General features: G+C 45.7%; 1 protein-coding gene across 2 annotated transcripts; it reads left to right on the forward strand.

Annotated features, from left to right (window-relative positions):
* The first annotated feature begins 20,573 nt into the window (after positions 1-20,573).
* On the forward strand, positions 20,574-49,472 carry LOC141106254 (DPY30 domain-containing protein 1-like). 2 transcript variants are annotated; one of them, XM_073596876.1, is made up of 5 exons: positions 20,574-20,693; positions 34,949-35,114; positions 45,199-45,318; positions 45,973-46,080; positions 48,857-49,365. In XM_073596876.1, exons 2-5 carry the CDS (start codon positions 34,968-34,970, stop codon positions 49,127-49,129), a joined length of 648 nt encoding a protein of 215 aa, XP_073452977.1. In that variant the 5' UTR covers positions 20,574-20,693; positions 34,949-34,967; the 3' UTR covers positions 49,130-49,365. The 2 variants fall into 2 exon arrangements, with proteins under 2 accessions (XP_073452977.1, XP_073452978.1); XM_073596877.1 differs by having other exon boundaries at positions 20,626-20,711; positions 48,857-49,472.
* The last annotated feature ends 22,617 nt before the right edge of the window (positions 49,473-72,089 follow it).

Here is a 72,089-nt window from a genome sequence, read left to right on the forward strand (position 1 = left end):
ATGGAATGGGGTAAGCGTCCCACCTCCCTCACGTCCTCAAAAACCCTTTTAAATGCGGTATCGGTAAGTTAGAATAACGCTTGTACACCTCTGCCAGCAAGCCATCCGAACCCGGAGACTTGCCAGGAGAGGAGAGCGCCAATGCTTCCAGTAATTCATCAGCCGTGAGGGTAGCATTTAACTGCTCCACATCCAGAGCCGAAAGTTGTGGAATATTACATTGGTCTAAAAAAGAGTAAATTTCTCCTGGCGTAGGTGAAACCTTAGAGGAGTATACATCTGCTTAGAACTCCCTGAAAGTGGATAAAATATCAGTATGAAAAGAGACTAAAGTCCCGGTGGGATTGGTTATTGCCTCTATATGAGATGATCCCTTTTGTGACCTCACCATCATGGCAAGCATATGGCCTGTGCTTTCTCCCTCCTCAAAATATTTCTGTTGGAGGAAAAACCGTTTATTTTCCGCTTTCGTCAAGGTCAGATGCCTGACTAAATTCTGGGCTTCATGACAACTTCTTTCAGTGTGTTCAGAGGGGGAGTCAACAAAAGCGGACTCAGCCCTCTCAACCTCCTGCAGCACAGAGTGCTCCCAAGCCTTAGTCCTGGTTTTAATAGCATTGATGGATGTAATGAATTGTCCCCTTAACCACTTGACATCCGTGCTATGGCCGAATGATGGCCACAGCGCGGACCTGAATTCCCAGGAGGCCGTCATATGACGGCCTCCCCTGTGCACGCGCCCTGCGCGTGCCCCGCAGGGCGCGCGCCGAGCGTGCTGTGAACACCGAGTCACTGAGACTCAGCTGATCACCGATCCAAGTAAGGGGGCGGTCCTGGCCCCTTACCATGTGATCAGCTGTCAGCCAATGACAGCTGATCACATGATGTAAACAAAAGATCGTTAATCATTTTTTTTTCTACTCACGCTGATAGCTGGTAGCGTGAGTAGAAAAAAAAGCCAATCACCGGCTCAGAGGAGAGGGACAAAGGTCCTGAAGTGGAAGAGGCACATCTGCCTTATCTTTGCCAGCTAACAGTGCCACCTAACAGTGCCCACAGTGCCACCTAACAGTGCCCACAAGTGCCACCTATCAATGCCCACAAGTGCCACCTATCAATGCCCACTAGTAGTGCCAATCAGTGCCACCTAGCAGTGCTGGCTATCAGTGTAACTGATCAGTGCCCATCACTGCCACCCATCAATGCCCATCACTGCCGCCTCATCGCGTACATCAATGAAGGAGAAAAATTTCTGTTTTAATTTTTTTTATAACAAAATCTAAAAAAAATTTTTTTTTTTTTTTTAAATTCAGTCTTTTTTTACATTTTTTAACAAAAGGAGCACACTAAGAATACATATCCACCATTAGGGTCAACCAGCGAAGTAGTACATACACAAGAAACATTCTTATGAATTAAAACACTGACCCCTTGGCATATGACGAGAAGGCAGAGTGAAACTGGGTACTAAATAATTTTGCACAGAACGGTGAATCTTGACAAGGCAACATATGGGTGTCCTGTAGACACACCACTGAGGAACCCAAACGTTTAATCGCATTCAGTACTGCCAATCATTTCACCCTGTCTCCCAGACCCCTGACATTCCAGCTCGTTATAACTGCTTGCTTAACCATAAGACACTAAAACATAAGCATTGAAACACTGGTCTTGTATGTCACCCCTTGGGTGGGCTTCTAGAAGGTTTGAACTAAGAAAAATCAAGATAGGCAGTTTCTGATGATGAAAATGCATCTTGCAAGAGAGATGGTTAAGCACGCTTAGGGCAATTGGACCAACCGGGTCACAGTCAACACGAAAAAAAAGAAAAAAAAGGCAAAAGAACTCTGCTATCCACGAAGGACTCTCCACTGGGGTGCTCAGTTCAATAGCCGGCTTTAAAGAGCCAGTAGGCAACAGGCCTTGTCTAGTATACATCAACACGGGTGGTGCCGATACACCTAGTGATAGCAGTCTTCCGCCTTGGAAGGAGTTTGGAAATAGCGTCTGATCAGTTCCAGTGTAACAGACATATTAATCCGTGTTCAGGTAGCTCTACGCCGTCTGTCCGCATCAGCCCTCAGGGAGCGCTCCTCCCTATCGAGCCATTGCATTACCAACTTGGGTTTTTCAAAGAAATGAACTTCATCCCTGGCCAATACGCGTAGGCAAGCTGGGTAAAGCATGGAATATTGAAACTCCAAAGATCGAAGTCTCTTCTTTACATCATTAAATTGGGCACGCTGTTTTTGTAACTTCAGCGGAGAAATCAGGAAACAGAGAGATTTTGGAGTTATCCATCACCAGTGCCTCCCCCATTGTGCGAGCTTTGGACAATATGACATCTCTATCTCTGTAATGGCGTAGTTTAAACAGGAAGGCTCTGGGGGGATTGCCCGGTGGCAAGGGCCTGGAAGGGACCCGGTGCGCCCGCTCCACTGCAAACAAAGGGGAGAGCGACTCTCTCCCAAACTTCTCCATTAGCCATTGCTCTATAAATTGAACCGGGTTTTTCCCCTCCATTTTTTCTGGGATACCAAGAGCTCTGATATTATTTCTCCTGAGTCTATTTTCAAGATCATCAAGTTTTGCAGCATGTTTAGCCACTCTTATTTGTTGTGCGTGCGCCTCTCTCTGCATGGGGGCCCAATCGTCCTCCATAGTGCTGATGCACCCTTCTATGGCAGCCGTGCGTTCCCTCAATTTCTGCAGACTTCAGAAAAGACACCTCAGACTTCATCCCCTTGACCTCTTTAGCCAGAGCATTGATGGAGATATTGCAGGATGTGACCGCAGAGAGAATATCTCGCAGCGTGGGCTCAAACCCAGCCTGGCCCAACTCTGTAGCGGTGTGTGGGGTGTGAGATACAGGGGTGACACTCACCATGTCCCATGGCAGTACCGGTGCAGTTGGATCCTCCAGGGGGGCGGTGTTGTCTGCATCTGACTGCGATCCACTATCATTATCCCTGCCGCCAGCTGGCTGATGGAGAAGAGCAGACCGCTGGGAGGGACTATAAGAGAACAGGATTGGGGCCTGGTGCCAGTCTCTTCTGTTCCAATGTGTTGAGCGGGTGATAGCCCAGTCTGATAGACACTGTGTAAAGACATCATTGTTTCCTGTACCCATTACCATCTTTAGTCTAAAGATCTGTTCCAGCATATCATACACTATAAATATACATTTATGCCATCCATTGTTCTGCTGTTGCTTGTAGTTCCACAGTGTTTAACATCTTTAAGTTAGTGATCACTGTGAATTAAATTACTGTTCTGATTTGCACATGAATATTGTCTCCTGGTTATACACTATCTATTGGATTAGCTATTCTGCTTTATCTTTCAAGATTCTTTGCATGCAATTAAACACCTGAGAGCTAGCTGGAGATTAACCGGATTGCTAAACAACAACACTGGAATACTTTCACTTCCCTCCCCACTTTAGGGAATTGTTTGCTGAAGCTGTTAAAGCTGCATTTTACCAATAACTGTAAGAGCAGGTTGAATTGTGCTACAGTTACTGTTTGCTGAAGTTGTATTTGTTTATCTGTCATTTTCCTTCTATGTGAGGAAGCAGCAGAGAGGGGTCTGACACTCATATAAGTAATTCCACTGCTCTCCTGTAGCCCACTCACATAGACATTATATGCACTGCACAATGTTTACATATATAATGGGGACGGAAAGTATTCAGACCCCCTTACATTTTTCACTCTTTGTTATATTGCAGCCATTTGCTAAAATCATTTAAGTTCATTCTTTCCTCATTAATGTACATACAGCACCCCATATTGACAGAAAACCACAGAATTGTTGACATTTTTGCAGATTTATTAAAAGAGAAAAACTGAAATATCACATGGTCCTAAGTATTCCGACCCTTTGCTGTGACACTCATATATTTAACTCAGGTCCTGTCCATTTCTTCTGATCATCCTTGAGATGGTTCTACACCTTCATTTGAGTCCAGCTGTGTTTGATTATACTGATTGGACTTGATTATGAAAGCCACACTCCTGTCTATATAAGACCTTACAGCTCACAGTGCATGTCAGAGCAAATGAGAATCATAAGGGTCAAAGGAACTTCCTGAAGAGCTCAGAGACAGCATTGTGGCAAGGCACAGATCTGGCCAAGGTTACAAAAAAATTTCTGCTGCACTTAAGGTTCCCAAGAGCACAGTGGCCTCCATAATCCTTAAATGGAAGACGTTTGGGACGACCAGAACCCTTCCTAGAGCTGGCCGTCCGGCCAAACTGAGCTATCGGGGCAGAAGAGCCTTGATGAGAGAGGTAAAGAAGAACCCAAAGATCACTGTGGCTGAGCTCCAGAGATGCAGTCGGGAGATGGGAGAAAGTTGTAGAAAGTCAACCATCACTGCAGCCCTCCACCAGTCGGGGCTTTATGGCAGAGTGGCCCGACGGAAGCCTCTCCTCAGTGCAAGACATATGAAAGCCCGCATGGAGTTTGCTAAAAAACACCTGAATGACTCCAAGATGGTGAGAAATAATATTCTCTGGTCTGATGAGACCAAGATAGAACGTTTTGGCCTTAATTCTAAGCGGTATGTGTGGAGAAAACCAGGCACTGCTCATCACCTGTCCAATACAGTCCCAACAGTGAAGCATGGTGGTGGCAGCATCATGCTGTGTGGGTGTTTTTCAGCTGCAGGGACAGGACGACTAGTTGCAATTGAGGGAAAGATGAATGCGGCCAAGTACAGGGATATCCTGGACAAAAACCTTCTCCAGAGTGCTCAGGACCTCAGACTGGGCCGAAGGTTTACCTTCCAACAAGACAATTACCCTAAGCACACAGCTAAAATAACAAAGGAGTGGCTTCACAACAATTCCGTGACTGTTCTTGAATGGCCCAGCCAGAGCCCTGACTTAAACCCAATTGAGCATCTCTGGAGAGACCTAAAAATGGCTGTCCACCAACGTTTACCATCCAACCTGACAGAACTGGAGAGGATCTGCAAGGAGGAATGGCAGAGGATCCCCAAATCTAGGTGTGAAAAACTTGTTGCATCTTTCCCAAAAAGACTCATGGCTGTATTAGATCAAAAGGGTGCTTCTACTAAATACTGAGCAAAGGGTCTGAATACTCAGGACCATGTGATGTTTCAGTTTTTCTTTTTTAATAAATCTGCAAAAATGTCAACAATTCTGTGTTTTTCTGTCAATATGGGGTGCTGTGTGTACATTAATGAGGAAAAATAACGAACTTAAATGATTTTAGCAAATGGCTGCAATATAACAAAGAGTGAAAAAATTAAGGGGGTCTGAATACTTTCTGTCCCCACTATATATGTAAACATTGTGTGTTCCCAATACATTCCCTTGAACCCTAAATATAAAAGACTAAAAATAAAATGAGAGCTAGCTTACTTCTAGTGAAATGAATGTCAAATAGCTTTAATTCTAAAAACTGAGACATATTATGAATGGACTTACTGTACGGAAACACAATAATATGAATCTAGGCAGGGTCAATAAGGTGCACTGTTTTGGTGACTTACAATTAACTCTTTTACAACTAAATAGTGTAGGTATGAATGTATTTGTATAGAAACAAATTCCAAAAAGTTAAAATCCTGATAAAAATGAAAAAAAAAATTATTACGTCCATGTATCCTTCTGCAGTTCAGGCAAGGGATCCTTTTCAGGTAAGAGGAATCAAAGTGAGCAACCACTCACTTCATACTAAACAAAGACTGCATAAAAACAGGTAATGAATAACAAAGATGTAGTAAATGTGAACACAAAGCAACCTGCTGGCATGGCACACTAGGTAGCAAAGGAATTCACACAAGGGCAACATTTAGACGATAAAACAAATACTAAACTAGGCTTCTTACAGGCTAAGGACAGAAGTCTAATGGAGGCCAACTTGGCAAGATACAACATATGTAATAGTAGGGCAGGATGTTAGAAGAAACTAGATAGTAAAGAACTTAAAGATACTAACCATGTCAAGATGTAGACTGGAAATAAGGGTGCACTCACACTGGCACTTTGAACTGGCCCTGGAAGTGGTTATGCCCCTTGGGCCCGTTCGTTTGTGTAGCACCCTGGTATTAGGCAGGGTTGCTAACAAATTTAGTTATGATAGGCGGTAATTAGGCTGGCTAATTGGTAGTTGCATCCTCTGACTTTTTGCCTTAAGCCTGAATCTGGTGCATTTCTCTCTTCTGTCAATAGGTGGCACTGCTGCCTTTGGCATTAGAATGACAAGACCACAGTGAGTTCAGGTTGTGAATAGACATAGTTTCTCAGCTATTCATATTTGGGGCTAAGCATGCTGGGAGAGTCTATTTAAGGGGAATGAGTCAGATGATCAGTGTTATTTTAGCCCCAGGCTGAGGCCTGGGGGCTGTATGTGAAGCAGCAGCTGAAGGTTAGGCCTAAGCCTGAGGCCTAGCAACGTGTATAGAGGCTCAGCCTGAGGGGAGCCTGATTGTTGCAGAGGTTCAGCCGGACGGTGAACTAAGTGTTGCCAGAGGTGAAGGAGAAGCAGTTGCCACATGGGACGACCACTCCTGTTACCAGAGGCAAGTGAGAACCAGGGGTCAAAGATAAAGGGGACACTGTCGCCAGTAAGGGACAACAACTCCTGTTATCAGAGGTCAGGTTTGCGAAGTCTGAAGAAGTACCAGAGCAGCCTTTTTCACTAGCCGTGGACGGTGAACAAGTTGGGAAAGCTTCAGCGTTCAAGTCGGGGACCCAGCGGGTGAGCGTGGGTGACATTTGAAGAGGATTCAGCAGGTTAGCTGAGAGCCAAGCCAGGGACCCAGCAGGTAGCGTGGGTGAAGCTTGGAGTGTACAGTAAGTTAGCTGTGGAAGAGCTCAGGGGAGCTCAGGAGATCCAGTGGGTGGCTGGGATCTGAAGGTCTGGTGAGAAGACTGGGAGCTCAGTGAGAAAAGCTACAGCGGGAGGCTTGGAGATGGAGGCCAGGTCCTAAAGAACGGGGATACCAAGTCTGGTATGTGTACAGATCTGTGTTGAAGTCAACCTACAAGTTCAGTTGCCATAGGAGACAGCACTTCTACAAATACAGTGCTGCAACCAGCTTAAAGGCCCTCAACCTGTATAGTTGTCTTCCTATAGAAATCTCGGAGTTGGCCAATTACTTAAGGGTGTCCTGGCCCTAACCCTCTCTCCCACAGTTCTGTTCAAGAGACAGTAAATCTCTTTATATTCAAAAAGTGTCTGGTGCCCACCATTTCATCTTGCAGCACACCCACCATGCCTTGTAACCCACTCTACACAGAAGGATGTCAGCTGTCCTTAATTTTGGAAGTCACCATTAGTCCTCAAGGGACTCTGGAACTTTGCTACATTTGTTTAGTGTAAGGGCTCCGAACCACCGGAAAATGGTGCATAGGGGGAGCTTGAGAGGTATTAACGGCAGAAAGTGGGGTGGGGCTTTAACAGTGTCAGGAGAAACTGTGGGAAGAACATCACATTCCTGGGGCTTGGTTTTTTCCCTCTCTGCATGTTATCATGAGTGAGTTGGAGCGCCTGTTATCCCAGCTTAGAGCTGCAGCTGATGTCCATCTAGCAGCGTGGGTGCAGAGCCAAGTCGTGGCTTCCCTGCAGGGGGTCCAGCAGAGTCCCCTCAGCCGGGACCTGCGCCACCGCGTGCTCGGAGGTCTAGACCCCCGGAGCGCTTCAGCCCCGATAGGACCCCTCGGGCTCAGCACCGCATCGGGAGCCCGCCATCGTACCCTTCAGGCCCTCCTGCTAAGCACACGCCTGCTTCAACCAGGTGTGTGCCTGGAAGGAATCCCCATCTCAGGTGGAGCCCACGGGGGATGGGGTCTCCTCGGCGAGTCGCGCCGGCCCCACCCTCCGTCGTCAGGATTTGGGAGCGAGCATCTGGCATGTCTGGCAATGTTCCGGTCGAGCAGCGGGCGCTGGCCTGTCTCACGGCATGGCCGGCAGCCCTTCACAACAGCTGGGGGAGCGGCATGTGAGGATGGACACGTCTGCCCACGGAGGATCCGAGCTGGCACCTCCAGGTCACGGGTGGTGCCTGGGAGTCCGGGCCAGGCTGGGGCGCACCTCGATGACGTCAGCGGCAGCAGGAGGATGAGACCGGTGCGGCGGAGGTCGGCCAGCATGTCGGCTGATCGGAGCTCGCCTGCCGCAGATGGGAGGAGGAGACGGACTGCTGAGCGGTGGTACCCGTGGTGCCAATGAACCGGTCAGAAGCAGAGGACAGCAGCACGGAGGAAGGGGAGCTGGAAGAGGATTTCGGGGACGCAGCGAGGGATGTCGGTCCAGCAGCTGGGGGGGTTCCTGGCCCCACACAATCTGGTGAGTGTGACTCAGTTTTACTGCCTTTCATTCCTCCCAGCGGAAGGAAGTGCGGACGGCTATTCGCTGGGACCACAAGGACATCGGGCTCTGGATGAAACTGATGACCCCGGCCAGAAGTGGGAGCCAGTCTTTTCCAGGGGGGGGGCTGGCGGTACCTCCACCTCAGGTTCATCGACCGCCATAAAAAAGGGGGTTTGCTGGCAATTTAACGACAACTCTTGCCGATTTGATGGGTCCTGTCGTTTCAAGCATGAGTGCTTTGGGTGTGGGGGTGGACATGCCTTCGTCAGATGTTTCAAGGCAGGAAAAAGTCAGGCAGGGGATGCGTCTGGAAAAAGGGAAGACTCCGGAGAGGGTGGGAAGGATGTTTCCTTTCCTAAATGGGTATCCAGATCGGGAGTCGGCAAGATTCCTTGGGGAGGGGTTTACGTTGGGTTTTCGCATCCCGTGCTCGTTACCGGGGGTTCCTCCGGTGTCCCAAAGTTTACAGTCATCTCTCCATTTCTCGGAGGTGGTGTCGGAGAAACTTTCAAAAGAAGTTTCCCTGGGTAGGATGAGTGGACAGTTTTCCTCTCCTCCGCTTCCGGGACTGGTCGTTTCTTCATTGGGGGTGGTGCCCAAAAAGGAACATGGCAAGTATCGTCTGATTCATTATCTTTCCCACCCGAAAGGGGCCTCGGTTAACAATGGTATTGACCCGCAGGCCTGTGCGGTTACCTATACATCGTTTGACGCCGCAGTGACCAGGGTGCTTAGGTACGACCGGGGGTCACTGTTGGCCAAGATGGATGTGGAGGCGGCGTTTCGCCTGCTCCCGGTCCATCCGGACAGTGTGCACCTTTTTGGCTGTCAGTGAAAAGGTTCATATTTTGTCGATCGTTGTCTGCCGATGGGGTGATCCATTTCTTGTGCACTCTTCGAGGACTTTAGTTCCTTTGTTGAGTGGGTAATGTCTGATGTATCCGGCTTGAATTCCATCATCCATTACCTGGATGATTTCCTGTGTATTGGGCCACCGGATTCTAACACTTGCGCGGTCTCGTTGGGGACGCTGCAGCACATATCAGAATGTTTCAAGATTCCTTTGGCACCAGAAAAAACGGAAGGCCCAAAGACAGAGCTAGTTTTTCTGGGCATAACAACTGATTCGTTGGCCATGGAATGACATTTGCCCGTGGAAAAACTGGTGGCTTTGCTGCAGGAAGTTAGGGACATTGGGGGCAGGCGCAAGATACGGGTAAGGGAGTTGCAGTCACTGCTGGGCAAATTGAATTTTGCCTGCAGGATAATTCCAATGGGCAGGATTTTTTGCCACCAACTTTCTTTAGCCATGGCGGGCGTCAGCACCCCACGGCATTACATTCGCTTAACCCAGGATCACAGGGCTGACCTTAGGATTTGGGACAAATTTCTGGCATCTTACAAACGGGAGATCCCTGTGGATGTCGGGACTGGTGAGCAATGCAGACCTGGTTTTGTTTACGGATGCGGCTGGGTCTGGGGGCTATGGAGCATTCTTTCAGGGTAAGTGGAGCGCTGGGAATTGGCCTGAGGCATGGAGAGCGGCTGGTTGGTTGAAGAACCTTGCACTCTTGGAATTGTTTCCAATTGTGTTGGCGGTGGAAATTTGGGGTAGTGCATTTCGAAACAACAAGGTGCGTTTCCACTGTGACAACATGGGGGTGGTAATGGCTATCAACAACCTCTCAGCCTCCTCTCCACCGGTGGTGCACCTGTTGTGCCATTTGGTTCTGCTATGCCTTCGTCTGAATGTTTTCATTTACGCTGTCCACATTCCAGGTATTTGTAACAAAATTGTGGATGCCTTGTCTCCTTCGCAGTGGAAGGAGTTTCGCATGTTGGCACCAGAAGCGGAGCGGCATGGAATGCCTTGTCCACCACAATTATGGACAATCGCATCGGAGTCGCCGCTGGATTGATTCGGGCTTCCTTGAGCGTGGCGACGTGGGGAGCGTATGCCAGAGTGTGGAGAGAATGGAATTCATTGCTGCCGGAGCTATGGGGGCTTGAGCCTGGGGCGGATGGGTCTTCCTTGGTTCTTTATTTCATTGTGAGAAATTTTGTTCGAGGGGCGTCGGCGGTGGACCGTAAGTTGGCGGGACTGGCTTTCTGGTTTAAGTGGCAGGGTAGTGTGGATGCCACAAAATCTTTTATGAAGGGTTATCGCTGGGGCCACAGATCTAGGGATTCCAGGCGCCCTGTGTCAGTCGCCATTTTGCTTGTCGCCATTTTGATAGTTTTGGAGCTCCTGCAGACGGTCTGTTCGGTGGTCTACGAACGTATTTTGTTTCAGGCTGCATTCTTGCTGGCCTTTTTCCGGGGCCCTACGCATAGGGGAATTGGTCAGTCTTTCCAAACAGATTGCCAGGGGAGTCTTGTGGGAGGATGTGGAGTTCTCGGGGGTTCAGTACGGATTGGGATACGTCGGTCAAAAACAGGTCAGGATGGTAAGGGGGTATGCTTGGAATTATTCCGGGGAAAGGTGGTAGGGCTTTGCCCAGTTGTTGCCTTATCACAGCTGGCAGCGGTGAAACCAAAAACTGTGGGTCCGTTATTGGTGCATGCGGATGGTTCATGTTTATCACGGTTTCAGTTCATAGCCATTTTCCATAAATGTCTTGGGGAGGCTGGCTTGGGTCTCATTCTTCTCATTCTCGGTGGGGGCTTAACGACTCTGCGGTCAAGCAGATCGGCAGGTGGGAGTCCAATAGGTTTCGGCTTTACGTCAGGCCTCATTTGCTTTAGGGCATGGGGGTTTTTCAGTTTTCTTGCGTTATACTTTCCTTTTCTTTCCATCCCTTTGTTTCCTGTGCTGTTGTTTATGTTCTATGTATATGTGAGTTGGTTGGTGGGTGGCACCATGTTTCTTTGCTTGCTTACAGATCAGAGATGCCTAGTGTGGATCCTGGGTATTCCTTCGTATATTGGGGAGCCAGACAGGCGAAGGTTAGGCCCGAAGCCAGGCAGTTGGGTTTACCCAGGGAGTTGAGCAGTGTACGCTGGATTGGGGTACGGAGCATGATGTGGAATGGGGTGGTCCCTGAGGTTATACGAGACATTCGTTGTGATTTTCCAGGCACCATTTTGGTTTGGTCAAAGATCGTGGCACGTACTGTGTGGCGAGAGGCCAGATCCGTGGAGAGGATCAACAAAGTCTGAGTCAAGGTCAATAAGGAGGTGGGGAGGTTTTTAGCCAGGAATGGGGGATTGGTGGTCAGGCACTTAGACTTGGAATCCGAGACGTGGCGGTTCCTTAGGGGTGATGGAGTGCACCTCAATGCTGTGGCCATGGACACGTGGTTTCTGGGATTTGAGGATGGAGTGCAGAGGGCTTTTCGGGTGTGGCGGGGCACGCAGGTATAAGGAGTTACACCTGCGGCTCTGTGGCATTTTGGGGTCCTTAGCAGTGGCATAATTTGGTTTATTTGGGTAAGTGGTGGGGAACCATCTCAGGTGTGGTATTCTCGAGTGGGAGCGGTTTATTGTGTAGTGACCAGGTAGCGTTAAGGACCCTGGGTGGCTGAAGTTAGCTGGGTTTAGGCCCTGAGTCTATAAGTCACAGCTGGTGTGGCAACTCAGCTAGCTGGTGCCTCTGACACAATAAAAGGGGGTATTGGATATATTGGTACCGTCAAGGATCTCAAGATCATTACATCTGGTTTTGGTTAGTAAAGATTATGTTTAAGGTGAATAAAGTTGGCTTGTTAATAAAAGGTTGTTTTCGACCATTTACCCCACCTCAGGTGTTGTGTGGCTATTTATGTTAGGGTAAAGGCGTTATGGAGGTGTAAATAAAGGTAATATGTAAATTGCATGGTCAGCTCTTAGCTACCCTAGTCACGAGCACACAAGGGTATACATGGAAACAAACAGAATGATAAAACCTTTGCTGTGACTGAGGCAGGGTTATAAAAACTCCAACAAGGTGAAGCTGCTGAATAATACAGGGATCCTGGATCAAAAGATTTAGGTAGAAACCAAGGCAGAATAACACTAGCAGGTGAATCACATCAATTGCCAGGACCTTACATTACACTCACTTCTAAGTAGTAAACTTTACTAGAAGTCCTCACAAAAAAGGTTGCTTTATTCAGTAAACATTCTTAACAACAATTTTCATTAAAATACATAGTGGAATCTTGTATACATATCCCAATTTACCTTCAAAGAAGGTGCAATCAAGTTGAATGAACACATTGGAAACTGAGATGTTGCAAATATTTATGCCGTGTATACACGGGCGGACTTTTCGACCGGACTAGTCTGACTGACCAAATCCGGCGGACAATCCGACCGTGTGTGGGCTCCATCGGACCTGCAGCTGACTTTTTCGGTCAAAAATCTGACGGACTTTAGATTTGGAACATGTTTCAAATTTGTCCGACGGACTCCAGTCCGGTTGAAAAATCCGCTCGTCTGTATGCTAGTCCGACGGACGAAAACCCACGCTAGGGCAGTTATTGGCTACCGGCTATCATCTTCCTTATTTTAGTCCGGTCGTACGTCATCACGTACGAATCCGCCAGACTTTGGTGTGTTCATGTGTAGGCAAGTCCGTTCATTCAAAAGTCCGTCGGAAGTCCGTCAAAAGTCCGTCGAAAGTCCGTCGGACCAGTCCGGTCGAAAAGTCCGGCCGTGTGTACGCGGAATTAGAAGACACAATTACTGGGTGAGTCGCTACAGTCAGCTGCAGAACTGGAAACCCCAGCCTCGCATTCCTAGTGCTGGTGCCTGAGACCACACAAGCAACTTACAGGTTTGGATAGAAAACTAGCTAAAAGACTGAATTCAGAGAGTAGTGGTTAATAATTGATACTCTGAATGGTCCAAGGTAATCAGTGGTGTACCCCAAGGTTCAGTGTTGGGACCCTTACTTTTTAATGTATTTATAAATGATATAGGGTCTGGGATTAAAAGTACCATTTCAGTGTTTGCTGATGACACCAGGCTATGCAGTGTTTACGTCATTACAGGATGTTTACAACTTACAAGCCGACCTCAATGCACTCTTTCATTGGACAACTATGTGGAAAATGAGGTTTAATGTTGTTTAATGTAAAATTGTATGCACTTGGGTCCTAAGAATATGCATGCATCATACATACTAGGTGGAGAACAGCTGGGGGAGTCAATGGTGGAGAAGGATCTGGGTGTTCTGGTAGATTATAAGCTTAATAATGGCATGCAATACCAAGCTGCAGTTTCCAAAGCGAGTAAAATCCTTTCTTATAGTGAGAGAATTTATTGGTTGAACTAAATGGTCCTGGGAGTTGTAATTCTACAAGCAAGATTTGTACTAGAGGTAGATGAGGAGTGTATATACTGTACGGACTGTATATAGTTGTGTCCCTGAAGAGTTCTACTGCTTTGATCAACTGGACATCCCATAATACCCATATCCCTATCCAAGTTTATTCCCCTCAATAAAACATAAAATAAAGCACTGGACTGTTCTTCTGACTCAAGAGTGCTGTGAAGATGAGGTGTGCCTGGCTGTGCAGGGTGGGGGATCCCTTTCACCAGCGGCTCTTGCAGGGGGAAGCACTACATATATATTTATATATACACACACAGTATCTCACAAAAGTGTGTACACCCCTCACATTTTTGTAAATATTTTATTATATCTTTTCATGTGACAACACTGAAGAAATTACACTTTGTGACAAAGTAAAGTAGTGAGTGTACAGCTTGTATAACAGTGTAAATTTGCTGTCCCCTCAAAATAACGCAACACACAGCCATTAATGTCTAAACCACTGGCAACAAAAGTGAGTACAGCCCTAAGTGAAAATGTACAAATTGAGCCCATTAGCCATTTTCCCTCCCCGGTGTCATGTGACTCGTTAGTGTTACAAGGTCTCGGGTGTGAATGTGTGTTAAATTTGGTGTTATCGCTCTCACTCTCTCATACTGGTCACTGGAAGTTCAACATGGCACCCCATGGCAAAGAACCCTCCAAAGGATTTGAAGAAAAGAATTGTTGCTCTACATAAAGATGGCCTAGGCTATACGAATATTGCCAAGACCCTGAAAGTTGCAGCACGGTGGCCAAGACCATACGGCGGTTTAACAGGACAGTTTCCTCTCAAAACAGGCCTCGCCGGGTTGTCTTTGGGAAATAGACATATGAGTGCTGCCGGCATTGCTGCAGAGGTTGAACGGGTGGGGGGTCAGTCTGTCAGTGCTCAGACCATACGCCGCACACTGCATCAAATTGGTCTGCATGGCTGTCGTCCCAGAAGGCAGCCTCTTCTAAAGATGATGCACAAGAAAGTCCTCAAACAGTTTGCTGAAGACAAGCAGACTAAGGACATGGATTACTGGAACCATGTCCTGTGGTCTGATGAGACCAAGATAAACTTATTTGGTTCAGATGGTGTCAAGCTTGTGTAGCTGAGGAGTACAAAAACAAGCGTGTCTTGCCTACAGTCAAGCATGGTGGTAAGAGTGTCATGGTCTGTGGCTGCATGAGTGCTACCTGCACTAGGGAGCCGCAGTTCATTGAGGAAACCATGAATTCCAACATGTACTGTGACATACTGAAGCAGCGCATGGTCCCCTCCCTTCAGAGACTGGGATACAGGGCAGTATTCTAACATGATAACGACCCCAAACACACCTCCAAGATGACCACTGCCTTGCTAAAGAAGATGAGGGTAAAGGTGATGGACTGGCCAAGCATGTCGCCAGGCCTAAACCCTAAGGTAGCACCCGCTACCTTAGGTAGGTAGGTGCTAGTATAGGTTTTGTGTAAGCTGCCAGCGCAGGTAAATTTAGGCAGGCCTATGCTGTAAGCTAGGCCTGTTTGTTTTCATCTGGGGGCAGGGGAGTGGTTTAGTATAGCAGTAGGTGACTGACATGTGCCTCAGCTCTTGGGTGCCTCCTCTGTTTCCAGGAAGAAGTTTCTTGAAAAGGGGCAGGGCAGAGAGCTGTAGTGACATGGGGTGCATGTGGGAGCCCTGACCAATCCCCAACTAGGATTGGCAGGGGCAGGCCTTCTACATATACACATGGTCAGCCTGCTGGGGGAGGAGTTGTCGGCTGGGTGAACTGGATGATGGAGTGGTAGACTGTTGTGTCTGAGGGAACCCCCTTTTTTGGGGGGGGTGTGCCTCAGGCGGGGAGCTAGGGAGCCTCTCCTTACATGGTCATGGAGGGGTGTCCTGGAACAGGAGCTGGAAGAGACAGTTGGTCAGCACGTCCGGAGTAAAGTCATTCAGGAAGGATCCATGACAGGTTTCGGTGAGTGGAAATCACAGTGGAAAGCTCTAGAAGAGACATGCCAGGGGAGCTGTATGTAGAGCCAGAGGGAGAGACTGTGGGAGTTTTGTGTCAAGTCGCTGCAGCCAGGAGTGCGGGCGGGATTTGCAAGTGGACTTGCTGGGATCAGTAGTCCATCTACATTTATTCTTCTCAATTAAATCGGTTGCTACCACAGAGGGGTACTGCAGGCCCCGGCCTACAAAGGGCTCTCAAGTAAAGACACTGGGACTTATTCAGAGTGAGGCCTAGTCATGTGCTGATGGTGTGACAGGAGTACTAAAGTTGGACAGTGAAGTAAGAGCTCCTAAGTAGTGTGCTGGAGGAAGTGTTCTGAGGTAAAGGACTGTCAAGTTTAGAGTCAACCATCTTGTTCTGCTGAGAAGTGTGACACAGTTACTTTTATTCTGCCAAACAATATTCATCCTATGGGAATCCCATGTCCCTTTTCCCCAACCAAGATCAATCCCCTAATAAAAAACAACAAAAACAAGCAAGAGACTGTTCATTGACTGATAAGTGTGTCTAATGGAGGTCTGGCAGCAGGGTGAAATGTGTGGATGCTGTAACACGTAGCAACCCCGCAGGACCATCGCTACATGAGCATCTGAGAGGCATCCTCAAACGGAAGGACTCCAGTTTCCTTCTATCGGTTGAATTAGAGGGACTTATGTCTTTTTTTCGCCAGACTAACTATGTAACTATGTAACTTCAAAAATATAATCTGAGGCTAAATCTAAGGCCGTGTGACAATACTAAGGCTTTATGACTTTAAGGCTAAGACTAAGACTAAGGCTTTATGAAAAGCATCTCATGTGCCAGGGTCAGAGGCTCATTGCTTGTGTGCCCTTGGTGGGGCTCTGAGACTGCATCAAGAACTCTTTCAAAATAGTGTCTATTCATATTCTAAAGTCCCCAAAGGAAGAAAACATAGATTGTGTTTCAAGACAAGACTGATGCTTATGAGCACATGGACTTCCTGCTGCAAGGGTCAAACACAGGGCTGAGATACGTGAGGACGTGGAATTTCCATAATAAGGATCATATACACCAGGATTGGTGTGTGGCCTTTTTTTAACCTTCTGTCTATTGATTTGCTTCTGCTAGCCTGGATGAACTTGTTTGAACACATGTTGTGCTTTGGACTGCAGGGAGAGGCTTTATAATGCTTTGAGCAGTGGAAACCCTCCCCCCCCCCCAAGGCAGTTACAAAAAAAAAAAATGGGCCCTTTAAAAACAATAAATAATAATAATAAAGGTCCTTTAAGTGCTCTGTGTGTGGGCGCCAGACACAGTGCACCATGAGAAGCGTGACGTCTGTGCAATCCCGTGATTGCAGATGAGATACTTCATTTGCCCTGTTTAGATCTGCCTTGTGGCGCAATCCATTGCACCGTATTTTTCCCATCCATAGTGTTGTTATGGATGCCTGGTTTTTGATTGGTACTGCCCTAGGACATGGGCGGTGCTTTCCCTCTGAGTTACGACGTCGCTTCCGGTTTATCTATGCCAGTAATAAACCGGAAGTGGTGTCAGTGGAACGCATGGCCCGAGCTGAGGTTTTTTTTCCCCAGAATCGGCATTGGTAAGTCCCTCCTCTGAGTCCTCTCCTTATAGAGATTTCCATTTTCCACCATCACAAAATTCTGATCCAGAATAGCTCCATCTTCACAGGATATTTTAGTTTTGGAACAAAAAAAATCAAGCTAGCTCATACTTTCTATCAGTCCTAAGATTTATAAGAATATATTGCAATTACAGAAGTTGAATGCCATATGGCTGCTGGGCAATTCAACGTACTTATTTAGATCGACTTTAGCCTGTTCATTGTAACTGAGTACTGGGTAGCAGTGGAGAATATTAGACCCATTACAAGCCATGCATGGATTTGTAAGGCACAGTGGCAGCATTTGATGGGCACAGTGGCAGTGTTTGATGGCACAGTGGCAGCGTTTGATGGGGACAGTGGCAGCGTTTGATGACACAGTGAGACTGCAATTGATGGGTTTTTTCAGTATTTTTCAGTTTGTTTGCGCCACCCCAAAAATTTTGAGCACCAGCCACCACTGGCTTTAAACGATGCATATGGGTCACATATAGTTGGACTGTTAATAAGGACATACCTGGTCTCTGTGACCAGACAGATTTGCTTATCAGGGGGTCCAAGATTATAATTAGGGTTCAAGACCAGCCTTGCACCCCAAACTCCTATAGCCTCAAACTACATAATCAACCCCCAAAATGGATTATGAGAATACTTTACAGGTTTCCATACTGCTGGAGTCTCAAACTACATTGATAGCATCTATATTGGTCTATATAGCATCTATATAGGTAATATAGTAACCCATAGTTTGGGTGTAACATGTTCCAGCTCATTTCCAACTTACCCCCCTTTACCGATTCCCTGTGACAGAAGCTGGGGGATTTCTTTTTTATTGCAGCCACTATCGGTATGGCATGGTGAATGAATAAACTATAAGTCCCATCTTCCACCATGGCAGACTTAGTAGTTCTCAATGGACTGCGAGGGAGGTGATGAGCATCCTCTTAACTCACTGACACTTTGGGCTTTACAGGCAAGAAAGGTGGAGGAAATGTCTGTAGGAACCTGACATTGCACCTAGAAGCCACTGATTGACGGTCGATACAATGCTTTGCAGGTTCCTGTAGGTAAAAATTTTAAATGCACATTTTTTTTTTGCAAAAAATATGCACATGTATTATTTTTCCCTAAAAACTGAACTTAGCATTTGAATTTGCTACCCATATAAACCATACAGGTTTATCCCCAAAAGAACCCAAAGATCCTCTATATATTTGTGTTCTTATTTCAACCCTAGCAAAAAATAAAATAAAAATGTGCTAATTGAAAGAAAAAAAAATTCTCAGATTAAAAGAATTTAAAAAAGACTGTAAATGGAGGCTAGGAGCTAGCAATCAAGTATACTTAGAATATAGTGAAAACAGACACAAGTCCATTTAGTAATACATTAACCCCTTGCCGACCATCCGCTGTCATTGTACTGCCGCAGGTTGGCTCCCCTGTGCAAATCGCCGTAGGAGTACGTCGGCCCACTTTAAGATCGATAGGGGGCGCGCCGGAGCCGATGCACGTGGCCGGCGGCTGCGATACCCTCCTGCCACCCGTGATCGCTCATCAGAGAGCCAGAACGGGGATCTGTCAATGTAAATAGACAGATCCCTGTTCTGACAAGGGAGTAGAGAGTTGCTGCTGTTCCTAGTGATCCCCCTAGTGTTAACCCCTTCCCTGCCAGTGACCTTTATACAGTAATCAGTGGCTATTTTTAGCTCTGATCGCTGTATAAATGTCACTGTTCCCAAAAAAGTGTCAAAGGTGTCCAATATGTCTGCCGCAATGTCGCAGTCCCACTAAAAATTGCAGATCGTCGCCATTACTAGTAAAAAATAAATAAATAATAAAAATGCCATAAATATATCCCCTATTTTGTAGACGCCATAACTTTTGCGCAAACCAATCAATATACACTTATTGCGATTTTTTTTTACCAAAAATATGTAGAAGAATACATATTGGCCTAAACTGAAGACATTTTTTTTTGGATATTCATTATAGCAAAAAGTAAAAAATATTTTTTTATTCCAAAATTGCCGGTCTTTTTTTGTTTTTAGCGCAAAAAATTAAAAGGTGATCAAATACCACCAAAGAAAGCTCTATTTGTGGGAAAAAAAGGATATACATTTTGTTTGGGTACAGCGTCGCACGACCGCGCAATTGTCAGTTAAAGCGACGCAGTGCCGTATCTCAAAAAAGGGCTTGGTCATTAAGGGGGCAAATCCTTCCGGTCCTTAAGTGGTTAAATAAGCAGTCACAAGGCCTCATTTGCACATCCGAATAGGGCTCAATAGTGCACTCCAGCAGCTGGAATCCCAGGTATGTGTGTGAGTGAAGAGCTGCGTCTGCTAAGCCGGTACAGAGTAATAACAGTCTAAGAGAGGCCATGGCTGTCTGTCACTGTTTACATGCATCCTCACATTCAGCAGGTACATGTGAATAGGGGCAGATGAAAGCTTTGGGTGGGGCTTTGGTGAGGCTTCGGTGGGGCTTCAAGCGAGCTTTGCTGAGATTTCTATGGAGGCTTTGAAGACGCTTTGAAGCACCACTAAAGCTACATGGGGTATAATTTTTGAAGCAAAGTGTAGCAAAGAAAAGCAAAAGCAAGGTGTAAACAGGACTGTAAGCTAACCATTTTATTTAATGACGGGGCTTTGACTAGCATTCAGAGAGCTTTAACAAAGCCTTTCCGAAGCCTTGTTTTGAAGCAAGTGTAAACTAGCCGTTAATGTGTGTTGAAGCCGAAGCAAGTGTAAATGAGTCCTTAGTAGTGCATTATGGTTTGTTCCTGATGTCTGGCTTGCAAATCTATTAGTCAGTATTTTGCAATTCAGCCCTAATGCAAGGCCAAGGGATCCACCGCAAACCCAGGGTTTGGATGGACTCAAACCTCATCCATACTTGGAGGCAGACTGCAGCACATACAGGTGGAGTGGAGGAAAAACAAAACAAAGGCGGAATCCACTTATAATTTAATAATAAAATAAAAACTTGATCATTTAAAAAAAAAGTTTTCTAATATAAACTTTTATTATATAATATAGAACAGGTGACTGGATGGTGTAGATTAGAATGTGATAAGAAAAATTGTAGCAGTGATGCATGTGCTTCACAATTTCTCCCTCAAGGGGGCAGCAGTACACACACTACACACACACAGCTAAGTGCAGCAAGGAAGCCAGTAAGAATTGGTCTCCGAAAAAATGTCCGCCAAATAGCCCCTCCTATATCTAAACACATGGCTTCAGGGTAAGAATAAACACTCAAATTGTTCATATATTAAACATTAGAATAGAATTCTAACAGAATTAAGTCTTTCGTTTATATTACTCTGTTTCCGTCCCGAGTCTGTGCCTTGGAAACTTGCATGCCCTAAACAAGTATGGCCGCTTGAGGTCGCTGAGCATTTACGTATTTTCGGCGCTTTGTTTGGGTTGCTTGGAGACGGGACGCGTTGTGGCTGCTTGTGGGGCAGGAGAGTAGAGAGGTAGGTTTATACCGTGCGGTAAGTGCTGGTGGTATCATAACGATCAGTGGTAGAAATCTATGGATTGTGTGTAGTGAGATCAGAGCTTCCATATCTCTGCTAGACTTCTCCTACAAGAATTATGTTGTATGCAGCTCGCTCAGTATCTCTTCGTATTCTGAATATGATTGCAATTGTATTATTGATCTTTTTAGTTTTTATTATTGATTTATTATCTTTTTATTAATAATTTAGATTCTTTTTATTCTGATATATATATATATATATTTAATAATGTATAATCGTTTTATTCTGTTCCTTTTTATTATTAATTTGTTATTAATTTATGAGCTGTTATATTTTGTATTATTAATTTATAATATTTTTATTTATTTATTATTGATTTATGATTTTTTTACTATACTCCATATTGTATATCTAATTAATAGTTGCAATGGACATACTATACAGAGTATAGAGAATCATATTGGGGGGTGGGGGGTGCAGATATCTCCCTGAGATGACAGGTGGCGACAGGTCTTCTCCTCTGTGATTGTCACATAGATCTTCTATCACCATCAGTTATTATTTTTTCCCAGCACTTTACATATTGTACATTCACATCAGTCCTGTCCTCAGGAGCTTACAATCTAAGGTCCCTGCATACACGTACAGTGTGGGAGGAAACCGGAGTACCCAAAAAAGATAGGGACAAAGGTCCCAAAAAGTATTCTTCAGAAAGGATACACAAAGTATAAAGGACTAATTTAACTTTATTTAATTGTACAAAAACAAATAAATACTTGCAAAAATACTTGTCTAAAATAATAAAAAAGTTCCCAAATCCCTCCTCCAAACACATTTAATTAAAATTAAGACAAGAAGGTCTTAATGGAACACCGGTGTCCATAGCAGATCCAGCCATACACATCAGTCACCCATCTCACACACACGGTTCAATCTGATTGTTGTATATTCACCGCAGATTGGCCTGGTAACTCAATAGAGACAAAAGTCACTGTAATATAGATGAGATTAGCCAGCGGTGATTATGTATAGAGAGTTTGTGTGTTCCGCTCAGCAAGTAACTTCCACTCAGACTTGTAAAGCAACAATGCATATGGATTTCAAAATCGCACAGTTTGAAAAACGCAGGTCATTGGTTTCTATGTAAGTATGGATCCCAATTGATTAATCAGGGATAACATCAGTCAAAGGATGTTCAGCAAGTAACTTCCACTCAAACTTGTAAAGCAGCAAAGCATATGTATTTCAAAATCGCATAGTTGAAAGGCGCAGGTCATAGGTTGCTATGTAGGTATGGATCACAGTTGATTAATGAGGGATAACATTGGTCAAAGGAAACATTAACGGTATTAAGGCAGTGGGTTAACCCAGTACAGCTCACCGTTCTGACGTCTTGATCCGTATGTCTGTATCCCCTATATTCATACAAATGGACCAGCCGCTCAGCGATAGAGACTCATAAGTCACCGGATATACTCAGTCATTGGAGATATTAGGTGGATCTTCCTTCCATTTGAAAAGACATAAATGGGTAATAGTCCTTCATAAACCTTCCTTAGAGTTGCTCCCTGTTGAGTAGTCCCGGTTCATCTTTCAAAGAATCCTATATATGATGCAGATGCTTGCCAAGTTGTCCTAATCACACCAACAAGTGGCTTAAGAAAAGGTTGCTGAGTGCTGGATGGTTAGTGCTGAGCCGAGATTCGGATGGGTGATCTGGGTTCGCCAGGTGGATGGACAGGTCGGTACCCAGAGGAAACCCGCACAAGGAGAACATTCAGACTCCATGCAGATCGTGTCCTGCTTGGGTTTTGAATGGAGGATATCAAAGCCGCATTTCAGTGTGACTTCGGGTGCGACTTGAAAGACATCTGTGCGGCTTCATGCAAAGATGTCTATTGAAGTCGCACTCAAAATCGGCAAAAGTAGTGCACTAACTACTTTTGAAAATCGGTACGGCGCCACAAAGTCGGCGTTGCACCGATTAGAATGGTGCCATTGCCAACAATAGGCTGAGACTTGTCATGCAATTTAAACCTGTCAAATCGCATGATAAATCGCTTCAATGTGAACGAGGGCTAAGCCCTGGTTCACACCAGTGAGACTTGACAATTCAAAGTGGCATGACAAGATGCACCCCATTCGCGGCAATGGAAATGTTCAAATTGCTGCGACTCAAGTCACAGCAACTTTGAAAAAGGTTCCTGTACTATTTCTGTGCGATTTCAGTACGATTTGCATTGACACCTGTTAACCTCCCTGCTGGTATCATTATGTCAGATCTTTGCGACTCAAATCGGTACGTTGTTTTGCATATAAATTTGGCGTTTTTTATTGTAGGCCTGTAATTCTTAGTAATAAGACACTTAAATCTGTCCAAACAAGAGTCTAGTAGACATCCCGGGTATGATAAAGTCTGAAACACAAAATCATAAATTCTAATATAATAAATAACTATAAAAAATAATAATATAATAATAATAAAATGAATTTCCCCACGATTCACTATCGCTCAATTCTGCAAGTGTTCTAATTTACGATCGCTGTTTTCTAGCTGGTCTAAAACCACTATTGACGTAAAGGGACACTTTTTGGTTGCTATGGACAATCTCAAGTTTCCAGGCAGAAAGAACAGTATATATAATATAAAACTGCATGCAGGGCATTGGACAAAGCATTGGGGACAAAAGGGATGTGAAATGATTTCATACAGTAATGTAATCTGTAAGATTATAGTGTACTGTATGTGTTATGAATTTAGTACTTTTTGAATTTACCGCCAGGCTCCGCCCCCGTGCGCCATGACGCTCGCGGGGAACAGAGCCCGGCACACAGAGAATCGGGAGGAGGACAGAGCCTGCAGACACAGCGGGGGGGCATCGCAGGATCCTGGGGACAAGGTAAGTAACGCCGCACCAGGATCCTGAGATGTAATCCCGAGTGTGGCTCGGGGTTACCACTAATGGTACTGAAATTTAACCCCGAGCCACACATGGGAATACCGTCAGGGAGGGTAAATGAAGTCTCACAGATATCAGCAAGCTGCACATGAAATCGCACTGCTTGGAAGTATCGCTGAAGTAGCGCAACTTCAAAACCTCACTGGTGTGAACCCGGGCTTATTGCTAAAGCTTGATTGAACAGGTTAGAAGCTGATTGGCTACCATGCACAGCTGTACCATATCCAGAATGCTCCAGTTTTAGTAAATCTCCCGCAAAGGGTCATATGACTTTTTTCACCCCTTTTTTACTCACATTACATTTACAGTATCTCACAAAAGTGAGTACACCCCTCACATTTTTGTAAATACTTTATTATATCTTTTCATGTGACAACACTGAAGAAATTACACTTTGCTACAATGTAAAGTAGTGAGTGTACAGCTTGTATAACAGTGTAAATTTGCTGTCCCCTCAAAATAACTCAACACAGACACAGCCATTAATGTCTAAACCGCTGGCAACAAAAGTGAGTACAGCCCTAAGTGAAAATGTCCAAATCGGGCCCAATTAGCCATTTTCCCTCCCTGGTGTCATGTGACTCATTAATGTTACAAGGTCTCAGGTGTGAATGGGGAGCAGGGGTGTTAAATTTGGTGTTATCACTCTCACTCTCTCATACTGGTCACTGGAAGTTCAACATGGCACCTCATGGCAAAGAACTCTCTAAGGATCTAAAAAAAAGAATGGTTGCTCTACATAAAGATGACCTAGGCTATAAAAAGATTGCCAAGACCCTGAAACTGAGCTGCAGCATGGTGGCCAAGACCATACAGCTGTTTACCAGGACAAGTTCCCCTCAGAACAGGCCTCGCCATGGTGGACCAAAGAAGTTGAGTACACATGCTCAGCGTCATCAACATCACTCCAGTGGTAACCTGTGAAGCTCTGGTGAACTCCATGCCCAAGAGGATTAAGGCAGTGCTGGAAAATAATGGTGGCCACACAAAATATTGACACTTTGGACCCAATTTGGACATTTTCACTTAGGGGTGTATTTACTTTGTTGCCAGCGGTTTAGACATTAATGGCTGTGTGTTGAGTTATTTTGAGGGGACAGCAATTTTACACTGTTATACAAACTGTACACTCACTACTTTACATTGAAGCAAAGTGTCATTTCTTCAGTGTCACATGAAAAGATAGAATAAAATATTTACAAAAATGTGAGGGGTGTACTCACTCTTGTCAGATACTGTATGTAAAAACAGAGTCGGATTTAACTGCCATCTTGAAATGAGTTGTCAGGAGCGTATGGCATTGGTATATTAGGTCTTGTGTACAGAGGTGTTTTGTCATTCAAAAAGATGGGAGGAATTACTCCCTCCATATGGTGAATAGGACTTTTAAGGATAAGAAATTGGCACTGAGGTGAGTACAAAGACACCTTTTTTTTTTGCGGATTGTCACTTGCCAAGCCACCTGCCACCAGATGTGGATTGTCAACCACCACGTCACCTGCCACACGTTGCAGATTGTCACTTGCCACGTCACCTGCCACACGTTGCGGATTGTCACTTGCCACGTCACCTGCCACACGTTGCGGATTGTCACTTGCCACGTCACCTGCCACATGTTGCGGATTGTCACTTGCCATGTCGCCTGCCACAAGTTGCGGACTGTCACTTGCCACGTCACCTGTCATTTGTTGCCAATTGTCACTTGCTGTGTCACTTACCTGCTATCAGGGGCAGAGGCCTGCAGTCAGTGTGAGTGACTGTTTGGAGTGTGGACAAGATGGAGGGAGGAGGTGCTGCAGCCGGGAGGGGCCAACACACTCAGGGGCAGCCGCCTAGAAGGATGATTGCTGGCGCTCTGCCTCTGCCACACGGCGCCACTACTCACTACTGCAGTCTGATACCGCAGCAACAACTGTTCCCCTAGGCTCCTCCAGGCAGCTCCTGCCACCGTCACGTCGTCTCTGAGTCTGAGACTCCAAGTCCGACATGAGTCATGTGACTGACTCAATGACGCCACACGCTGCTAGACGCCTGGCGGCAACAAGTGCAGGGTTGCCAAGCCAACGGCTCACCTCCACCCACCTCCAGGCTCCTCCTGATCCAGGCACAGTGTAACACACTAGAGTCTCTCTCTCTGCGCCGCTGATCAGCTGATGAGACAGAGAGACTCGAGCATAGCAGCGCTGCAGTCTGCAAGTGACTGACAACCAAATCATGTCAGTCAGTGTGATATTTTCGGGGGGAGGGGCAATTGTCCTGTTTCCCCCCCTGGATCTGCCCCTGCTCAGGGTGTGGATATGTTATTTGCCCCTAGAACTGGCTAAACTTAAATTGAGATGTGTTTGTCATTCACTTACTATAGGGACCATGTATAAAAAAATGTGCCGTGCAAATGCGTCAGCCATTCACGCCAGCGCTACAAATCTTTGCTCTCCTATAATCTTCAGCGCAATCTAATGGAAACAGTGCTGTATTTTTTGTGATTGAGGCATGAAAAATACAGCATTACTGGCACTAGATGGTGCTGACAATCCCCACTTTAATGCCAGGCCTTTCTGACCTGTTTTGTTTACATGTAAAAATCTGTATTGTTTGCCAGAAAATTACGTAGAACCCCCCCCCCCCCCAAAAAAAAAAAAAAAACGTTATCTATTTTTCAAGCAGAGGCCCTAGAGAATAAAATGGTAAGTTTTTCACTTTATGTCATACGGTATTTGTGCAGGGGTTTTTCACACACAATTGTTTTTGGAATAAATACACTTTAGGCTAGGTTCACACTGATGCAAATTAGATGTGGGTTTCTCCGCATCCAATTCGCATGACAGGAGGTTGTGACCGGCTCTCAATGGAGCTGGTTCACACATCTCCGGGGGCACTGCACAGGGTCCTGTGTGTCTTTGGCGGGGTGTTGGGGTGCATTTGTGAATGCATTCCCGACACATGGTAACAAAAAAAACGAATGGACTATGAACCAATGAAACAAGGTAAAAAATGCAACGCATGTAAAAAACACACCAATGCATTACAGCATGTTACAAAAAATGCAACACCCATGCATTAATACATGTGCTTTCGTGTGAATGAAGAATTTGCGTGTGGTTCATGTTCTTTATCAATGCATTCCCGTGTCACTGGATTTGATTGACAGCAGCGGGAGCCAATGGCTCCTGCTGTTTTCTATCTGTCCAATGACGAGAGAGACAGCGGCTGGAGCCGCAGGGCTCGTGCTCATTGCTGGAACAATTGAGCTCAGGTAAGGAAAGGGGGGGTCTGGGGGGGGGGGGGGGGGGGCTGTAACACAGAAGGTTTTTTTATCTTAATGCATAGAATGCAATAAGGTGAAAAACCTTGAGACTTTATGACCACTTTAACCTACTTTAAAAGAAAAAGTGATCTGGGAGGCATAAAAGTTATTTGTACTTCCCAGAGAACATTTCCTGCATTTAGAAAAGCTAAATACAGGAGTGCAGCTGTGAATGAGTCCTTGAAGGTTTAAAGTGTTACTAAACCCGTAACAGTAAAATCAGTCTGTATATGCAGTAAAGCATGCTTGTTATACTCACTGTGGAACCAAGGGGTGTTAATGCTCCTCATTGTGTAAGAAAGACTGTTTGATCCTGTATGCACAGATTCTCCCCTCCTTCCACTGTCCCCTGATAATTTCCCGATAGCACAGAGTCCAGACAGAGGGTCAGGGGTCCTGCAGTCTAATAAGACAGTCAGAAAACTCCTCCTTCGAGCTTTAGCCAGTGCTTGGCTGGACACTGATAGAAGTGACAAGACTGCTATATACTGCTGATGAGAAAAGTATTTAGCAGTTTATATTTACTAAAATAATTGCCATGTTCTGTGTACTGTGGGAGACCAGATATACTGAATGCAGGGTCCTGGGTTTAGTAACACTTTAAAATGCCCAACGAGTTGGGGGGCGTGGCCAAGCGATGGCAGAGTGAGGACGCACACCTCGGAGCTCTGTGCGGGGAAGCCCTGAGAACGGACAGTAATCCTGCCCTGAGAGAGCCTGAATTCATGCCAGGGGACCGCAAACACCCGCTGGACTCAGGGGTGCGGAAGGGACCCGAAATAACTCACTATTTCCTTAGGCAACACGCTGCCTCTTCCCCGGCCACCTCGGCCAAGATGGCGCCGCCTCGAGTACCTCCGTCGAATGCTGCCGCCACAGCTAAGAAAAGCACTCACCCGGGAACGAATACAGGAGGAGACCGCACGGCCCAAGATGACAGGTCAGCATCTCCTATTTTATCCCCCGTGATCCCCATCACTGACACTCAACTTAGCTCCAGCCACACAAGGGAGACAAGGGGTAACATGGAGGAATCCCTCAGAGACATAGTGTCTGGCTTACCCTCCAGACAAGATCTACAGGAAATGGCTGCATCCATTGTTAATGCACTCTCAAGGGAATTACATGACCTGCGCCAGCAGGTGAATACAGTAGATGAAAGGGTCACGGTACTGGAAACCTCTGCATCCACATCGGACGCCCGGATTACCGCCATGGAACAGGAACAACGTGGCTTCCGCCGCCATCTTGTGGACATACAATTAAAGCTGGACGACGGCGAAAACAGAAGCAGACGTAATAACCTACGCCTCCGCGGCATTCCTGAAGCCACCATGGGAACAGATCTCCGTGCAACGGTGGCGGCTATCCTGAACCAAGTTCTTGGAAAACCACCAGCGGCAGAACTAGAGCTGGACAGGGTTCACCGTATCCCGGGCCCCAGGATTCCACCCGCAACATCTCAAGATCCTGATGCCACGGACCTCCCACGGGATGTTTTATGCCGGGTACATTTTTTCACCATAAAGGAAGAAATCATGCGGATGGCCTGGGAGCGCGGTCCCATAGACTTTGATGGCGCACTGATCCGGATCTACCCGGATGTCTCCAGGCAAACGAGAGCAATGCGAGGTCTCATGAGACCACTGCTGGAGGTTGTCCGGGCAGCAGAGGCGACGTACCGCTGGGGTCATCCCTTCCACCTTATTGTACGGAAACAGGGGGCAGAATTTTATCTACGCTCCCCAGACCAACTTCCAGATCTATTCTGCTTCCTAGCCAAACCCCCTGTGAGTGTCCCCAACTGGTTTGAATACCTGCTGTCACCGGAGGCCTTGGGCCCACCTCTGCCCAGGCCTCAACGCTCCCGTAGGCCGCGCTCACGGGCCACCAGCCGAGAGACTGCTAGACCTCACCCGAGGTCCGCCGAAGCGTGACACCATACTTTCTCCAAGGTCCTGGAATGACCAGACGACCGCCTTTGCTACAAAACCCCACTAGGCCTTCGAAGACTTTGGACCTACCTCCCAGGGGTCCCACTAAACTGGGTTGCAGGATGCCTCTCTTGGGCTTGCTTGAACTGCCCTACTCTGTGCAATCCCCGGGAAATACGACTCCTGGCCATACTTGCATCTCCCGCTCTGGACCTATGGGACATCAGCCATCACCCACAAGCCTTACCATTGAAGGACTGAACTGCCATGGTCGTGTGCTAAACCTTGTCTGGTATGACACCCCCTTTACAGGGGTTTTCCATCGGAGGCGGATGGGGGGATTGTTGCAAATGGAGAGATCAACGACTGGGACATCAGCTTTGACACCTAAAGATGGCTCTCCAGAACTCTGACACCACCGGGAGAACTGGTCCTCCATTCCCAGATAAGTGTCCTGAGGATCTGATCTATATGGTTGTCCCCCCTCCATCTGCTCCCTTATGTTTCAGTTATGTTTCCCCCCCCTTACCTTAACTGGCACAGTAGCCATACAGGACACCCCTGGGACCCCTTGCCCTCCCCAACCTCACTATAAAGGATGAGCAGATGGTCATGCAATGGGAGGGGGAAGGTGACACTGGGCCTTAGTGGATAATACTCCCGGGGTCATGTCAATAGTTGGCGATATACTCTCTTTATCATTTGTTATGTTTTGGTGTTTAATTTCTTACAGCCTTTACTACATTATTATTGTATTATTATATTGGGTTCTATCTACGCTTTTGGTGGCGACCTCTTCCTGCGTGGTCCCCCTGGTCACCCCCGGATGGGGGGGCACGGGACTCTTGATACTGAGGATCGAGCCTTGCCTTGTGGCGTCGGAGCGGTCCCCGCTGGTAATGTCTATTGCCTGTGTTGGCAGGGGGGATCGGTCTGACATCCATGAGTTTCTTATGGGGTCACCTGCACCTAACAGAAGGTGTCTACCAGCTACGATGCAGATACCAATTACTAATGGGTATTGTTGTTTGATATGGTTCTCATGTTTAGACATTATATAATTCTCAGTGGCACTACTCCCCACACATCTCCATAAATTTTGACCAATTTGAATTACTGCCTAAACTCTACTCATTCGTAGAGTAGATTACAACGCTCCTACCACCCCCACATTAGGGCGGACTCCTGTGTGGACACTTTTAGTGTGTACCAGGGGCCCATAGTTAGTCTAAGACAGAAACCGTTCACCTCCCCTACCCCACCCTTCCTCCCCTCCTCCCTCCCTCCCTCTCTCTCCATTCTTCCCCTTCTGGTATACCTTTCTCTCTAAACTCTGCCCTCTGCCTGTGAGGGTGCCTGTCTTTGTGTCTTATACACACGTATACTGATTTCCACTTTCACGCCAGAAGTCATGATGGGTCACTTAAAGATTACCTCTCTGAACGTGCGGGGCCTTAATGTACCAGAGAAGCGCTCGCAGCTATTGGCTGACCTACGCAGGGGCAAAACACATGTCGCTTTTCTACAGGAAACGCACTTTCGTGCAGACTCCATACCCAGGCTAGCCAACGGGACCTTTCCGTTGGCATACCATAGTGTCTCTCCGGTCTCCAAATCAAAGGGGGTTAGCATTATATTGGCAAGGTCAGTTCCCTGGGTGTTCGAGGCACAGCGAGCGGACGAGCAGGGTCGCTTTCTACTCCTAAAGGGAAGGGTGTCCGGCCTGCAGGTCACTTTCGCAAATGTATATTTCCCCAACGTGGGCCACTCCCAATTCCTCCGTAAACTTCTCTCGGAGCTCCTGGAGTTCTCGGAGGGGATGCTTGTTTTTGGCGGAGACCTAAACTTTGCCATGGATCCAACCATGGACGTATCGCGGGGTGCCTCACATCTGTCCTACTCCTGCCTGAGGCGTCTCAAGGCAGATCTACATACCCTACATCTTGTTGACCCTTGGCGACTACTCCACAACCAAGATAGAGACTACTCATTTTACTCCCAAGTGCACCACACTTACTCGCGGTTAGACTACATACTGCTGTCACATAAAGATCTTGCCAAGGTAGTCTCGACGTCTATTGATGTCATTTCTTTCTCCGACCATGCCCCAATTCACTTGACCCTCCGGCTGGGGCCGGTGACTCGGTCTCCTCCCTCGTGGCGACTGAATGAGGCACTACTCCAATCGGAGGAAACACGTGCGGAGCTACTGAGAGCGCTCCGGGAGTATTTCTCCATCAACGAGGGATCAGTTCCCAACCCCCTTGTGACATGGGAGGCTCACAAGACGGTTGTGAGAGGGATATTGATCAAAATAGGGGCCCGACTTAAACGGGACAGACTGAAACGCACAGAGGAACTTCTTGCACAGATTCGTAAGTTAGAAAGTGTACATAAGGCTAGCCTTGCTCGTTCAACCTTCCGGGATTTACAGAGAGCACGGGAGGAGCTTTGCACACTCCTTTTCCAGAAAACCAAACAGAAGCTAGCATGGGCACGGCGTACTATGTTTGAGTATTCAAACAAACCGGGGTCACTCCTTGCCAGAGCTCTTCAGGGCCCTCGTACGAAAACACACATCCCACACATACAATCATCGACAGGACAGAGGCTGAATACCTCCCCAGATATGGCGGAGGAGTTCCGCGCTTTCTACACAGGCCTCTACAACCTGGACACAGGCTCACCTAGGGTGGGCGGACATACCCCACAATCCTATGTGGCTGCCTCAGGCATGCCATCTTTGCCGGATGAGATAAGGGAAGAACTAGAAGAACCCCTGACTGTAGAAGAACTAGGAGCTGCGTTGGCCTCTTCGAAGCCGAAAAAGGCCCCTGGCCCGGATGGCCTGACCCCAGTGTACTATAAAACCTTCTTTGACATACTTGCGGAACCCCTAGTCTCTGCCCTTAACACCCTCACCGAAGGGAACACATTCCCTGTAGACACCCTTAGGGCCTATATCTCCCTCATCCCGAAGGAAGGTAAGGACCCACAACTTTGTGGGAGTTATCGCCCGATTGCCCTTCTGAATTCGGATCTCAAGCTCTTCGCAAAAATCATAGCTAATAGACTGCTCCCCCATATACCAAACCTGATTCATAGAGATCAGGCTGGTTTTGTACCGCTACGAGAACCAAGGGACAACACCATAAGAGTCGTTAACCTGATTCACTCGGCAAGGACCACCAAACGAGCCCTTCTCCTGCTGTCAACTGACGCGGAGAAGGCCTTTGATCGCGTTGATTGGTCTTTCATCCGGGCAACCCTAGAGCACATTGGCCTCCGTTCCTCCATGCTTCAGTGGATCCTCTCCCTCTACACGCACCCCACCGCATCGGTTAGGGTAAATGAGACAAGATCGGACTTCTTCGATATTCGAAATGGCACGCGTCAGGGATGCCCCCTCTCCCCCCTGATCTTTATCTTATCCCTAGAACCCTTTCTATGCACAATAAGGGCAAACCCAGCCATATCGGGCTACCCGAAGCCATCGGAATCTCACAAGGTAGCTGCCTTCGCAGATGACCTTATCTTTTTCCTAACAGAACCCCTTACTTCTCTCCCCAACCTTCTGGAATCCCTCCAAGAATATGGTAAGCTCTCATCATTTCAGATCAACCTGACAAAATCCTCCGTTCTTAACATAACGGTAGATAAAGGGAATGTTCAACGCCTACGCTCAATTTTTCCATTGAAATGGGCAACCAAACATATTCGGTATCTGGGAGTAGACATCACCACAGACCCGGCTGAACTGTATTCGGCCAATTTTGCCCCATTACTCCTGCGCCTTAAAACTGACCTCTTGCACTGGCACTCTCTGACGCTGACCTGGTTCGGCAGATGCAGCGCCCTCAAAATGACCCTGCTTCCAAGGGTGCTATACCTGCTGCAGGCGCTCCCCATCCGACTTCCCTCAACGTTTTTTAAACAAATCGATTCCATGTTCCGGGCTTTCGTCTGGTCTCACCGAAAACCCCGTGTGAAACTCCAACTCCTTTACCTGGCTAAGAACAGGGGTGGGGTCGGCCTACCGGACATAAAGGCCTACTACAGAGCAGCTCACTTAACCAGGCTGGTGGACTGGCACTGCCACACAGAGGCAAAGCACTGGGTCGCTATGGAGGAGGAGGACTCCGGGGGGTCAGCCAAGAGTTGGCCCTGGATCACCTCACCACTCCCTAAAGACCTTGTGGAACATCCCACCTTGGGCAGCACCCTAGTGGTGGTTAGAGAAGTTTTCCGGCGCTCCTCGGTATCCCCACAGCCATCTCCCATGGTTCCGATTCTGGGCAACCCGGAGTTCCCCCCTGGTACACAGAATCCACAACTTAAACGACTGGCAATGGGCACGAAATGGCGCCTGTACGACTTTCTGGGACCCAATGGTCAGCTCTCTTTGGAAGCTGGAGTATTGGTGACAGACCCCCCCTTAGACTTTTGGAGTGGATTGCAGCTTCGGAACTTCCTTCGAAGCTGTCTACGGAAATCAGGCATCACCCGTAAACTCACTGAACTGGAACTCATTTGCCACCGTGGGGAACCGATCCGACACTGTCTCTCACTAATGTACTCATCCTTAACCCAACCAGAGGAGGGGTACATCCCTCAGTTCATCTCCAGGTGGGAGGAAGAGCTTGGAATCCAATTCACTGGGGTACAGAGCAAGAAAATTCTTTACTTCGCTCAGAAGTCCTCAATTGCCACTAGAGTACAGGAAACCTGTTATAAAATTATGACACGTTGGTACAGAGTCCCCACCATCCTGCATCGTTTCTTTCCCCAGGTGTCCAGCCTTTGCTGGCGCTGCGGCTCCGAGGAGGGGACGATGCTACACATCTTCTGGTCCTGCTCCAAGCTAGCCCCATTCTGGCTCGGGGTGGCACGCACGGTCGGACATCTCACTGGTGTTTCCCTGGAGGGTGATCCTGCGGCTTGCCTGCTCCACCTGTCAAAACGACCCATAAAGAAATATAAGACCTCCCTCACCATTCAGCTGCTGAATGCCGCAAAGGCCTGTATTCCTCTCTGCTGGAGATCGGAGAGACCACCGACACTATCCCTGTGGTTTGCTAAAGTAAACGAATTAAGGGACATGGAGGATCTCACTGCCACCCTGCACAATAGAGAGGAGACCTTTCGAGAGACCTGGAGACCCTGGCAGCATTTTGTATTCACAGAAGTCTATCTTCAAGAAATGGCTCAGTCAATCTAATTTCAGCGGATTGGCGCCTGTCACAGGCAGAGGGCTCCACCCCTTGCCCTGTCATACTGCACCTACTCATTCTGTCTCTACCCTTTCTCTGTAGCTAATTACCTTATATCCTTTCTACTTCTTCCCCTGTTCCCCCCCCTCCCCCCCTCCTGAACCGTCCCTAATTCCTTTTTTCCCTTTACATTTTTCCTCTTACCCCGGGGGACCCCCGTTCCTGTATAATGCATCCTCATGCCTGGGTTCCTTACTGGCACAGATATAAAGAAAATCTTGTCAACCATTACTTGCTCATTGTGTCCCATGTATGGGTTCTACAGTTCTTTAGTCCCCACCTTACCAAATACATAGAAAACATTATATCTCACTGAGTGACAACTACTCACAGACAAGGAAGTTAGTTAGCAACCAAACAACTCAGAACCTAGAGTGCCTTTCAGGCCTCTTTTATGGACAGTATTGATATCTCGGGGAACCCTCCCCACAAATTTTGACTGTAACGTTTGTTTTAATAACCTGAAATGTCGAATCAGTTGTTCTTTTTGTCATAATTGTTTGCAACCACTTACCTGTATCACATTTACCTGTCTATTACATTGTACTATAACAGATTATGTAATTGTCTGCATTTGCTCAGTGTCACAATAAAGAATTAAAAAAAAAAAAATGCCCAACGAGTTCACTTTACAGTGGGAAATGACAAAAATCTAACAATGGGTTCCCCCAGACCACACTCTGGTAACCCTTTGATTGCTCATGATAACATGCCGGACTGCAAAAATCCCAAATTCTTTTGTAAACGCACAATGCGTTGTGTCTCTTTTCTTTCGTTGCAGTGGGCTACAAACAACATAAATGGATTCTGAATACCTGAAGAGATGTGTAGGAAAATGTCTTGCAGAGGGACTGGCGGAAGTAGCGGAGAAAAGACCAGTGGACCCTATTTATTATCTGGCACACTGGATATACAAATATAGGAGCAACTTAGATGAATACGAAAAGGTAAGTTTAAAGCTGGACTAAACTCTCCTCCCCTTCAGCTATGCCATGTTCACAAGATCCTGCGCCAACTTGGAGTCTTCTTCCAGGTTCGGAGTATTCCACCATCTTGATTGGCTATGCCAGGATGACGTACATCCTGTACATGCCAAGGAGTTCATTCATCCTGACAGATGCTAAAATTGTATATTTGTTTGCACCAACATGTGCGCAGTGCTCCTGCAGGAAACCTCTGTTTATTACGGTAGGTACATATTACGGTGACAGTGCGCCTCCGGAACACTGTCACTGTGCAGGGAACGATACGGCCACCTATAGCAGCTCATTGTAATACTTCTTCTCCTCTCTCTCCTGTTATCAGGAAGTGATTGCTGGGGGGAGACAGGAGTGCAGACAGCAGAACAGCACAGAGCTCCCCCATGTCTTCTCCGTCTGTGATAAGGGCCTATCCAGACCCTCATCAGAGGAAGCCGGTCAGCTGCCTCCTCCCCTTTGCTCAGTTAAAGTGGTTGTAAACCTCAGACATGTTAACAAAATACTGCCCAATGCAGTGATGACTAAACCTCTCCAATATGGATCATACACATTAAGAACATGTCAAAATAAGACATATACGTAGATGTATACTGGATAATAACATAAATTGCTAGCTCTACATGTTTCGCGAGAACGCTTCTTCAGGAGATGAGTAATTTCTAAGAAAGGAAAAAGAAGCAGTCAATAATAATTTTAATGGCATACAATCTTCATAAAATATTTGTCTCAAGGAACCAATAGGGCCACCATGGCAACAGTCCAAGACCAGATATAGGGCGTGCATGTGGTACAATGGACAACACGTGGGGGCGTGCCTAATGAGAATAGTAGGAAAGTATAATGAGATATGTCATGTAACAATATACAGTGCAATCAAGCACTATATATACGGTAGGTATATCCAAGATACCTGTGAATGGTTTCGACAGCCAGTACCCCTATGTATCAAAAAGACCCGTGCTGATATATCCAAAAACAGTATGCAAAAAATGAGTCACTAGTAGTACCTTTTATATGCAGTATAGATGGCTAAACTTCAGTTGATAATGGTAGTAAAAGACGTATAGCAGCCTAGAGAGTGTTAGGCGGCAGACAGGCTACCTATAAGAATAATGATTATACAATCACTATAGAAGAAAATTAGTTTAAATCCAATAGTATGAAAGATATGTAAATATGTAAAGAATAGAGAGCAAACCATATTTGAAGGCATAATAGTCTCACCTAGAACTTGGATAGTGAGCCGTATGACACAGACCAGGTGGTTGGGCAACACAGATATTGAATCCAAGTTTTTTTAAAAGAGGGGATGTAACAAGATGCTAAGGGTTTGTACTCAAACCACAACCAAAGCCAGCAGGCTTGGTATGTGTAACATCTAAAACAAAGCAATGAAATTTGTAAAGTCATCACTGCATTGGGCAGTATTTTTTAACATGTTTTATGCAATATATATGTAATAAAATTTACTTTATTTTTTCTATAATTGGTGCCTTTAAAGTCCATTTTTTTATGAGCTTTCAAACCTCAGACACGAAATAGGAACACAGCATATCCTTCTATATTGTGTACTTGTCTCAAGAGCACTAAGAGTCATTTCTGCCTGCTGCTTCATTCCTCTGCTATCAGCATGAATCACTTCTAACAAGTTTTCCCGATACCAAGAGAAAAAAGGTGACAGGGGAGGGATCTCCAGCACACAGCCTGTGATTGACAGCCTCAGCTCTGTTCCTGTGTGCTGTCTGAAGTGGGGGGGGGTCCTACCCTCCAATCAGCTCTCCTCACTGAACTCTGCAGAGTGTAACTTCAGTCCCCCCCTTTTCTGACAACTTGGAGAAGCCATATACATTCTGGACTGTGAATGGCTGCAGAGAGGAGAAGCCTGCAAATAAACAGGTGCAATTTATGTAGGAGGATTTGTTTTGGTTTTTGTTTCATCTCTGTGTATCACTTAGGGCCAATCACTTTATTGGGTATAGGTAAAGGTTTACAACCACTTTAAGCCCAGGTCACACTGTAATATTTTTTTTTTTTGTTCAACTCAGCAGGTTGAATGAAAAAAAAAGCTGACAGGTTGCCAACACAAGCAATGATGTCACACACTGTGCTGTTGTATTTTGACAGGGGTCTCTTTGAAAAAATCTGGTCGTCTGCCAGAAAGACTGCTGTGCAGATTGACCAAAATTTGTCCGGTTGCTGCTGAACTGGCTGATTTTCAGGTGTACCCAGCATTAGGCAAAGCTGGAGGTAGCACCCCCTGGCTCAGTTTACTTCTGATATACATCTATCCTGTCAGACAGAGTCACCCTGATGTGCAGATCTGCGGCTAATATCTGTGCCACGTTGTAACGCAGATATTAGTTCACATGGGGCAGAAACTGTAAAACTGTGAAAAATCACAATATGTATATTGTAAGTAAAGTTCTCTTTAAATGCACAATGAAATGTTAAAGAGGATCCGTCACAACTGGTTCTCTTATTGAATACTGTTCTGCACAGTCAGGAGCTTGGAGGCAGTGTGTGAGGTCAGGCAGTTGAGAATGTCTGCAGCTTTCATTAGCCCCGGACCACTGACTTTCAGCTAGGAAAGGGTTAACATAAGTATTCGATGACTATGCCTCAGCAATTATTATAATTTAGGATTGCATAAGCTCATCATGACGAGTTCCCACAAAGGTGAACCTGTTATGTCAACCAAAGTGTGCATAGTAACATTGTTAGTAAATTACAGGCACCTACTGGCTTGTTTTAACAGACGCTGACAGCTCCCTTAGGCCTCTCTAACATGAAGAATCCGATCAGGGACTGATTGGACAGTCCATTCACCCCTGTGGACCGGCGGGTGTAACTAGTGTCTTAACAGTGTCCGCCTACCTCCAGTCTGATCCAGTCTGCTAAAAAAAAAAAACAGTAGGTAATCTGTCCTCCGTGTAGGCCAGTGATGGTCCCCATCCTTTTTGGTATCAGGGACCAGTTTTGTGGAAGCACATCTTACCAGGGAGCGGGGGAGACTGGGAGTTGGGTCACTGGACATTCACAAAGTCTATTCTTAGCCCCCCTTCACACCACAACCCACCTTTACAGTGTCCACAGTCCCCCTTTACATCCAAGTTCCCCCTTTAAAGCAGTCCCACAGTATCCTCCATTTCACATCACAGCCCCCTTTTACATTACAGTGCCCCATTACAGTTCAGCCCCCTTTACATTAGTGAAACGGGGGCTGCACTGTAAAGGAGCACAGTGATGTTATGGGGGCTGCACTGTAAAGGGGCACGGTAATGTAATGGGGCTGCACTGTAAAGGAGCACAGTGATGTAACGGGGCTGCACTGTAAAGGGGCACGGTGATGTAACGGGGGCTGCACTGTAAAGGGGCACAGTGATGTAATGGGGCTGCACTGTAATGGGGCATGGTGATGTAACGGGGGCTGCACTGTAAAGGAGCTTGGTGATGTGACGGGGCCACACTGTAAAGGGGCACGGTAATGTAACGGGGCTGCACTGTAAAGGGGCACGGTAATGTAACGGGGCTGCACTGTAAAGGAGCATGGTATTGTAACGGGGCTGCACTGTAAAGGGGCACGGTAATGTAACGGGGCTGCACTGTAAGGGGGCACGGTAATGTAACGGGGCTGCACTGTAAAGGGGCACGGTGATGTAACGGGGGCTGCACTGTAAAGGGGCACGGTGATGTAACAGGGCTGCACTGTAATGGGGCACGGTGATGTAACGGGGGCTGCACTGTAAAGGAGCATGGTGATGTAACGGGGGCTGCACTGTAAAGGGGCACGGTAATGTAATGGGGGCTGCACTGTAAAGGAGCACAGTGATGTAACGGGGGCTGCACTGTAAAGGAGCACGGTGACATAATGGGCTTGCACTATAAAGGGGCACGGTGATGTAACGGGTCTGCACTGTAAAGGGGCACGGAAATGTAATGGGGCTGCACTGTAAAGGAGCACAGTGATGTAACGGGGCTGCACTGTAAAGGGGCACGGTAATGTAACGGGGCTGCACTGTAAAGGGGCACGGTGATGTAACAGGGCTGCACTGTAAAGGGGCACGGTAATGTAACGGGGCTGCACTGTAAAGGGGCACGGTGATGTAACGGGGCTGTACTGTAAAGGGGCACGGTAATGTAATGGGGCTGCACTGTAAAGGGGCACGGTGATGTAACGGGGCTGCACTGTAAAGGGGCACGGTGATGTAACGGGGCTCTACTGTAATGGGGCACGGTGATGTAAGGGGGGCTACACTGTAAAGGAGCATGGTGATGTAACGGGGCTGCACTGTAAAGGGGCACGGTGATGTAACGGGGCTCTACTGTAATGGGGCACGGTGATGTAACGGGGGCTGCACTGTAAAGGAGCATGGTGATGTAACAGGGCTGCACTGTAAAGGGGCACGGTAATGTAACGGGGCTGCACTGTAAGGGGGCACGGTAATGTAACGGGGCTGCACTGTAAAGGGGCACGGTGATGTAACGGGGGCTGCACTGTAAAGGGGCACGGTGATGTAACAGGGCTGCACTGTAATGGGGCACAGTGATGTAACGGGGGCTGCACTGTAAAGGAGCATGGTGATGTAACGGGGGCTGCACTGTAAAGGGGCACGGTAATGTAATGGGGGCTGCACTGTAAAGGAGCACAGTGATGTAACGGGGGCTGCACTGTAAAGGAGCACATGGATGTAATGGGGCTGCACTGTAAAGGGGCACGGTGATGTAACGGGGCTGCACTGTAAAGGGGCACGGTGATGTAACGGGGCTCTACTGTAATGGGGCACGGTGATGTAAGGGGGGCTACACTGTAAAGGAGCATGGTGATGTAACGGGGCTGCACTGTAAAGGGGCACGGTGATGTAACGGGGGCTGCACTGTAAAGGAGCATGGTGATGTAACAGGGCTGCACTGTAAAGGGGCACGGTAAAGGAGCATGGTGATGTAATGGAACTGCACTGTAAAGGGGCATGGTAATGTAACGGGGGCTGCACTGTAAAGGGGCATGGTAATGTAACGGGGGCTGCACTGTAAAGGGGCATGGTAATGTAACGGGGGCTGCACTGTAAAGGGGCACGGTAATGTAACGGGGCTGCACTGTAAAGGGGCACGGTGATGTAACAGGGCTGCACTGTAAAGGGGCACGGTGATGTAACGGGGCTGTACTGTAAAGGGGCTGCACTGTAAAGGGGCACGGCAATGTAACGGGGCTGCACTGTAAAGGGGCACGGTGATGTAACGGGGCTGCACTGTAAAGGGGCACGGTGATGTAACGGGGCTCTACTGTAATGGGCCACGGTGATGTAACGGGGGCTACACTGTATAGGAGCATGGTGATGTAACGGGGCTGCACTGTAAAGGGGCACGGTGATGTAACGGGGCTCTACTGTAATGGGGCACGGTGATGTAACGGGGGCTGCACTGTAAAGGAGCATGGTGATGTAACAGGGCTGCACTGTAAAGGGGCACGGTAAAGGAGCATGGTGATGTAATGGAGCTGCACTGTAAAGGGGCATGGTAATGTAATGGGGGCTGCACTGTAAAGGGGCATGGTAATGTAACGGGGGCTGCACTGTAAAGGGGCATGGTAATGTAACGGGGGCTGCACTGTAAAGGGGCATGGTAATGTAACGGGGCTGCACTGTAAAGGGGCATGGTAATGTAACGGGGGCTGCACTGTAAGGGGGCACGTGGATGTAACAGGGCTGCACTGTAAAGGAGCACGGTGATGTAACGGGGGCTGCACTGTAAAGGGGCATGGTAATGTAACGGGGCTGTACTGTAAAGGGGCACGGTAATGTAACTGGGCTGCACTGTAAAGGGGCACGGTAATGTAACAGGGACTGCACAGTAAAGTGGGACTGTACTGTAAAGGGGGTACTGTGATATAAAGGGAACTTCACTGTAAAGAGACACTCTAATGATTGCAGTGTCCCTTTACAGTGCAGTCCTCTTTATATCACAGTGCCCCTTGCAACCACAGCCCCCCTGTCACAGTACCCCTTGCAGTCATCCCCCCCTTTCCTCTCTCACTGCCCTATTCCAGTGTCTGCCTCCCCTGCACAGTCCTACCTGTTGCAGGGTAGAGGCAGTTTTCAGCTGTGTTCCCTCTCCCGGGTCTCCTTCCGCCTCCAATGCCAACCTGTCAGCAGGGCAGGGGGACTTCGGCACGGAGGACGGGAGCTGCCAAACTTTATGTTAAGAAGTGAGCGATTACCCGCTTGTTAATATGAAAGTCTCCCGCTCTGCAGCTCTTCCCCCCCCTGCCCAGCTGATAGGATGACATCAGCGGCAGGGTGGGAGACCCGGTAGAAGATGCACGGCTCAGTGACACAGCTAAACAGCGGAAGGTGAGCGTCAACCACGGCCTGTGATGTTCCAGTCGGTACTGCGGTTGTCGCTCACCTCCCACTGCGTGGCCTGGCCATCGCCAGGCCACGGACCAGATCCATGGTTGGGGACCCCTGGTGTAGATAGATCAGATCGGAGGGAGTCAGGTTTAAATGGACAGCAGAGCCTGTTTATTCCCCACTGCCAATAGAGCACAGTGAGCTCCGTCCGTGTCCACTCTACAGAAACTGACACAGATGGCTCATCCTCCCGCTTTGCTCTGATCAGCAGACAGATTCCCTGCTGGTCATAACGGAGTCCGCCCCATGTGAAGGGGGTCTTAGAGATGAGCCTATTGAGCTTCTCTACACTAAATGTGTTTCTGAAAAATTCACATTGCTGTCACGTTTTTTTATTATGCTTTATGACTGTATATATTAGGGATGCACTGAGTTTGTATCGGCGAGTAGGAGTGCCGATACCAATTACTGCAGTGCAATTTGAGCCCATACACAATGAATGCGGTGCGATTCCTGTCCGAATCACATGCAGTTTCCCACACCACTCTTGTGTAAAGTCAGGCTCAGAGTAGAAGTGTCATTCAAACAGAATGCTCAACAGCTCACAGCAAATCGGGATAAGGCAGTGTTGTGTTTTAAATCCAGTAAAGTGGTTTATGCAGACAGTGGCTGGATTCCACAAAGTTCATCTGTGGGATGTCTCGCTGGCCTGACAAGAGCACAACTTATAGAGAGGGAATGTATTGTCAGACTGGCAGGCTCAGCCTGGGTTCACACAGGAGCAGCCGGGAAACCGCATGTAATTGGGACAGGAATCACACCGTCACATTTTAATTCATGTGCAATTCTTTGCAGTGCAATTTGAGTCTGTTCATTTTATATAGGCTCAAATCGCACCACAAAGGTATCGGTTTTAACCACTTGAGATCCGCTCTATAGTAGAATGACGGCTACAGCGCGGATCTGCTTTGCTGGGACTACGTCCATTAACGTCGTCCTGTGCACGAGCGGCCTGTGAGTCTATGAGACTCGCCTGATCACAGATCAGAGTAATGCCCCGTACACACGGTCGGACTTTGTTCGGACATTCCGACAACAAAATCCATGGATTTTTTCCGATGGATGTTGGCTCAAACTTGTCTTGCATACACACGGTCACACAAAGTTGTCGGAAAATCCGATCATTCTGAACGCGGTGACGTAAAACACGTACGTCGGGACTATAAACGGGGCAGTGGCCAATAGCTTTCATCTCTTTATTTATTTTGAGCATGCGTGGCACTTTGTCCGTCGGATTTGTGTACACACGATCGGAATTTCCGACAACGGATTTTGTTGTCGGAAAATTTTATCTCCTGCTCTCCAACTTTGTGTGTCGGAAAATCCGATGGAAAATGTCCGATGGAGCCCACACACGGTCGGAATTTCCGACAACACGCTCCGATCGGACATTTTCCATCGGAAAATCCGACCGTGTATACGGGGCATAGGGGGTCGATCCCGACCCCTTAATATGTGATCAGCTGTCAGCCAATGACAGCTGATCATGTGATGTCAACAGAGCCGGTAATCGGCTATTTTTTCTCCTCGCGCTGACAGCGTGAGGAGGGAAAAAAAATGCGATCACCAGTGGCTGTGAGAGGGACATCAGTCCCGATCATGGCAAGCTGCTAAAGATCCTCAGTGCCCACCTGTGCCCCCTGCCAGTGTCACCTAGCAATAGGCAGCAGTGCCGCCTACCAGTGCCCACCAGCGCCACCCATCAGTGCCCACAGTGCCACCCATCAGTGTCCACAATCAGTGCCTCAACAACAGTGCCACCTATCAGTGCCCATCAGTGTCACCTACCAGTGCCCATAAGTGAACATCAGTGCCGCTCATCAGTGCCACCTATCAGTGGTACCTATCAGTGCCCACCAGTGCCACCCATCAGGGCCCATCAGTGGCCATCAGTGCTGCCTTATCTGTCCCCATCAGTGCCGCCTTATCTGTGCCTATCAGTGCCACCTTAACTGTGCCTATCCATGCTTATCAGTGCAGCCTATCAGTGCCCACCAGTGCCGCCTCATCAGCCCATATCAATGAAGGAGAAAAATTACCTGTTTGCAAAATTTTACAACAAACTATGAAACATGATTTTTTTTCCCAAAATTTTCCATCTTTTTTTGTTTGTTTAGCAACAAATAAAAATCCCAGCTGTGATTAAATACCACCAAAAGAAAACTCTATTTGTGGGAAAAAAATGATAAAAATTTCATTTGGGTACAGTGTTGTATGACCGGGCAATTGTCATTCAAAGTGCGTCAGCGCTGAAAGCTGAAAATTGGTCTGGGCAGAAGGGGGGTTTAAGTGCCCAGTAAGCAAGTGGTTAAATATTGGTGCAACCCTAACATATATGTATATAAATACACTGTGCTATACACTGTGTTTAATGTATACATGTGAGGCTAGTACACATAGTGGACCAGAGAAGCTGCATTTTACACATCAAAAAGGGTAGAATAATGACCCTTTACTATGTTAACAATGACACAATTCCTATGCCCTCTATGGGTGGTGCAGTTACAAACCATGGTATGGTCAACATTATGGCAGTTGTGTTTGGGCTATATCTATTTGTTGTGTAGTCAACGTGAAAATTGGTAATGTGTGGCTGGCTCAAGATGAACTATATATGAGGTCCCTAACACCTGGCAGGGTATCCACCATTGGCATATACTGTAGTGCGCTTTCATTTTGATTCTTTTTGTTTAAATTTTTTTTTAACAAGAGTTACAAATGAGTACATTGAGTGACAGAGTACAAACGTTCACAATCGTGAGTACATAAAGGTGTAGCAAGGTAAGGGAGGCAGCCCAGCATTTCTGGAGGTGTCAGAGAAGAGATGAATTTGACTTTGCGGTAGCCTTAATGTGGTTGTAAACATCTAACATGAAGTATGAACAAAGCATATCCCTCTAGTGTGTAGTTGTCTCAACTTAGCGCACTAAGGGGGAGATTTACTAAAACTGGTGCACACAGAATCTGGTGCAGATGTGCATAGTAAGCAATCAACTTCTAACTTCAGCTTGTTCAATTTAGCTTTGACAATAAAACCTGGAAGTTGATTGGTTACTATGCACAGCTGCACCAGATTTTGTGTGCTCCAGGTTTAGTAAATCCCCCCCCAGTGTCATTTCTGTCTGCTGCTTTGTTCCCCTGCTATCAGCATGAGTCACTTCTGACAAGTTTTCCTGACACCAAAATAATAAAAGGTGACAGGGAGGGAGCTCCAGCACACAGTTAGTGATTGACAGCCTCTTTCAGCAGCTCCTTTCTGCTTTCTGAAAGATCTGACATTATTAAATTCTGCACTTTGAACGGATGTAGAGAAGAGAAAACTGCAGATAAACAGGTACAGCTTATGTAGGAGGATTTGTTCCATCTCTGTGTATCACCTGAGGCCAGCCACTTCAGTGGATATATGTAAAGGTTTACAATCACTTTTAGGATTTAGTTTATTTCAGTGTTTGTGTTACAGTGTGAAAAGTAAGCTAAAGTCACCCAATCCCCCCAGATTTCATTCACACCAGGACTTCCAGGAGGAGTTAGTACAGGGGAGGGACTATGTAGAGTGAAGGCGAGAGTCTGCTAGGAGGGGTCCAGGTACTGAACTTTGTTTCTTTTTGAATTACACTACAATTTTTTTTTATTTTTTTTTAAAGAGAAAACTGGAAAGGGAGGAGCTGGAAAAAGAAAAGGAAGAAGCACGAAAAGAGCTTGAGATGATTGAAAGACTGAAGGAAGAAGAAATTTTGATTCAACAGAGGAATGAAGAACAGAAGGTAAGATTTGGTCTTTGAATAGAGTAGAGAAGGGTTAGAATGTCTGTGTCCCCACTGACATTTCCCTTCACTTCCTGTTGTGGTGACAGGGTGTGGTGAGAAATCTTTGGAATAGAGATAAAAATAGCATTAAAATGCCCTAAAAGCTGAGCTCCAGGATCAGCAAATATTGCCTAAATACATTCAACATTTGTATTCTCCCTTGAATCTTGGTGTGCTTTGAGCATTTCTTTCAGATCTGTTCAGTAACCCAAGCTTGCCTCTGTGCAGGAACTTCCTGTAATAAAGACCAGTCACTGCTGTTCTTTAATCATGTGCGGGGTGACTGGTCTTGTCTCCACCCCTCCCGTGGTTTTCTGATGGCAGCCTGTAGTAGGTGGGGCCTTTTGGGCCCCTTCCACAGCTCTGCTCTCTGCACCAATTATGTACAACACAGTGGTGATGTCACTGATACTTTTACATGGTAATACCTGAGTAAGAAAAGGGTATTTGGCACACAGTGTGGATTGATATCCCTTGGGGCTATTGAGGAAAACACAGGTATCCCTATTTTCGGCCGATACTTTTCAGGGGCTGATATATCAATGCATCCCTAATTTTTCTTGTTAATGTCTTAACATATACAAATGACTACCAAGTGGATTTATTTTGCAGAAAATGGCTTCTGAAGAGCATCCCCAAAAAACCATAGCTGAACTTACCGAGAAATTTGGTGCACCAAAATTACCTACCGTAGAAGAGACAGATGAAAGTCTGGCAACAGTAAGTACTCTCCAGGAAAAAAAAAAAAACATTTGTTTATCAAGTATTGCTTTGTTGAATTTAGATTGTATAGTGTTAATCAGCTTGGCTGGTTACCTATGGGTTGATTGTAGCTTCTCAGATTCCGGAGTACCCAGCTACTTTGGAGATAATCTGAGCATGCATGCTGGCACCTGGAATTGCCTGCTCTGTGGACCCAGGGCCTCCATATAAGTTAGCCTCAGATAAATACACAGAGATGAAAAAAATCCTCCTACATAATTTGTACCTGTTTAAATACGTCGCTTTGTTCTCTTCAATCGTTCAAAGTTCTGAATTTTAAAGCTCATCTGAGAGTTCAGAAAACCAGCTGGCAGAGAGCTGAAGTTACACTCTGCAGAGCTCAGTGAGGAGAGGTCTGAGAGCTGATTAGAGGGAAAGGACACCCCCCCCCCTTCACACAGCACATGGGAACAAAGCTTAGGCTGTCAATCAGCTGGAGCTCCCTCCCGTGTCACCTTTTTTCTCGGTGTCAGGGAAAACTTGTCAGAAGTGACTCATGCTGATAGCAGAGCAACGAGGCAGCAGACAGAAATGATACTTAAATCTCTTAATTGAGACACGTACACAATAGAGGGATACGCTTTGTTCATATATCATGTCTGAGGTTTACAACCACTTTAAAGTGGAACATCAGTCATTTCTTTTTAACTTTCCATCTATTAAATCCTCTGCCCTTGTTGTTTTAACTTTGGATAGTAAAACGTTTTTTTTCTGCCAGTAAATACCTTATATAGCCCACTTCCTGTTTCTTGTCCAGGGTTTATGACATAATGCACAGCTCTCTCTCTCACTCTTGTGAGAGATTGGCAGGAACGGAGGGGGATGAGTCATAAGAGGGCCAATGAGAGCTGGAGGTGTGCCTCTGTGTAAATCCAGGAAGTGAACAGGCAACAGCTTCAGCTGCCCACAGTTAAAATGGTTGCAACCAGACTCAGTGGAGGGAGATATTTGGCAAGTACAGAATCACAGTATATATAAAATAATATGCAAAGTGGTTGGAGGGAACCCTCAGAATGGCAAAGATGTTTTTATTACAAATTATGTTAGCAGACTGCAGTTCCTCTTTAAGGTGAACTCACTAATTTACTTCAAGAACATTGCATATGAGCCCGTGACGATTTAAAAAAAATGCTTTGTAAGCAGGAGTTGAAACAACTTAGCTAGTACATGGCAATATATGTTTTCATTGTAAATCTGCTACCCAGACTATTAAGCTATTTATATTTATGATGAAACATGCCATAGTTTCAGGTAAGCCAAATGTTTGGACTGACTTTTGTAGTACATAGTTTGTAAATTACATTGATTTTAATTTTGAGTAAAGAACAAATAAAATCCCTAAAAACATTTTGCTTGTTCATTATGCATAATGCATAACTAAAAAAAAAAAAACAAAAGGTATCTTTTGTACTCCTTGTTCCCCTGTACATACCAGTTCAGAACCAACTTATTCAGGATTATTCAACAAAAACACAAAGTTCTGAGTGGTTAATATGGGTTATTCTGCTTTATTTCTCAATGCTCTGCAAATGAATGAGCATCAATGACCTAAATTACCAGGTCTGCATGTGGATCTTGCTCTGTTTCTATACTGTATCTGTACAATTTGTAGAATTTTTGCTAAAGGTGTTAACCTTTTTGACATGTAAAAAACAAAAGTGGCCACAGCCAAACATCAATATGAGCATATATCATTTAATAAAAGCATAAAAGCACACTTACATGTGGGTAAGTGAAGGGCTGAAAAACTGTGAAGATGGTGAAGAGCAGCATAGCCAGCCAGCACAAATAACTGCCATGCACTGATCCCCCTCCCATGCCAGTTGTTTGGCCCATTTTAATCTGTCATAATCAATTTACTCTCCCACCTGCATTACCAGCTTCAAGCTACTGGTATAAAAGACATCCCTGTCCCATGATTTGGCATACTTATAAAATGAGGCAGGTCCTCTGAAACGCGTTGTACACGCCCCCTTTTCACCCTCTATGGTTGCTACTTTGATCCAGTTAGCCTGAAGACCCTGCCTGCCCCTTCTGGCAGTCCTGGAGTCCATGCATGGCAGCTATTTGTGCTGGCTGGCTGTTCTGTTCTTCACCATCTTCACAGTTTTGCAGCCCTTTGCTTACCCATATGTAAGTGTGCTTTTATGCTTTTATTAAATGAGATATGCTCATATTGATGTTTGCGCTGTGGCCACTTTTGTTTTTTACATGTTATTGAGGATTCCCAGACCTGATGAGCCCTGCTGCAGCACAATCTGAGCCGTCATCCATCCATCCATCACCACTCACATGCTCTCCTGTGATATATCCCACATTGATTTTCGCTAGGCTGCTAATTGATGTATTCCACCCTGATCCATCCCACTGGAACCAAGACTCAATAGGAGTACTGGAATTGGATCCTCTCTCTTTTATGCCATAAAATTGACTTCTGATTGTGGATCCTCATTCCCGGATTTAAGGTTTGATGAGCCTGAACTTAGAGCGCAATGAGACTATTTTTTTTTTTCTTGTTAACCTTATTGAGGCTTACGTATGAAAAGAATGCAAACAAGAACATATCCTTTTGCTATAAGAACCTCTAAGCTTCCAAGTATCATACACAAGCCCCAAAGCATTTTCACTTCTGTAAATCCAAAAAGAACCACCCACTGTATGTAGGGACCACAATGAGTTATAAATGCCTTTTCTGTAAACCTGTTACAATTTTCCCATATATTCATATCCTAAGGGTGGGAGACAGAAGGACACAGAGGAAGCAACTGAAGTGGGTGAAGAAAAACCAGATGAAGACCAGCTGAAGAGCGGCACCACAGACCCTGAGGAAGTCTCTGAGACCCCTGCTTTAGGATCAGAGCATGGAGAGGGTTTGGAAGCTGCTGTGAGGGTTGAGGAGCCAGCAGAAGAAAATAGCACAGGCCTTGATTCAGCCAACACAATTGCAGAGCAAACTGAAATAGAGGACAAAGAACCAATGGCCGATACAGAGGAACATGATGAGTGACAAATTAGTGCAGTAACTTATGACTTTACATTATGACTTTTTCACGTATTATTCTAGTCACTCTTCTGATATGCATTTTGAGTCACTCTTCTGATATGCATTGGAAGCTAATCCAATGCTGTAGGTAACTACAACACTTTCAAAGTTGTATATCAAGCTCCAATGCATTGTGTGTCTTGCGGGCCATACAGAAATTGAGAACAAACTACTGATATTTTGAAATATAAAACTTTACTTATACATACTATAGCTTTAGCATTTGGTTTTTTTTTTGTTTTTTTAGATCTTGCTAGTTCTCTGGTTTCTCAAAAGGTGACAATAGAGGTTCTGACAGTTGAATAGAAGGGTGAGGCTTAGTGTCAGGAAGGGGTGGCGTTATATTTGTCTGAGGAAGACATTGAGGTACCATCTGCAGACTAGGATCCAAGGGGCCAAACAGGATCACAGGGATTGTCATAATGCACAGTATAAAAATACAATACTGTTTATGTAAGCCTTTTTTGTGAAAAATGCTCAATTCTCTTGTGGGATAAAAAGTGATGGCATGGCAGCACTGGAGGCTGCCATGAGTACGGCTTTCCTTGTACAGTACAAAGTGTACGTTTTCTGGAGCAAGGCTGTACAGCTCCAAATAGGATTGCACAGTAACAATAACTGGATAAGGACTGAAGCAAGAATATATTAAAGTGCAACTAAATACTTACCTGTCCAACAGTCACTCGCGGGCACTGCCAATTTCTTCCGAGTGCTGGCCTTCTGGCCTCTTCTTTGGCCAGTGCGGAATGCCTTTACTCCTGCGAATTGCACAGTAGGCTTTTATCCTGGCATGCAAAGGCCTGAACTGGCACTGTAAGCTGAGCTGTGCATGTGCAGCTCAGTTTACAGCACCGGAGAGGACAGCGAGCAGGCAGGTAGAGGCATTTTATTGGAGACAGTGCATGTCTCTTCTGCAAAAAAAAGGCTGGCAGCTTGCTGTTTCTTACAGCAGGACTTCAGTTCTGCTTTGAAGGACAGTTGTACAAAGGTTTAGTTGTCCCACTTGCCACCCGGTTCAATTCTGACATTCCTCTCCTACATGTAATAATCTGTGGGGTTTTTTTGCTAGAAAATTACTTAAAAACCCCCAAACAGTATATATATATATATATATATTTTTTAACAGAGACCCTAGGGAATAAAATGGCAATGTTAGGAAAAAACAGAGAGGGGGAGGAGCTGACCCGAGTGTAGTATTAAAATGATGACTTTATTAGGATAGGATTAAAAACACAAGATGATAGAAGATGCATGTTCATCAAAGTAAAGTGCAGTCCTGGAATTTCACATGGCTCTGTAGGTCACACCACTGTTCTGGATAGCTGGAAAGGATTGAGCAGCTGGCTGGAATGGATCACAGTGTTTCTCCAGGCAAGGACAGGAAGTTCCACACTGACCAGCATGGACTATGGAACAGGAAGTGATGTCACCGGCGTCTGATTGGACTAAGGTAGGGCTGGAATTTTGTCAATCAGGGCTGCAGTGGTGAAAGGCTATGCGCTCAGAGCTGGCTGCTCCTTCTAGAGGGGACATTAGTATAATTCTTATCATGATGAAGATACTGTTCTATACAGGCATTATACTGGTAATGGCAGTAATCAGCAACTTAAAGTGTGACTACTATAGTGTGGTGGGAAATCTGGCTCAAACTGACACTGTCTGGGAGGGACACTAACTGACACTTAGGTCGCTAGTAATACAGTGATCAGTGATAATACTATACACTGTACTAATGACACTGGCTGGGTGGCAGGAGTGATCACAAGGGCAACCAAGGCATACTTGATCATCTGGCTGGAGTCTCTCTTTGCTTTCAGTTCTAAATAGTAACTAAAAGCAGGGAAAAATACAGCCAGATCTGTATATTGTGTTTAGCAACACACAGATGTCTGTACTGTGATTGGCCACAGCCATTCAGCAGGTATACAGCCAAAATGATTGTCTGCAACTTGCTAACAAACTTGTGTTATGTCCAATCACAGCACAGGTCAACAGGGGGTACGTCCATGCGTGCCTCTAAACCAGGAAGTACAATGTGACAAACGGGTATGTTGCAGTGCCTAGGGCTGCTGCCTGTCAACAGTAAATGTACTGCTGGTGGTCAGCAAGAGGTTACACTCAACAGATTGTACAATGAGATTGTAATATAATTGGCCATCATAAATAATATTATACCTTGAAAATCCAATCAAAAAAGTTAACGTCATTATTCCAAATTACGTATTTTATGGGATTACGGGATATACACACATTTGTACGTGAATATATATATATATGTATGTAGTGGCAGAGTATATACTATACACTAGTGTACATACAGTGGAGAAGTGCAGCATAAGCATAAAACATATACATCAGAGTGTATAGTTTTTAACCATGTGGAGTAGAAATAAAGATTAGAAAGTACAGTACGTAGTACAAAGTGAAGTAGTGTGCAGCACACTGTACAGAGTGGAATGTTGTGGAGTTTATAATGTACAAATCAAAGCAGTGTGGTATATTTAAAGCTGAAGTTTTTTGTATGCCAATTTACATTTACACTGGTTCAGCTTGTATTCCCCATGGAAGCTGGAAATCACTATAGTAGGCACATCTACTAGCAACTGCCCTGTTGCATTGTGAATAGAAGGGGTGACTCAGCATGGGCGCCATTCAAAAAACACTTTTCATTTTCTAGTTGAATAAGGGCGAGAGGCAGGATGAAGACATCCTGATTTCCACCATCAGAGAACACTTTGCATTCATTGAGAAAATGGCACCCGTGACGATGAGTATCCTGTTTTCACTAAGCAGAAGGGCAGCCACTCAGCATAGGACCCAGAAGCTAGCAACAACCGCTGTAGTAGCAGTGACTACTACAGTGATTTCGAGCTTCCAAAGGAATCCCACAGGTATGGCTCACACATACTTACATGGGTCCAAGATGAACCAATGTAACTGCGTAAAAATTGCCATTCCTTAACTTTAGCTTTAACGTACAAAACAGTGTAGGGAGTGTAGTGGTGCAAAGTATAAAATGCCATATAGAGTGGAGTAGAGGTGATACAACACAGTGTGCAGATTGGAGATATTTGAAGGTAAGAACACATAGTACAGAGTGAATAGGTGCGGCGCATAGAACAATAGTGTGTATAGGAGAAAACACAATAATCAGTGTCCTGGAAGGAAATTTCCAGAGGCAAATGTCTAGAGCTTGTGACTGCCTTTGGAATGGAGAACAATAGGCAACTTTAGGTGTGCCGGGCTTCAATTTCGTACAATGTAGATAGGCATGATAAATGATATCTAGATGAGCAGATGAGATTTAATTGTTAGTTTTCAGGGTTATAGTAGCTGTGTAGTAGTGTGTGTGTTGCTGTAGCCAGCTTGTGTAAATCCAACAAATATTCATCACTGATTTCATAAAGGGGCCTTCCCCCACTTAATAGAAGGTATGTCAGACAAAGGGCTCTCTGTGTACATTTCACTGACTTTTGACAGGAGTTTATAGTGCAGAGGAATATGGAATCAATAATGTATTCTCACATATCACAGATATGCTCTGATCTGTGCCTGTTTGTCATTCTACATTATAACTCGTCACTCTTTCCATGCATGCTACTGCCTAGTATTGCATCTACTGTTGATTTACTAAGTAACACATCTTGAAGAGTAAAGTGTGAGTATGCTATAAGACACTAAACTTTCAAATGCTTTCATAGGATACATTTATTTACTTTTATTAATATAATTGTGGGCTATACAGTATGTATAAATTATACATATACGTTTTTTTACATATATAACTTTTAGTACAGTTTTCCTTTAAATCCACACCGCAAATACTCATCTCTGTTGTCTGTAGACCTTCACTATGGGGTCTTATTCTGGAAAAGCCTCCCAGGTGAACTGCATGTGGTATAAAATCCCCATTCTTTTCTACGGAAAAGCTGCCCCCATTAGGATTTTAGAGGATGCTGGGAATATTATCCTCGAAACCAGGGATCGCCAAACTTCCTAAATAAAGGGCCAGTTTACTGACCTTCAGACTGTAGTGGTCTGTTCTGTGGCCATTGGAAGTAGAAAATGTCCCAACATCAGTGAAAGTAAACAATGGGGGAATTTGGGGGAGATTTGTGCTAGGATAGAAAGTTTGAGAAGAAAGAGGATATGTGCTAGGTTGGTGATTTTTTGGGGTGAGGGAGATTTGTGCTAGAAGGGGGGATTTTCAAACAGCGGCCCTGCCCATCGTAAGTGTCACAGGGAGGAACTGTGCCCCATCTTTCATGTCAGTGCGGGGAATTATTATTATTTAAGGTACTTATATAGCACTGTCAATTTACGCAGCGCTTTACATATACATTGTACATTCACATCAGTCCCTACCCTCAAGGAGCTTACAATCTAAGGTCCCTAACTCACATTCATATACTAGGGCCAATTTAGACAGAAGCCAATTAACCCACCAGCATTTCTTTGGAGTGTGGGATGAAACCAGAGTACCCGGAGGAAACCCACGCAGGCACAGGGAGAACATGCAAACTCCAGGCAGGTAATGTTGTGGTGTGGTTGGGATTCGAACCAGTGACCCTTTTTACTGCAAGGTGAGAGTGCTACCCAATACACCACTGTGCCACCCAATGGGAATTATGTCCCATTGTTGGCGTCAGAGGATGAAATATCACCCCAAAGCAAGCAAAGGGCCGAGGTTTGGAGACCACTGCTCTAAACAGTACAAATCAGTTTTCATCTTGCTAGAGTGAGCTTAAATTTTTGGTTGCTTTGGATTACTGCACTTCAAACTTCATTACCCTGTGCTGCCTTATTACTTCTCTTCATTTTTTCTTCAGCAGGACAGTCCTGGAAACTAAGCGGCACATTATACTGTACATAGTTACATAGTTAGTCTGGTTGAAAAAAGACACAAGTCCATCTAGTTCAAAACAAGAAAAAACAAAACAAAAGCAATCATATATACACAATCCTATACCCACAGTTAATCCAAAGAAAGGAAAAAAAAAAAACGCAGGAAAGCATGATAAATTTTGCTCCAGCAGGGGAAAAAATTCCTTCCTGATCCTCCAAGAGGCAATCGGATATTCTCTGGATCAACTTTACTTTACTTAATGTTAGTACCCAGTTATATTGTGTGCGTTTAGGAAAGAATCCAGGCCTTTTTAAAGCAATCTACTGAGCTGGCCAGAACCACATCTGTAGGGAGTCTGTTCTATAGTTATATATTATAAGGCTTATTTCAGATAGGCAGCCATGTTTGCCAACCTCAGAAAAGCGACATGCTGTGGATAGCTTTTAGGAGGGCAGCAAAGCAGCACCTGAGAGCTGTTCATGCCTGTTTTTAAATTTTTTTATTTAAATTGCGAAACTGCAAGCCAAGCATTTAGCTTGTGGTTTCTGTGCAGCTCCAGCGAGATGACAGGCAGCGCCATCTGTCATGTATAGCGTATAGCTATAGTGTATAGCCCTGTTAGGCTGTAATGTTAGCATTCAGGTGGGTGGCCAGGGGGGGGGGGTACAGGGTTCTTTCAATGGATACAGGCTGAAGCAGTAACTTCCATTAAAGTATAACTAAAGGAAAAAGGTTTTTTTCTAGTCTTGGATAGAGTAGAGAGTGGATGAGAACATCTGTCAGTTTTAATTGCTACCTGTGCCCCTGTTAGGGAGTTTCACCCTCTCTATATGTCCTGTTTACCATTATCATTGAAAGGGAAAGTAAAAGAAAATCCCACATTTTGTGTTGTCCCCAGAAAAGTGTAACAGAGGGGAAATCTTCCAATGAAGACACTATTTCTGGTGACCTGGGGGTCCCCAAGAAATTCTCTTAATTTTAAGGGATTTCCTCTCACTTCCTGTTTTGCTATGCGATGGAACACAGATGGTGGGAAAAATCTGACAGGGGTCATAACCCTCCTATACTTTATCTAAAATGAAAAAAAAAGTTTTGCCCATAGTTCTACCTATAAGTTCTTTTATTCTGCAAAGCAACAAGCAAACCACCATGAGCCAAGATAGCAGCCGCAGGCATGGCTTCCCTCCCACATGTATAGATACATAAAACATTAACTTATAAAGGAATAAAATACAATATGTTTACAGACCAGACTCAAGGAAGTTATATATTTTAAACAATAAATCTGTCTGCCACTGCTTAAAGGGGTTGTAAACCCTCAATGTTTTTAACCTGCAATCTATGCATTAAGGTAACAAAACCTCCTGTGATGCAGCAGCCCCCCAGACCCCCCCTTTTACTTACCTGAACCCAGTCTTTCCAGCGACAGGGATGAGCACACCAGCTTTAGCTGGTGTCTCGGGTCCTGATTGGATAGATTGATAGCAGCGCAGCCATTGGCTCCTGCTGCTGTCAATCAAATCCAATGACACGGGAGCACGCGTACAAAAGTGCCCCGAGAGAGAGCTGCTCTCCAACGGGGCACTCAAGAAGAGGAGGAGCCAGGAGCACCGCTGAGGGACCCGAGAAGAGGAGGATCGGGGCCACTCTGTGAAAAAACAACTGCACAGAGGAGGTAAGTATGACATGTTTGTTTTTTAAAAAAAAAAACTTTAGATATCTTTTAATTAGCAGACATCTGAGCACAGGTAACCTTTCCAGTGACCATTCCGTTTGAGTCTTAGGCCTCATTCACTTGGGCACCGAGGCCCATACTGCATAAATTAAGTATTTGTTTACGTGTCTTGAGCTGCATGCAAGCAGTCTATGTCAGTGAACAGACATGCAGCAGCTGTATGAACACCACCACACATCCAAGTTTGAAAACCACGTAAGGGCCCCAAATGCAGACAGTATGAATTCGGGGACCACGCAGGCAAACTCTGATATGTGGCTGTGTCCGTGAATGAATGAGGCCTTAGGAAACTTAGGAAAGTTTAAGCAGCACAGGCTTTATTCCCTCCCAGCCCCAACGTCCCTTTAACTAGGTCTTTACCCATGGGGGGGGGGGTCAGGAGGAAGGACTGTGCAGAAGAAGCATAGGCGTGCCCACGGGGTGTGCCGGGTGTGCCCAGGCACACCCTAATCCCTGTGCTGAGCTCTCATTGGTCCAGGCAAAGGTGCCCGTAAAAATAGCCGTGACCTGGTCGGCTATGAACTGCGCATGCACAGTTCCGGCGAGCTGCCCAACTCCCAAGCTGATCCTAATCCGATCCTGTATTCGGCCAGCGCCGGCGGGCGGGACCTTCTGGGGGGCGGATTTGACAGAGGCTGTGCAGCGTGCTACTGGCGGCGATGCGAGTGATGTCACGGCGCATCCCGCTCGGCGCGCCAGCCTTTAAAAATAGTCACCATGAGGCAGGAGCTGAGGAGGCGGAATGGAGGAGCCATGCCTGTCAGACAACTCAGTGATAGCACAGCCCAGCACAGCAGCTGCCCAGGCAACATCCGCAGCACAGCAGCTGCCCAGGCAACATCCGCAGCACAAGCAGACCAGCTCAGGGCAAGCCTGCATTCTCAGACTTCCTTGGTAAGGTAATAAAGGCAGGAGGTTATTGTGGCAGGAGCTGGTGGTGGCAGGAGGTGATGGTGTTTGGGGCAGGAGCTAGTGGTGGCAGGTGGTGGAGGTGTTTGGGGAAGGAGGTGGTGGTGACAGGAGGTGATGGTGGTGGAGGTGGTGGCAGAAGGAGCTGGTGGTGGCAGATGGAGGTGGTTGATGGGGCAGGAGGTGATGGTGGCAAGAGCTGACAGGAGCTGATTGTGGCAGGAGGTGGTGGGTGCAGGAGGTGGTATTTGGGGCAGGAGCTGGTGATGGCAGGAGCTGGTGGTGGCAGAAGGTGGTGGGTGCAGGAGGTGGTGGTGGTGTTTGGGGCAGGGGGTGGTGGTGGCAGGAGGGGGTGGGGCAGGAGGTAGTGGTGGCAAGAGCTGACAGGAGCTGATTGTGGCAGGAGGTGTTTGGGGCAGGAGGTGATTGTGGCAGAAGGTGGTGGTGGTGGGTGAAGGAGGTGGTGGTGGTGTTTGGGGCAGGAGTTGGTGGTGGCAGGTGCAGGAGGTGATGGTGTTTGGGGCAGAAGCTGGTGGTGGTGGTGTTTGGGCCAGGAGGTGTTTGGGGAAGGAGGTGGTGGTGACAGGGGGTGATGGTGGTGGAGGTGGTCGCAGAAGGAGCTGGTGGTGGCAGAAGGAGGTGGTGGTGGGGCAGTAGGTGATGGTGGCAAAAGCTGACAGGAGTTGATTGTGGCAGGAGGTGGTATTTGGGGCAGGAGCTGGTGATGGCAAGAGCTGGTGGGTGCAGGAGGTGGTGGTGGTGTTTGGGGCAGGAGGTGATGGTGGCTGGTGGTGGTGGGTGCAGGAGGTGGTGGTGGTGTTTGGGGCAGGAGGTATTTGGGGCAGGAGGTGATGGTGTTTGGGGCAGAAGCTGGTGGTGGCAGGTGGTGGTGTTTGGGCCAGGAGGTGTTTGGGGAAGGAGGTGGTGGTGACAGGGGGTGATGGTGGTGGAGGTGGTCGCAGATGGAGCTGGTGGTGGCAGAAGGAGGTGGTGGTGGGGCAGGAGGTGATGGTGGCAAAAGCTGACAGGAGCTGTTTGGGGCAGGAGGTGATTGTGGCAGAAGGTGGTGGTGGTGGGTGCAGGAGGTGGTGGTGGTGTTTGGGGCAGGAGCTGGTGGTGGCAGGAGGTGATGGTGGCTGCAGGAGGTGGTGGTGGTGTTTGGGGCAGGAGGTGGTGGGGCAGGAGGTGATGGTGTTTGGGGCAGAAGCTGGTGGTGGCAGGTGGTGGTGTTTTGGGCCAGGAGGTGTTTGGGGAAGGAGGTGGTGGTGACAGGGGGTGATGGTGGTGGAGGTGGTCGCAGAAGGAGCTGGTGGTGGCAGAAGAAGGTGGTTGATGGGGCAGGAGGTGATGGTGGCAAAAGCTGACAGGAGCTGATTGTGGCAGGAGGTGGTATTTGGGGCAGGAGCTGGTGATGGCAGGAGCTGGTGGTAGCTGGAGGTGATTATGGCAGAAGGTGGTGGTGGTGGTGTTTGTGGCAGAAGGTGGTGGGGCAGGAGGTAGTGGTGGCAAGAGCTGACAGGAGTTGATTGGGGCAGGAGCTGGTGGTGGCAGGAGGTGATTGTGGCAGAAGGTGGTGGTGGTGTTTGGGGCAGGAGCTGGTGGTGGCAGGAGGTGATGGTGGCTGGTGATGGTGGTGTTTGGGGCAGGGAGTGGTGGTGGCAAGAGCTGACAGGAGCTTATTGTGGCAGGAGGTGTTTGTGGCAGGAGGTGGCAATGGTGTTTGGGGCAGGAGGTGGTGGTGGGGCAGGAGGTAATGGTGGCAAGAGCTGACAGGAGGTGATGGTGGAGGTGGTGGTGGCAGGAGCTGGTGATGGCGGTGGGTGCAGGAGGTGATGGTGGCAAGAGCTGACAGGAGGTGATGGTGGTGGGTGCAGGAGGTGATGGTGGCAAGAGCTGGCAGGAGGTAATGGGAGCAGGGGATGATGGGGGGCAAGAGGTAGTGGTGACAAGAGCTGGCAGGAGGTGATGGTGGTGGGGGCAGGAGGTGATGGGGAACAGAAACTGATGGACTATTATATCGAAAATAACAGAATGTGTAAGGTAAGGTAAATATGTACCTTAAATCGCATTGCTATTTGCATAGTGTACTTGTTTGTAGCCTAAATACTGAAATGTGCACTTAACTGTAATTTTGTAAAATGCCAGTAAATTTTGGGTGTTGTGCCAGTAAATTTCAATCTGGTAGGTTGGCAACACTGCTCAGTGAGGTGACGTGAGCAGTGAGAGACAGCACTGAGCAGGGCAGGCACTGGCAGCCAGACACACGATGGAGCAAAAATAAAAAGGCAACTCGATATGAACCCTCCCTGGTTGACTTATCAGCAAAAAAAGTAAGTGTGCATATATATATATATCCACACACGTGTGTTTGAGTTTTGGGGTGCACACCCTAATCCAATAGGCTGCGCACGCCTATGAGAAGAAGAATGCAGTTTGTACTGTATACATTTCCAAAACAGTTATGTTAAATGAAGATGGTCCAATTAAATAGGATTATCTAATGATAGTAGATGAAAGAAAAACATCTGACTAGAAGAATCTCCTGACAAAGTGCTGTAAGCCTAGCCCTGTGACTAAGTGAGGAGTGTATGTTATGCCAGGATTCAGACTTGTCTGAGCAGTTATAGTTTCTTTGTATAGATGTATCCTAATCCTAAATGCTTCACTGTACAATATGTAAATAATTATGAATCATCCCTTAGCCTCAGGCCAGCAATTTTTGAATTTTGCATTTTGAATAAATTAAATCCCAGAATTGGGAGGACTTCACTGACTATTAGCAATTAAAACAAAGCATGTATTTGCTTCTCTTATATTTTCACTGAAGGGGTTTCACTCATTCAACTTTTTTTTTTTTTAAGTAAAAATTAAACTCGCATGAGGTATTGCAGTGATAAACAGATAGGAAACGCTGCATCCAGCGTGCGTTCCACCTAAACCGGAAGTGACGTCGTTTGGACTTGAAAAACGAAAATTACGTTGACGCATTTTGCCCTCCCACAAGGCGTCATCAAGGACCTCCAAAAGGTCCAAGAGGTCATGGATGATGCCTTGTGGGAGGGTGAAACACGTCAACGTAATTTCCGGTTTTCAAGTCCAAACGACGTCACTTCCAGTTTCGGTGGAACGCACGCTGGATGCAGAGTTTCCTATCTGTTTATCACTGCAATACCTCATGCAAGTTTAATTCTGCTAGTCTGTAAGTACCTATCCACTTTGCGCAATAAAGCGTTTTTTTAACAGTACTTCAATATTAGCCTTTCCCTTTACTTTTTGGTGTCATATTCACCTTATTTAAGATCATCACGAGTGGGGAAGATTTGTGGAGGATCCTTCAAGGATATGTCATTTATGGCCAAAGATCAAGCCTGATTGACTCCTGGACTGAAAAGTCAGGGGTTCATTCTTTTTGGTGAGTGGAGACACAGGAGGGGTGTGTGATGCACCTAGAAGTTCGGAGCACGATTGCACTTTATCATTTGGAGCACATTTGCACAATTCATATGGACGTTGTCACATGTTAATTAATTTATTTTTGTGAGTGTTGTAATTCTTTTTATTTTCATAAGTATTCTTTGTGAAGTTATAAAGAATCAAAATATCATACATTAGAAGTCATTCAGCGTAAAGGAAATTTGGCACCTAGCATTGTTCTTCATTTCTCCTAAAATGTACAATATCTCACAAAAGTGAGTAGACCACTCACACTTTTGTAAATATTTTATTATATCTTTTCATGTGACAACACTGAAGAAATGACACTTTGCTATAATGTAAAGTAGTGAGTGTACAGCTTGTATAACAGTGTAAATTTGATGTCCTCTCAAAATAACTCAACACACAGCCATTAATGTCTAAACCACTGGCAACAAAAGTGAGTACACCCCTTAGTGAAAATGTCCAAATTGGGCCCAATTAGCCATTTTCCCTCCCCGATGTCATGTGACTCGTTAGTGTTACAAGGTCTCAGGTGTGAATGGGGAGCAAATGTGTTAAATTTGATGTTATCACTCTCACTCTCTCATACTGGTCACTGGAAGTTCAACATGTACCTCATGGCAAAGAACTCTCTGAGGATCTGAAAAAAAAACTGTTGCTCTACATAAAGATGGCCTAGGCTATAAGAAGATTGCCAAGACCCTGAAACAGAACTGCAGCATGGTGGCCAAAATCATGCAGTGGTTTAATAGGACAGGTTTTACTCAGAACAGGCCTCGCCATGGTCGACTAAAGAAGTTGAGTGCACATGCTCAGCGTCATATCCAGAGGTTGTCTTTGGGAAATAGACACATGAGTGCTGCCAGCATTGCTGCAAAGGTTGAAGGGGTGGGGGGGTCAGACTGTCAGTGCTCAGACCATACGCCACACACTGCATCAAACTGGTCTGCATGGCTGTCGTCCCAGAAGGAAGCCTCTTCTAATGATGATGCACAAAAAAGCCCACAGTTTGCTGAAGACAAGCAGACTAAGGACATGGATTATTGGAATACACTTATTTGGTTCAGATGGTGTCAATCGTGTGTGGCTGCAACCAAGTGAGGAGTACAAAGACAAGTGTGTCTTTCCTACAGTCAAGCATGGTGGTGGGAGTGTCATGGTCTGGGGCTGCATGAGTGCTGCCGGCACTGGAGAGCTACAGTTCATTGAGGAAACCATGAATGCCAACATGTACTGTGACATACTGAAGCAGAGTATGATCCCCTCCCTTCAGAGACTGGGCTGCAGGGCAGTATTCCAACATGATAACGACCCCAAACACACCTCCAAGATGACCACTGCCTTGCTAAAGAAGCTGAGGGTAAAGGTGATGGACTGACCAAGCTTGTTTCCAGACCTAAATCATATTGAGCATCTGTGGGGCATCCTCAAATGGAAGGTGGAGGAGCGCAAGGTCTCTAACATCCACCAGCTCCGTGATGTCGTCATGAAGGAGTGGAAAAGGACTCCAGTGGCAATCTGTGAAGCTCTGGTGAACTCCATGCTCAAGAGGGTAAAGACAATGCTGGAAAATAATGGCGACCACACAAAATATTGACACTTTGGGCCCAATTTGGACATTTTCACTTAGGGGTGTACTCACTTTTGTTGCCAGCGGTTTAGACATTAATGGCTGTGTGTTGAGTTATTTTGAGAGGACAGAAAATTGACACTGTTATACAAGTTGTACACTCAGTACTTTACATTGTAGAAAAGTGTCATTTCTTCAGTGTTGTCACATGAAAAGATATAATAAAATATTTACAAAAATGTGAGGGGTGTACTCACTTTTGTCAGATACTGTAGATGTTTTAGGGCACTGCTTAGGCACAATTAACACTTGTAAATTTTTTCTATAACAGCAATCCCTCACTTTTGAGTTCAGATCCACTTTAACCACTTGACCTCTGGAAGATTTACCCCCTTCATGGCCAGGCCATTTTTTGCCATACGGCATTGCGTTACTTTAACTGAGAATTGCACAGTCATGCAACAATGTACCCAAACAAAATGTATGTCTTTTTTTTCTCACAAATAGAGCTCTCTTTTGGTGGTTTTTGATCACCACTGCGTTTTTTATTTTTTGCGCTATAAACAAAAAAAATACAGACAATTTTGAAAGAAAAAACAATATTTTTTATTCTGCTATAAAACATATCCAATAAAAAAAATGTAAAAAATCAAATTTCTTAATACATTTAGGCCAATATGTACGCTGCCACATGTTTTTGGTTAAAAAATCCCACTAAGCGTATATTGATTGGTTTGCACAAAAGTTATAGCGCCTACAAACTATGGGATATTTATTGGAATTTTTATTTATTTTTATTTTTTCACTAGTAATGGCAGCAATCAGCAACTTATAGTGAGACTACTATATTGTGGCGACCATTCAGACACTAACTGACACTTTTTGGGAACCAGTGACACTTAGGCCCCTTTCACACTGGGGCGGTGGGGGCGTCGGCGGTACAACAGCGCTATTTTTAGCGCTGCTGTACAGTCGTTCTTGCAGCGGTATTCGGCCGCTAGCGGGGCGGTTTTAACCCCCGCTGGCGGCCAAAAAAGGGTTAAAATCCCTCGTACAGCGCGGCTATAGCCGCGGTATTGCCGCGGTATAGCCGCGCTGTCCCATTCATTTCAATGGGCAGGAGCGGTGAAGGAGCGGTTTGCAGGACTTTTTTCACCGCCCTGCCTGCGCACCGCTTCAGTGTGAAAGCCCTCGGGCTTTCACACTGAACAAACAGTGGAGACTGTTTAGGGGCGGTTTGCAGGCGGTATTTTTAGCGCAATACCGCCTGCAAACCGCCCCAGTGTGAAAGGGGTCTAATACAGTGATCAGTGATAAAAATATGCACCTTCCCTGTACTAATGGCACTGGCTGGGAAGGGGTTAAACATCTAGAGCAATCAAAGGATTAAATGTGTGCCTAGCCAGTGTTTTAGTGTACTGTGTTAGGTGCTTTTACTAGAAGTAGTGGATTTTATTACCTGCTTTGCAGAGAAAGAAAATCTATTACTATCCCACTGACAGGACAGGGTTGTGCCTTGTTTACATAGGCAGGGCTCTGTCCTGTGTAAATTCATGACGATCGACATCTGCTATGTTTAATCACAGCACAACCAGGTCGCCGGCGGCACGTGTGCGCCCCCTACCCAGGGATTCCAGATTACGTACTAGGTACATGATCTGGCGCCGCCGAGCCACCTTGCCACCGTATAGCTATGTTATACAGTCGGCAAGTGGTTAACTGTGTCAAGATTAGGGCCTCACTGGCCAAAATGTGTTAGCTATCTTGTTAGGACTGGATTTTAGCTCATTATCAAAGAAATTGCTGTTGAAGGGCCTTTGACCAAATGCCAGCTCTTTTCACAACTTTTGCCGGACCAAGGGATCCTAGGAGGCTACCATACTCCAGATCTCAGGCTCTGAATGTCTGCTGCTTATACATTTGTTTCTGTTTTGAATAAATTACCTACCACCTCAGAAATGTTTTTCCTTCTTCTGGGGAGGAAACACCAAAATGTATTATTTATTACAGGTACTTATATAGTGCCATTATTTTACACAGTGCTTTACATATATATTATACATTCACATCAGTCTTTGCCCTCAAGGAGCTCACAATCTACGGTCCCTAACTCACATACATGTACATACTAGGGCCAATTTATCCTACCAAAGGAAAGGAGAGGAAAATCTATACCAGCTCATGTCACTACAGTGGAGTATCAATCTCACAGACTCTCAGATGGTACTTTAGAATCATGCCAGAAGCTCACTGCAGACCATACCTGTACATTCCCCATTTCCAGATTAGCCAGGCATATATGTGTAGGGACGGCGGGTAGGTAGGCAGGCACCTGTTAGACCCCTTTCACAATGGGGTGGTTTGCAGGCGATATTGCACTAAAAATAGTGCCTGCAAACCGACCTGAAACAGCTGCTGCTGTGTCTCCAGTGTGCAAGCCCGAGGGTTTTCACACTGGAGCGGTGCGCTAGCAGGACAGGAAAAAAAGTCCTACTAGCAGCATCTTCGGAGCGGTGAAGGAGCGGTGTATACACCACTCCTTCACTGCTCCTGCCCACTGAAATCAGAAGCGCATGTTGACCCATTTACTAAAGGGTCAAAGATTCTGGTGAGTTTATACTCATGTGGGGCACGTTTGGGTTCACTACATAGAGTGCTATCTGTGGATTGAAGTGGCACATATGTTGAAGCACTTGAGCGCGAACTGTTCTTGAAACAATACACTAAAATTGTGGACTGTGCACATTGGCTATCAGATCTTATATGTTATATGATGTGATGCCATAACAGTGTGGACTTTGCATATTAGCAACTTGTTTTTAAAATTTGTATGAGTTTTTTATTTTAAGACAGAACAATTCACTAATATAAAGGCACTTTCTTGGTTGGTTTTAGGTATAAAATTAAATTGGAACAATTAGCGTCAACTCTAAACATAAATCAAATAAATGACATAGTATGTGATTTCACAACACCTCAAATAAGATAATCAATGAATAAATACAGTGTAGCGCAGCAGTAAAAACACTCCACAAAATCCTATAAGGATGTGATCACATACACATCCAAATGTGTTGTGAGTTAATCGTGAAAAAAGAAACAAATACAGTCCTCCGTGAAAATATGCTTATCTACTTAAAGTGGGGTTCCACCCAAATTTTGAACAATATCTGTATGTATTATCTTCCTTGCCTAGATGCTGACATGCCGTTTAAAAAAATTTAAATCGCCGTAATTACCTTTTATTTTTCTATTCTTCTTTGCACTTCCTGGTTCTCCTCCCGTGGGAGTAGGCGTGTTTCTAGCCTCTCCCCAGACTCCTGGGAGCTAGTCTCAGGCTTCCCAGGATGCCACTGAGCATGTGCGGGAACGAGCGGTGAATGCTGGGAGCACAGCATTCACCACATCCAGGAAATAAATGCTTGTGGGCTTCAAATGCCCACAATGAAGATGGAAACCACCTGCAGTGAATAATATAAGTTATTCTTTCCGACGAAATCTGACACAGGCGGACATATTACATACAATATGTGAGTATGTAATGCTGAGAAGAAAAGTTTGTGAATGAACTCAAAAAAACAAAAACGATAGATAGGTGGACCCCCGCTTTAAAAGCACCTGGTGCCTAATCTTCATGCACCACGAAAGTGCCTGCTCACCTCTGTATAGATAAAAGTCAGCTCATCTCCTCACAACCCAGATAAATGGCTCCACTCCTGTTCTCCTCCTCCATGGGATATGGACTCCCATCCTCACAGGTCCCCACATAGCTTTTTTTGCACTGTACTTTTTACTGAAATAGTGGTTGCTCTCTAGTATCTGTGGGTACAAAGCCTTGTGTAGACTGTTCTGTTCTGTAGTGTCATCATTTTTTTTTCAGGGTTTATTTAGGTTTTGCATAGGTTACATAGAAAAAAAAAACAAACTAGTTCAATTGAGCAGGTAACATGCACAGGCAAAGACATGCTGTATATTATACTCTCTAGCATTCCAGAATTTCCTGGTAGAGGGCTGCGCTGGCTTGACTTGATGAAACACAATAAATCAACACCAGCAGATGACATAGCTCCCCAAATCATCACTGACTGTGGAAACTTTACACTTGACCTCATGCAACTTGGATTTTGTGCCTCGCCACTCTTCCTCCAGACTCTGGGGCCTTGATTTCCAAATTAAATGTAAAATTTCCCATAGTCAGTGATGATTTGAGGAGCCATGTCATGTGCTGGTGTTGGTTCACTGTGTTATCAAGTCCAAAGTCAGCATAGCCCTCTACCAGGAAATTCTAGAGCACTTCATGCTTCCCTTTGCTCACCAGCTTTATGGAGATGCTGATTTCATTTTCCAGCAGGACTTGGCACCTGCCCACACTGCCAAAAGTACCAATACCTGGTTTCATGATCATTGTATCACTGTGCTTGATTGACCAGCAAACTCGCCTGACCTAAACCCCATAGAAAATCTGTGCGGTATTGTCAAGAGGAAGATGAAAGACACCATACCCAACAATGCAGATGAGCTGAAGGCCGCTATGAAAGCAACCTGGGCTTCCATAACACCTCAGCAGTGCCACAGGCTGATCGCCTCCATACCATGCCACATTGATGCAGTAATTCATGCAAAAGGAGCCCTGACCAAGTACTGAGTGCATACTGTACATGGATGTAATTTTCAGTAAGCCAACATTTCTGTATTAAAAATCATTTTTTTTTTTTTATTTGTTTTACGTAATATTCTAATTTTCTGAGATACTGAATTTGGGGTTTTCACTAGCTGTAAGCCATGATCATCAAAATTAAAATAAAGCATTGCTTGAAATATATCACTCTGTGTGTAATGCATCTATATAAAATATATGAGTTTCACTTTTTGAATTGAATTACTGAAATAAATTAACTTTTTGATGATATTCTAATTTTATGAGATGCACCTGTATATGTTTGGGCACTTAGTATCCACTATGGTAACATTCATATGTAACATTCATACAAAACAAAAAACGTCCATTCATACTTGCTTTACCCCTCCCACACACCCACTGCAAAAAATAATCATAGAAAATTTATAATAGACTAAAAATCGGCATCTAGAGCAGGGTTTATCAACCAGGGTTTCTCCAGAGGTTGCTAGGGGTTCCCTGAGCAATGAGAAATGTCTGCCTCTCAGATAAGTTTCCACTGACACCATTGATGTCATGATTAGCTGTCTGTAATGGGTGAATTCTGCCCAGTGACCACCAGTGTAAGGAGCATTGAAAAAGTACTCATACAAGCGGGATACCTGTCTTTTTAAAAGCCTGCACTTGTTGGTTTACAGATACTATAGCATACCTCCAGTTTCCTTTTTCTCCCTGATCCCAAGTCTGCTCTTCAGTTGAACCCAGTAAGAGTACCTTGGAGCTTGGGAACTAATACACCCAAACTATATGGTCAGCAGTTCAAGGCCACAATTAATAGCCCCTTAATTATTAGTCAAACAAACATATATTCAAATAATCAAAACCATGTAGTGCTCATACACCAATGAGAATAAAGTGCTATAAGTGCAAGAAAGGAAATGCATTTATATACAGTGCCTTGAAAAAGTATTCATACCCCTTCAAATTTTCCACATTTCGTTATGTTACAACCAAAACATAAATGTATTTTATTGGGTTTTATGTGATAGGCCAACACAAAGTGGCACATAATTGTGAAGTAGAAAGAAAAATGATAAATGGTTTTCAATTTTTTTTACAAATAAATATGTGAAAAGTGTGGCGTGAATTTGTATTCAGCCCCCTTTACTCTGATACCCCTAACTGAAATCTAGTGGAACCAATTGCCTTCAGAAGTCACCTAATTAGTAAATAGAGTCCACCTGTGTATAATTTAATCTCAGTATAAATACAGCTTTCTGTGAAGCCCTCAGAGCTTTGTTAGAGAACCTTAGTGAACAAACTGCATCATAAAGGCCAAGGAACACAGCAGAAAGGTCAGGGATAAAGTTGTGGAGAAGTTTAAAGCAGGGTTAGGTTATACCAAAATATCCCAAATTTTGAACATCCCAAGGAGCACTGTTCAATCCATCATCCGAAAATGGAAAGAGTATAGCACAACTGCAAACCTACCAAGACATGGCCATCCACCTAAACTGACAGGCCAGGCAAGGAGAGCATTAATTAGAGAAGCAGCCAAGAGGCCCAAGGTAACTCTGGAGGAGCTGCAGAGATCCACGGCTTAGGTGGGAGAATCTGTCCACAGGACAACTATTAGTCATGCACTTCACAAATCTGGCCTTTATGGAAGAGTGGCAATAAGAAAGCCATTGTTGAAAGAAAGCCATAAGAAGTCCTGTTTGCGGTTTGCGAGAAGCCAAGGTGTTATGGTCAGATGAGACCAAAATGTAACTTTTTGGCCTAAACGCAAAATGCTATGTGTGGTGGAAAACTAACACTGCACATCGCCCTTTACACACCATCCCCACCATGAAACATGGGGGTGGCAGCATCATGTTGTGGGGATGCTTTTCTTCAGCAGGGACAGGGAAGCTGGTCAGAGTTGATAGGAAGATGGATGGAGCCAAATACAGGGCAATCTTAGAAGAAAACCTGTTGGAGTCTGCAAAAGACTTGAGACTGGGGCAGGGGTTCACCTTTCAGTAGGACAACAACCCTAAACATACACCCAGAGCTACAATGGAATGGTTTAGTTTAAAGCATATTCATGTGTTAGAATGGCCCAGTCAAAGTCCAGACCTAAATTCAATTGAGAATCTGTTGCAAGACTTGAAAATTGCTATTTACAGACGCTCTCCATCCATTCTGACAGAGCTTGAGCTTTTTTGCAATAAAGTATGGGAAAAAATGTCACTCTCTAGATGTGCAAAGCTGGTAGAGACATACTCAAAAAGACTTTCAGATATAATTGCAGTGAAAGGTGGTTCTACAAAGTATTGACTCAGGGGGCTCAATACAAATGCATGCCGCACTTTTCAGATATTTATTTGTAAAAAAATTTGAAAACCATTTATCATTTCCTTCCTCTTCCCAATTATGTTCCACCTTGTGTTGGTCTATCACATAAAATCCCAATAAAATACATTTACATTTTGGGTTGTAACATGACAAAATGTGGAAAATTTCAAGGGGTACGTCACGGTCTCTGCCCCCCTCCTCTTTCTCTGCACCCCCATAGCTCTAGCTCTGCCCCTCTTCCCCAGCACGGGATCCCCCACTGGCCACTCACCCTATTGCCTGCCTCGGCACCCACACATAGCCCTCTGTGCTGGGCACCAGGGAGCTGCTCCCTGCTGTGCTGACATCCTTCTCTTCCCAGCCAAGCGATGGGAAGTCTGTCTCCCTGCCACGCCTGCATGTGGATTCACCACATGCCGGCTACCTGCCTGTCACAGTGTTTTACATAATCCCCAAAATTCACAAACACAGGGAGAACCCCCTGGGAAGGCCAATTGTATCTGCCATCAGTGGTCCCCTGGAAAGGGTGGGCAGGTAAATAGATTGTTTAATCAAAGAACTGGTCAAATCCCTACCATCCTACGTTCGGGACACAGGGGAGGTACTCAACAAGATCCTCAATCTGACCTTCCCGGGTGAGGTTCTCCTTCTGGGGATAGACGTGGAGTCCTAATACACGTCAATCCCACATGAATGGGGAATACTGGCAGTACTTCACTTCCTTGACCAAAGGTTCCCTCACATGGGCGCACAGAATGAATTAATTCTAGAATTTTTGGAGATTGCCTTGAAGAACAATTTCTTTCAATTTGCTGGCCACCATTATCAACAGCTGCGTGGCACCTCCATGGGAGCCCCATGGGCACCTGCTTACGCCTGTGGGAGGAGGAGACCGTACACACCTCGTCGATGCACCGTAGCCACACCTACACGTGGCTGTGGTACATCGACGATGTGTTGATGGTATGGACCGGTACCCCCCAGGAACTGTCAGATTTCATGGAGGAATTAGGCAACAATACCCGTAATATACGGCTTACATATGTTGCTGACCCTTGTGAGATCTCGTTCCTGGATCTTTCAATTAGAGTAGAAGGTGGACAATTGGTTACTAAGATGTACCGGAAGGAGACAGCCGCAAACACGGCTTTGCAAGCTGACAGCCATCATCCTCGTTCCCTCATACGGGGTATCCCGGTGGGAAAATTCCTCCGAATTCGGAGGAACTGTACCACCAAGGAAGACTATCGCCGTGAATCAGAACTGTTATATCATAGATTTCGGGGAACGTGGCTATTCACATCGAACCCTCAAGAGGGCCAGGATGATTGCTGGACGGAGGACTAGGGCTGACCTACTTACACCCCAGGAAAGAAATATCAGTAGTGAGGGGGAACCAGTAAGATTCAATAACCTGTTTGGGGTTCAATGGCACCAGGTCAGCTTCATTCTCTCCGACCACTGGCACATCCTTACTCGCTCAGATACCCTGTAGGAGATTGTAGGGGAGAGACCCCATATGGTGGCTAGGAGGGCCAGGAATCTGAAGGACGATTTGGTGGAATCTGAATACAGAGGACCTGTGAATAAAAACTGGCTCACGAGCATGCCCAGATTAATGGGCATGTTCTCTTGTGGCCATTGCGGCACCTGTAATCATGTTGACCACTCTAAAACATTTCGTGATTCAGACTCCAAAAACGAGTTTGAAATCAAATCGTTTATTAATTGTGCTACATCAAAAGTCCTTTATATTCTTGAATGCCCTTGCCACAAGTTGTATGTTGGCAAATTGAAACGCCAACTACGTGTCAGGTTTGCTGAACACTTAAAAAGTATCAGACTAAAAGAGGATACTCCTATAGGACAACATTTCCTTGAATTCTATGAGAGCAATACTCGTGGGCTCAAATTTAAGGGCTTCTTTGCCCTTAATCTTTCTGACCGAAGGGGTGACTTTGACACTGTGCTCCTGAGGAAAGAAAAATTATGGATTTTCAGGCTCCAGACCCTTCAGCCAAAGGGCCTCAATACAGAATTAAGCCTGAAAGTATTTTTGGAACATTAATTTGGGAGCCTTCTTTATGGCATTGGAAGAGTAAAACAGTTGTAGATTGCAGCTAACACATTCTTTGTATTGCTATGTACTGCATTAAACTATGGATTTATTATTGTATTTACACCTTTTCTACCCACTCTTATCAATTGTCTCTCTTCCCACATGATGAGCTTCGTTCTTCCAGGAGACCATGTTTATTGATGGCATCCAGGTGTCTTAGTCAGTGACTTCTATGCAGAAATATAGATGCCTCCTATTATATTTAAATGCATTATTATTACCGTATCTTGAGTAACTATTATAATGTTTGATTCTAATTTTGGAGGAATTCTTAGACCAGGCTCCTCCCTTTAGACCAACTTCTACTTACTCACCTGTGTTTTTTGTTTCAAACAAACTGTAGTTTTAAGTTGTAGCCACAAGATGGCGGTATGCAATACATGTGCATTTTAAGTCTGAGTGATTAAGATGCCCTATTTAAAGACTGTGTTGATACACGCACAACGTCTAGATGAAGTGTTTGTTTAAAGCACGAAATGCATCGACATAGCGATGCTATAGACACTGGCTGATCCCCTCACTTGGACTGGCTGTGTATCTATGGCGGCATGGTGACTCCTTGCATCAAAATACCAGAGAATGTTGTTGTTAAACTCACCTGAGAGTATCTCATACTTGCTATCGTAGCAGCGCCCTTTGGGGTGTGAACCAGAAGCAACTGGATCAACTGCCTTCCACACAATGAGTGATCACTGTTTTGGATCCACAGAACCCGCCAAGTTCGAACTACTTTGGCCTTTGCTCTTATGATCCATTGGCACCTGACATAAGGAAAAAGCACATACAACGGCCAAGCGGCAACAACATGGGAAAGGGTAAGATCCTCTCACGGACTTATGCCATTACTTTACATGTGTCTTACCATGCGCTCATGTGCTTAAATTGTATGTTAATCAATGAACTAATTGATACAAACTATAGTGGTTCCGGGAACCATACCATTGGCAGTGGCCCCCACAGTTTGGCACACCATCATTGAACGGAATATATTCTGGCTTAGTGTGCTATGTTTTGTGACTGAAGTATTGGAGACTATGTGTGGTCAAAGAAATGGATATCAGATCTATATCCACCTTCGAATGAAAAGGTCGGCTGTATATATATTTCATTTATATGCAATTGAACAGCAGTAACGGGAAGCAGTTTCTAGCCTGTTCACACTGACTTTCTTACTATCATTGCTATTAAGCCTTAGTTAGGGTATAATCTATACAAGTGATTTGGGACATTTGATATTTGGTGCTCCGTACAAAGGATTTCTACTTTTTCATCATCACTTTGTGGGCTATATATTTTTTAGATTCAGGATTCTTCTACTCAGGACTAGTAGGGGTGATATTTTGTCCAGCATC

This window comes from Aquarana catesbeiana, linkage group LG08 (genome assembly GCF_042186555.1).
Source record: "Aquarana catesbeiana isolate 2022-GZ linkage group LG08, ASM4218655v1, whole genome shotgun sequence".
Taxonomy (NCBI): Eukaryota; Metazoa; Chordata; class Amphibia; order Anura; family Ranidae; genus Aquarana; species Aquarana catesbeiana.

Excerpts from the sequence above, each read along its gene's own strand:
- LOC141106254 (XM_073596876.1), top strand. The coding sequence starts at position 34,968 with ATGGATTCTGAATACCTGAAGAGATGTGTAGGAAAATGTCTTGCAGAG. Across the intron at positions 45,319-45,972 it reads AGAGGAATGAAGAACAGAAG|AAAATGGCTTCTGAAGAGCA; the intron begins GTAAGATTTGGT and ends TTTATTTTGCAG. Across the intron at positions 46,081-48,856 it reads CAGATGAAAGTCTGGCAACA|GGTGGGAGACAGAAGGACAC; the intron begins GTAAGTACTCTC and ends TCATATCCTAAG.